General features: G+C 34.2%; 1 protein-coding gene across 1 annotated transcript; it reads left to right on the plus strand.

Annotated features, from left to right (window-relative positions):
* The first annotated feature begins 27938 nt into the window (after window positions 1-27938).
* LOC127861080 (homeobox protein Hox-B4-like) lies at window positions 27939-48164 on the plus strand. Its single transcript, XM_052399449.1, has 3 exons — window positions 27939-28640; window positions 41261-41308; window positions 47403-48164. The coding sequence occupies exons 1-3, from the start codon at window positions 28073-28075 to the stop codon at window positions 47714-47716; spliced, it is 930 nt and encodes a 309-aa protein (XP_052255409.1). The 5' UTR covers window positions 27939-28072; the 3' UTR covers window positions 47717-48164.
* Window positions 48165-72089: the final 23925 nt, after the last annotated feature.

Raw genomic sequence — 72089 nt, forward strand, 5'->3', positions numbered from 1 at the left:
GTTGTCGCCAGACGCAGCGTTGTCGCCTGACGCAGCGTTGTCGCCAGACGCAGCGCTGTCGCCAGAGTCACCGTTGTCATACGACTGTTCTAAGCGTGATATTATGTCCTTGTACACGCGTTGATTGATACGGATACTAACGTAATGCATGCCAAATCCTTCTGGGAAATACCCCAATGCAATTGTTCCAACATCACCATCGAACTTTCCATCTGCTGACACAATTGATGAGTGTTCTAGTCCTCGGGTAGAAACTACCAGGCACTGCAAATTATATTCTCTCATAAGTGCAATGAGCGTGAGGTTGTCGCCGTATGTCCCATTCTTAGACATATTCTTAACGTATTCATCAAATGTTTCATCATAGACAAAAGTTTCATAGAAATATCTGTTTTCTACAATGTGATGGACTGCTTCCTTACGTAAAGCATCTACGTCTTTGTATATACCAATTTTACCAAGTTGATGCGATATAGCAGCAAATTGACAATTTCCATCCGGATTTGGGTCCATGGCAATATTCACCCCATCCAACAACTGCAGATTTTCATGGTGTGTTAAAACATGATAGTACTTAGTTCTGTGATTTTGTTTCTCTGAGCGGTTCTGTTTTAATGAATGTTTTTTAATTTTTCGTTGTTTCTCTAACGCAACAGTTAGGCTAGTCATGTTTTCGACCCCAACCGATTTGCTTACGAATCCAAGTTCGGGTTTGTTCGGTACTTGAAATGACACGATATAAACACCATTTCGTTTTACTTTTTCTACCTTGCCTTCGATAACATATCTTTTGGTTGGCACCCTGGATTTTCGAAAGGGATAGCGAATTAATACTGTCTCTCCTACTTTGTACTTGCTTGGGGAAGTTGCGTTTTTCAACAGCGACCTGTAAGCCTTTTTATTTGCTCGCCGTATGGTTTTCTTTATTTCACGAGAACTATGACGTTCTTTGGTAAAAACATGACTTCTTCCGTAGTAGGCTTCAAAGGGCGTGAGACCCCCAAGAACTCGTTTGAAACTTGTGTTTATGGCATAGGCTAAATCTTGAAGCCCTTCGACCCAGTTAAATCCACGTTAACTTTTTGTTGCAAATAGAATCTTGGCCTTTATAACACTGTTTGACCTTTCACACTTGCCCTGTGATTGAGGATGATACGGCCTACTATTGATCATTTTGATGTTGTACTTGTTCAACAAAAGTTTCATACTAGGGCCTTTAAATTCCAGTCCGTTGTCACATTGGATGATGTCAGGGGCAAGGTTAACCATCAACACGTCCTCTAATGCCTTTGCAACTTCACGCGAACTCTTCGTTTTCAGGGATTTTGGCATAACGTACCTAGAATAAACGTCCACGACTTGTAGAATATAACTGTATGTGGACCCCTTGTAGCTATCACTTTGATTTTTCATGTTAATTATGTCAATCTGCCATCTTTTGCCTGGTTCCTCTTCTGTAATTGTCTTTGGCTTTGGCTTGTTTGCAAATCTCGGATACTTCTCATGGTAATACTTGCTTTTGTACAGTATTTCAAGGATAGCTTGTTCCGAGAACCCCGTGTAATTTACTTTCAGTTTGTTGTAAATAACCCTTGCTCCACATCCTTTGTTTTCCATGAACATCTTCTCAACAAATCTAGGAAGATCTTCTTTCACAAGGACTTGCTTTCCGCCACACAATAAAGAACCCCGGTCACCAAGCTCGAAGTCCTTACGTTTTCTAATCATGGCCAAACAATTATTCTCTTCAGGTGTCCGTTTCTTCACAGGGACATCGAACGATCCGTTTAAACATCTGACAATAATGTCGTACTTCGACCTGGGCAAGCACCCTAATTGCTTCCTTTTTCTCCTAATTGCTTCCTTCATCTGAAATAATATAATAAGTTATTATACATTTATACTTCATTAGTTAATAGAGCTTGTATTGAACACCGCGTGTCGAAAACGAATGTCTCACGACATGAGCTGAGCTAAAATCACTCGTCTGATAGCTCCGCTAAAATTTACAATCCGAACTTCCGGGCAATATGCGCAATGAAAGTAGCAAGTACTTCATGTAAAGTTTCATTGAAATCCAACCGAATTCAAATTCAGGGGAAAAATAGCGGGCAAACTTATGGCGGTCAACGGACAAACGGTCTGTAGAAACCAATGCTACGTGGATGGAAGGGATATAAAGAAGGGGCCCTGGGGGCCTAGGTCGCTCACCAGAAGTCACGACTAGGCAGGGTTCGAAGGTCAAAGACCTATAAACTCCATAAAATTTAAAATGTTCAAATCTACAGATTACAGGAGCTCGATCTGATTTTGGTGGAAAATACACTTTCGAAAAAATGACTGTAGCTTAAATATTTTAGCAGTTTAGGAGTTACGCACCCGGAAGGAATGCCACGGACAATTGGATAGACGGACGGACAACTGCAAATGCACTCTGAGGGGGGGGGGGGCATAAAACATAAAAATCAATGCATGTTAAAACATCAATGCATATTAAGACAACTGAAAATTAAAATTATGTACAGTACTTACTGTCAAGAATTCTTTTGAAGTTTGAAGAAAGTTTGGATTTCAATTCTTTCTAGTCGAAAATCACAACTTTTCTTGCCGACCGCCAAGTCAAATATGGTTACTGACTTCTGAGTAAGACTCGTGTGCAAAATTCCCGCCTTTTTAAAGCGGCACGTTATCAAAGAAAAAATCGGAAACTTCAAAGCTTTGTCGGCTTCTCAGCAATATGACGTCGGAACGACAAATCAACTTTACAAAGTAATGTTTAGGAATACAGTCACACCTGTCTAAAGCAGCCAGTCAAACATCCTTATTTTTGGAGAGATATATTCATTTAAAAGAGCTCAAAATATCTTAAATCGGATTTTGGTGAAAATACACTTTCGAAAAAAAAAGTTTTAAAAATTTGAAAATTGCTATTAATGATCTCCACGAAAGTATCTGGCCCGCCCGGGAATCGAACCCAGGCCGCCTGCGTGCCAATCTGACGCGCAACCGACTGAGCTAGCCGGCGAAACAGTTACACAACCAGCAAAATCCATTTAAAGTGTGGTTAGGTTAGCTGTTTCTGTTACTGCTAGTTACGACGACGACGACGACGACGACGACGACGATGATGATGATGATGATGATGATGATGATGATGATGATGATGATGATGATGATGATGATGATGATGATGATGATGATGATGATACTTTTGTCACTTCCAATATTAGGTTAATACAATGTATTTGAGTTTGAAAAAAAGTTTACACATCGGCAGACTATTTCATTTATTAAGAAATACATAATTTATGTACCATATACGTAGGCCATTTTCATTTTTATGAGTTTTTTTGGTATGTACCAAATACGTTTTGGCGAGCATAGAAAAACTTATTCCAACCGAATATGGTACAATGTTTGTACCATATTCGGTCGAAAATTGTACCATCTTCGGTCCGAGTATGGTACATTTGTACCATATTCGGCCGAATATGGTACAAATGTACCATATTCGTTTTTGTACCAAATACGGTCCGACAATGCACTTAAGATTTTTGCAAATGAAGTCAATAACTTGACATATTTGAAAAATAACGTTCTTAACGTAACGGTGTGTTTACATTCTGTCCAGCCCGTGTGTGAACCCCTGAAAACCCCGCTGATTCTGCACCCTGACTGAAGTACATTTGAATTTCACCCTATTATCGCGCTTTTCTCAAAACTAGAAAGCAAATTATGTAAATAGATACGCGTGCTTAATGTATACCAAGATAAAAACAAATGTCAAAGCACAAGAAAGATCATGGTCATTTTCTTAATAAAGCTGTTCTTGTTTTCTTTAAAAACAAACACCACAGCATACTTATAATATAATAAGTTGAATAAAATACAACTAGGTAAATGACGAAATCATTTGTTTTTGTCAATTTCGGATGATCAGATTTCAACACGTAAGAAAACAATACAATTTGTTGTAATGCAAAATCATGATTCTTTTCAAATAAGACAACACAAGTTAAATGCATCGAACACTAGCTCTGATCGTAATAGAGACCGCGTGTTCTTATAACAGAAACAGTGTGACTTAAGGCGCTTTAAAACTCGTTTAGGTCCGATGGTGTGACACGGGTACCGCGCCGAAACCGAGCAGACATTGAGACGCGCTCTGCAAAAAGGGGGTTTGATGCATGTGCGTAGAGTATCGTCCCAGATTAGCCTGTGCAGTCCGCTAAGAAAAGATTTCCCTTACAAGAAAAATGTAATAAACACTGAAAACTTAACGCACATTCACTAAACCCCATTTTCACAGAGCACGGCCCATATTCGTTCCCCGAATCCCTTGCTGTATGTTCCAGTCTCCGAGAAAATGACACATTCGCCCAACTTTTAAGGACTATCATGTTATACAATTATAGTAGTTTTTTGGTGAGGAGGGCTGGGATTAACTGAAGACGACCGGAGAAGCGTTTCAGGCTGGGGAAGTTGATGTATACATTCTGTCGCTTTTTCCATCTATTTTGCTGTCAATTAAAGGGCATTCCTTTGTCCAAAATTGTAGGATGAACTAAAGTTTGATTTTTTCCCCAGAAATAGATTTTTCATGTTGGCTTTTATTCAGCCTCGGCGCTTTGAGATGTTCAGCTACAACTGTGGAGCATAGACAACGGCCAATCTGAACAATTACAATTATTTGGCGAAGTATGATCGATGTAGATTTTAGTCAAAACCAATTTCCTCCGCTCTTTTGGTGTCACACGCTCATTGTGCTCTGTTTTGCATAAGAAAAGCCGACAAGAGATTCGGAGTCGAAATGAAGGGCATGGATTTTGTTGACTTGTATTTTCCTGCAAATATTTTGCACGTGGATCCGTTTACAAAAAAACCCTCAGTTTAAAGTAGATAACGCTTTATTGATTTCTCACTTTTGTGTCTTAATATAAAGTGAAATGTGTGAAATGGATTGTGGGTATTATCGCATTCTGCTGCGAATACTGGTAGATTATTTGTTGGATACGCGATACTTTTAAATATTTACCTTCTTCTTCGTATTGATTTATAGGGTGCATTCAGACATGCACGTATTTAATAATGTGGATCTATGTTCTTTTGCACAAGCCTTCGAGAGTGGAAATTCCTATTTAAATCATAGTGGTGATCAATGATGCCTCAAATCGAAAAGAACGCTTTTGTCTTTAAGTGAATTTGAGCCGCACTGGGAACACCGGGCTTAACCCATTTATGCCTAGTGGACTCTCCCATCCTTCTAAACTGGAACAATTTATTTCACAAATTAGGGATGTCTATTATATTTATTTCTATATTTAGAATATTTCTTACAGAATTCCTAAGTAAACAGCGCAGAACCTGATGAGATGCCGCATCATGCGGCAACTCATCTGGGTCTACGCTGTTTGCCAAGGCCTTTTCTAGACGCTAAGCTTAAATGGGTTAATGCACGTGTCTCAAGTTTAGACCCTGGTTAGCATGTTTGCAGTTGAACGGATGTCTCTTTTAAATGCAAATCCAGTTTATACGGAAGGTTTCAACCCAAATTTGCATGTGCCGTCCCAGATTAGCCTTTGCGGACTGCTAATGGTAAGACACTAAACTGAGGTTTTTTTTAGCGAAGGAACGACTTCATTTAAACGAAAAAATGAAGCGGTAAGTGATGCACTGACTGTGCGGACTGCAAAGGATAATCTTGAACGTCACTTAACGCACCTTCACTAAAGCAAGTTTTCCCTGTGACCGGCCTATTTTTAATTAGACATTTAGATCACTTCATGTGTATCGCAGATCGGCAATTGCACTATCGTCATCATTAAAAATAATTGTCGAAAACAAGGTAAGAAGCTGCCTCGTATATTTAAACAAAAACTAAGCACTGCATTAGGTGCACTAAAACATTTATGTAATATTGAAATCGTATAAGTTAAGTCGAGTCATACGAATATTGGTCTTATGCCATATGCGAACAGCCTAGCTCAAAACCTGCAATCGCGCAGCCTTTCAGGAGCTACATCAGTCTGTGCGAGTGAACAGTTTAAATGGGAGAATAATCCGCATTTGTTCTGCTAGAAAATCTAATTCCATGCGTGGAATTGTATATGTATAAAAGAAATAGTTTCTTTACTGGCGTATACTGTTATAATTACAGAACGTATATAAGGTCAAATATAAGTGGTATTTGTATTAACCCATTCATGCCTAGAGTCCTGAAAAAGGACATTGCAAACAGCGTAGACCCAGATGAGACGCCGCATAATGCGGCGTCTCATCTGGGTCTGCGCTGTTTGCTTAAATGAATTTCTTTAAGAAATATTCTAAATATAGAAATAAATATACTTGTCACCCCTAATTTTGGAAATACATTGATCCAATTTTGAAGGATGGGAGAGTCCACTGGGCATAAATGGGTTAAACAAAAATAAATATGAACAAGAATGTGTTCCAGCGCTTCACCAACTTTGTTGTTTGTGGATCTAAGAGCATGCACTCCTTGCGAATTCGGATGAGATGTGTATTTCGTCTAAATGATGAAAGGTGTGGAAAAAGAAAGAATTACAATAGTTAAAAAAAAGTCATTTATAAATAACGTCCAAATTAATGTTCATTTATGTTACCATTATGGCTTTACGTAGTTTAGATCTATTGAGCATGTAATTTGTTTTCGACGTTTTGTGAAGATCTGTTTGCATTTTTTCTATCAGTAAATGGATCGATAATAAAAAATACAACAATATTACCATTACTGGAATGTAACTCGTGCTTAATTTGTGACTGCAATGTATATTAAAAGCAATAATACCTTTATAGTGATGTCAGTTTAATCTGGGCATATCTGTATTTTGGCTGCATCATTACATGATTACGAAAATATTGTCTGATGGCATTTTCTACCTCAAATCTATGGAAAACTCATTAAAATGTTGTTCACTGGTTTGACTACTGCACCAAATAATTAAAATATCAAACTTTGTATGTATAGCTATTTACCAAAGAGCGAAAATACATGGAACGCCATGTTTAATATAACGTTTTAACGGGTTTCAGTGCGTTTTATATAAGACTTAATTTCTTAAAGTCACTTGATGGTGAAATAATTTACTTAAATGCTCGATAATGAATTCATATATTGTAACATAGCCACACTTTTGACTGTGTGTTAATGTTTTCAAATCATCAGTGATAATATGTTACGCACATCTTGCGTTAACATAGCTGAAAAGTGTGGTGTCCAATATCTTATAATGAAATTGATGGGTACTTAATGTAGTAAGGCGTTGAATTTCAATATTCACATATTGCGCATATGCGTATTATTAATTGATTATACGTTTCACAAGTTATTGGTTGAAATGTTTTGAAGATACACGTTATAGCATACAATATCAACATTACAAACGGATAAAGTTGACAGAAAAGACCGCTGTCTCACGATGGACATCTACATTTGGTGTGTCTGTACGTCGTACTTATTTCTTTCAACCACCTGAAAGAAGATAGATTATTAGAGATAATCATATATATAAATATACCTACACGAAATATTGTATCAAAAGAAAATATCGATGTTAAAGGTTTTTAGCCATTGGTTTTTACATGCGGTTTATTAACAATTGGACAAAGTCAAAGCATTTGTATTGACAAGCGTACAATCCCGATGTGGCGTGACAACGCGTTTTCATTAAATATAAAACAGTCGTGTTATTGTCCGATGATAGATATAACGGCTCTTATCACGCCGACGTTCGGAAACAGCTTCGTCCCATAACGACATATTCAGTCGTGCGCGGAGGAAAATCGATCAAAATCACATTTTAAATGTAAACCGGAAGTCAATGACATAGCTTTTTTCGCCCGCATTACACAAAATCGACATTTGCGAAGTGCTCTCGACACATGCGTGATACGAAATCGCAGTTTTGATCATTATTGATGTTCTTGTAAGTTCCTTAAAATGTGTTTACGACAGCTATGATAAGAGTGTTTATAAAACGCCACCAATATGCTTGATCGAGCCGTGGCTGACGACAAACAGAGCTCAGACGTGCATTTGGATCCTGGTCAGTCTAGATCACGTTCGTTTTTGTTGTGATATCTGCCCGTTGAAGATATTTACGAAATGCACTTTTTTTATAAATCAGTTGTTAAAAGTTGCTGTTTTATTTTTACGGTTGTTATTTTTATGCAGTGACGTTAGCATGCTGCCATTATTGTCCTCGTCGGTTGTCAAACAATAGCATGTTAAGTAAATTTGAAATTAAATGTTGTGCAGTTTTGTTGATCTTATCGGAATAAGTTTTTCTTGATTAAGTCATTGGTAATAAGTGCATTATGTTTTATGCTTTCGAAAACGCTTTGTTATTTCGTTTGATGTCGATAAAGCGTCGCGTCAATGATGCATAGCTTTATCCCAAAACAAACACGAAACATATCATGCAAGACAATACACTCGACTAATTGAATAATACATGACCCGATTATTACAGCAGCTCTTCATTTCAGACATGTTGTGAATATAAAAATACAATTTTAAACAACAAAACACATGTGTCAGCATTGGTATTTTTCGTTTGTACTTTATTATTCACTGCAGTCACCATTACTAACCAGATGAAATACATTGTGTTAATACAATATGTTTATGTCAAACTGTATATAATTTTAGCCGTATAATCCAGTTCTGATTTATTTCGGACACAGTTTCTAACTAATATAAATTCCAGTCTTTTTTCTTATTTTAATTACACTTTATCTCCCATAATAAATCACTATGGAATGTATGTTTTGTTTTGAATAGATTAATTCATTCTTCAAGCAATAATTATGTACATTTTTTATCAATGTCCATAATAATGTATTTTAAATTAATACTTTAAAACGTGTTTGCTGTCATTTTTTTTTTACGAATTTCCGTTTATATTAAAAAGAACTATACACTAGAAAACGTTGCATTCTTCAACGTCTTAAGTCCAACGTTCAAACCCCCTTCCTTTAAATGTTTGTCCGCATACTAGGTCAAAGTTTTGTTGCTATGTTGTTGTTATACAACTACATGAATACCCGGTACATAACATTTTCTCGTTTAAAAGGGTCTTAAATTATTTGCATAGTGGTTCTCATACTGTCCTATATGTTTGTTTACTTAAATAACCCGGCCAGAACGTGCAATTGCAATTTTAACATACATTCTTCGAAAATAGGACGTGTTATTTTAAGTATTTTAGGGCATAATTAAAGTAAACTTGGTACTCAGTTTTGTATGGGTTGATTTTTTATTTCATTAAACTAACGTTAATATAAAAAAAGTTTTAACCTGAATGTGTTTATGTACACATAAGTGCAATGTTATGTGAATACTATTATTTTGTTTAAATGTATATCCAATAGAAACTGACAGTAATGATTTACTTGAGATTGATATTGCAACAACTTTCTTGTCATCAAACCTGTTAAATCCCCAAATTCTTTTTATTGATAGTTCCAAGAAATATCCCAAGATTTCTTATTTGTGTATGTTTAACATTTTTGAAATGTATTTATGGGCAATTTGGTTACTTACCTTATTTAATTGGTTAGTTGAGGTTACACTTATTTCTTACCCTATAATTGTTTTGGATATTTACCTATCCTGTATTCATCAGTGTGTGTAATGATTTGCTGTTTGCTTTGTACACTAAAAACACAACTTCTAAACTAATTTTCTCATCCGAAACCGATTGTTTTATAAATGTGGTGTTTCAAAGCATCATGAGGCCTTGTCAATTGGTTAATTTGATAAGTAAGGTTAATTTTAGTTGGTTGAAAGCACGGGGAAAATGTTGCACAAACAGATTATAATTATTTTGTGTTAATCAAATCGAGCTTCAACACTAGCTGCGCATGCGTGTAACTCATAAGAACCAGAAACTAACGCAGTATACCTGGTGAGCGTACGTACATAAATCAGCCCGGCAAACCAACGTGAAAGCCGAAATGTATATAATATATGGGTCGGCCATTGTGAACGCCGCATGCTCTAAGCGCATAAATTATACACGTCAGCAATCGCTCGTAAATAAATAGAAATAAATAACCGTACGTAATGGGTACAATGTCAAAACATAAGTCACCGTGCGTCGAATGCCAAGAACGTTTCACACGGGGCCAACTGCGGAACAAACGTCTGGAGTATTTATAAATGTTTCTCCGCACGCTAGCTTTACATTTCTCTTGCTCAACAAACAAAACAAAATTATTTTGGATGAGATGTTGCGCTGCGTAACCCAGTCGAGGACATTTCACGGTGCAAATTGTTCGGTGTCAAATTATTACTGAAACTTATCGTTCGGCGAGAGAACTGTGTATTATTCAAATTCTATATAGAAAACAACGAAAACAGAAACGAACAGCATGAACCTTTACTGCAAATACAGTTCTTGTACATGTGTTGGAAGATATATTGCAAAGAATGTAACTCCATTAAATATCACGGGTGATTATTTCTCGTACAAAGTCGCGTTTGTTCGCGCACAGATGCATGCTATAACACATCCGTTCTGCCATACGAACTGATTGTTAGACATTACTGCAACTATTCATTGCAGTATAGTCCGATTTGCATACAAGTACACTTATAAAACAACAACAAACATATGCATCTGAATAACACATCAATGAATGATCATACATGGGACCATTTTTTCACGTGAATGACACGTCGTTTTAATTATCGGGAGCAACACATTAACCGCCTTTGTCTTATGTTGTTTGTCCAATTGATAGATATTTCGGTATAGTTTATTTAATACTTAGAGCACGTACCTACCTTAAGAAATTCACCCGGCCTGATTTAGTTGTACTTTGTTTTACACTATTAATTTTATATAGAGCATCGTTCAGAGTTGAAAACAAGCTTAAATTGTTCTTTTAACATTCATATTCAACTACAGGTACATATTAATTACATATTCTAACGAAAATAATATTTAACCCCATAATATCACTAACGTTTAGTCAATCCGTAAACCACACAGCCGTTGCCGCTTTTTCCTAATTATTATCTGTTCTATTTTCAAACGATAGCTTCACGTCAACTTCCTTGATAATCTTTCGGCACTTAGAATTCCGTTTCTACGGAAACCGTCACATACAGTATACATATGGTACTTGTCAAGTTATAATATATAGCCAGTAATCGTGTCAGGGTATTTTGGGACCGCTGATTATCAACGTGTACACGGAAAGGTTACTTGCTATCATTATTGTCTGGCCCCAATCAATTCTCGCCAAATGTTTGTCCTAATGCGTATATATAGAAGACATGATGTTTGACAAATCATTTTCCAAGAAATTCTTCTTAAAATATACATGCAATACAAATTAAAACATTCGACCAGACTGGGGTAAATTTTGGTTATTGTTTAGTCGAATATTTACATCCTGGAAATGTCTGTTACCTTCTCACCTCTGCCCATACACGTCTCGCTGTGTGAAAAACGGGTTTAATGCATGTGCGTTTAGTGTCGTCCCATTCGTTAAGTGTCGTCCCATATATGCCTGTGCAAATCGCACAGACTTATCCCCTGATACTTTCCGCCTTAACTGGATTTTCGTCAAGAAGAGCCTTTCTTGAAACGAAAAATACAATAACAGCGGAAAGTATCGTACCCGATTAGCCTCTGCGGACTGCACATGCTAATCTGGGACGACACTTTACGCACATGCATCAAACCTGCTTTTCACATAGCAGGGTCCATATATATAATATTCCTTCATAAGATGGTATACTTTAATATAGTTAATAGAATATCCGACGAAAGTAGAGTAATTAATCACGTGAATTATCTGCATGTGTAAAGGTATTTGGAAATAATTCTAACGAGTATGTTGAAACACAACATAACATTTAATGTAAACTACTTTCAACGCATTAAAGTATTAATAAAAATCGATACCTTAGTTGGTCCTTTCTCAATTTATGTTTCCCGAAATCACTGCTAACTGTTCAACTGCATCTTATTCTATATTGCATACCATACACATAAGTCATTGATACTTGAGCGCTTATTGCTCGCATGTATAATGATGCTGCCATATTTAATAACGTAAGCACATTTTATGATATAAATAATAAATACAGGTAGACTCACGAAGCATTATCTAAAAGGAATTCATGTTACCACCCGCTTAATTTTTATTTAAGGGACCAATTCCATTCTAAATTTAAGATTACTCATATAACAAAAAAGTAAACATAACACCGATACTAAAGTTAGGGACTTCCTTGGAAAATTCCATGAACATGCACATATGTGAATGGGAAAAAGGGGTTTAATGCATATGCGTAAAGTGTCGTCCCAGATTAGCCATAACTTGATATTTTCTAAAAAGAGACTTTCTTGAAACCAACAATATAATAAAAGCGGAAAGTGTCGTCCCTGATTAGCCTGTGCGGACTGCACAGGCTAATCTTGGACAACATTTTACTCTCATGCAGTGAACCAACTTTTCACAGAGCACGGCTCGTTTAAAATGATGCCTCAATATTACTGTTAAAGCGTTCTTAAGTTTATCTTATTTAACATTATTTGTATATTACGATGATTCGGTTGTAAATTTATGCGTTCATATCTAAAATTAGATTTCCAATCTCACACTTTAGTAAGATGACCGTTGTACAAAGGTATTTTTTAAAACTATGTTTACTTCGATTGCATTATGTTGATAACTTCGACTAATTACCCTTAAGCTCAATTGTTCTTGCCATTTTTTTGTAAACATCTACATCGATTTGTATCATTATGTGTAAAATATATTAAGTAACAACTGAGATAGAAGCTAGTATCTTCAAATGAACTCAAAACAATGTTTTATGACCGTGTTTAAGGTTGGGGTAGTTATACCACGCACACGTTTGGGAACCACCAGTGCTATCGAAAGTAATGTTATTTTCATGATTGAAGATTCAATGTCATATTATTACTTCCCTATATGCAGTTCAATATTATCTTATTTTTATTTGTATTGCAAACTTGAAAACAAACACTGTTTGAATTTGTTTTACTCAGACTAAAGTCCCATTAACCTTGTGGTATTTATTGATCCATATATAAAACCTGTGTATGTCTAGTCAAGGAATTCTTGATGACAATCGATTTTAAAACAAGGACACTACAATGACACTATCAGAGAAATCTTTCTGAAATAATTGTGTCTTGAAACCTCAACGATGAAAAAAACAAATTCTGTAAACACAATTATTGTAATCGTGGTAGCCTAGCGACGATTCCAATGTAATATTTTAAATTAGGGTTCAAGTTAAAGTTTAGTACATGTCACATCAAGTTGTTGTTACTGCTACAGCGAGTTTGTGTTCGCCGTTGCTGTTGCTGTTTGTTGTTGCTGCTAATGAAGGCTTGTTATCGCCGTTGCTATTTCTGCTATTTTTGTCTGCTGTAGAATTGTTTGCAGTGCTTCTGTTGCTGTTTATTGTGACTCCGCTGCAAGCTTTTTGTTGTTGCTGGTGTTTCTGTTTGTTGTTTGTTCAGGGTTGAGAATTTAACAAACATGCGAACACCAAGATAATAATATTTTAATTCAAACAACATCAACATCAACATCATATCATCATCAGCAGCAACAACACATCATCATAACATAATCACCATTATCATCAACATAATCGTCGTCGTTGTCGTCAAAATAATGGTCATCGTCATCACCATCTCATCTTCTTCTTAATCATCGTCATCCTCGATAACATCATCGTCGTAGTCGAAATCGTATTTATTGTATTCACAGTTATCATCATCACCACCAACATAATCATTCATAATCGACCCCATTTTCATAATAATATCGTCATCATCGTGCTCACTATAATCAAGAAGAAAAACAGCTGAACATCAATAACAACCAATATTGTTGAATGACTACCTTGATTCCGAATGGAAATATGATTGCTTTTATTTCCATTCTGTACACCATTTCTTGTTACATTATTGTCGAAGACATGAATCATCCCTCATCAGTTATTTTACTAATTCTAGCATGTTAATTTGTTTTTTCTTTCGGAATGCTAATGCCTACTACACCAAGAACATACTCATTACAAACCGACCATTTCAACGTTTGAAATAACGATCTAAATAATTCCGCATTACGCGTCAAGTATAGAAATCTAGAAACAGCAATAAAATTTGGAACAAACACCACAGAAGGTGTGGAAATATACACTTTAATGGTCTTTCTGCAATTATCTCCACCTATCTTTCGCCAGTTAATCATTGCTTATGATGTTGCATTCTTTGTCATAAACATGCGTTTTATGTTAAAATATGATATAAAATATTCCTGATTTTATTCCGCTATAATTCGAGCCCTGTGCGGTTATTGCCAATTAAACAACGTGATGTTAATACTGGCCCGAACTCGATGGCGCGATAACGGGCGCAAAATGTTCCAAGCACAGTACGCAAGAAAAGCCTTGAGGCTACATCGTCGTAAATTAGTACAAACTTATGGTGCTGATAAAAGTGTAAATGTTTTATATCCCGGTAATCATGATAATAGGTACAAGTATGCAGCTATCTATTTCGCTCAGATAGGTTTTTAGAAGCTAAATTGGAGACATAGACACTAGGTCGGGCCTTGCTCGTTTTCCAGTCACCACTCGGAAGCTCGGCGGATACGAGCAGCGCCTGGTCTGCGTAGGCGAAGATTAGCTCGATTGTTGTGTGGATTATGCTGTCATACCTGATTCCGTTCGCTGATATTATTTATGCATTAGGTGCAGATGCTTTGAGGTTAATTGTTGCTATTTTGGTTCCGAGGTTCAAAAGGATTGAAACATGTTTTTAAAGTATACAATGTTTGTTCACCATCGTCACAATTTAGGGGCCTTTTCACGTTTTGGTAAATTTACAAGATTAATTTTTTTTTTCAGATTCGCAAATTTTCGTTGTAGTTATGCTATTTGTGAGGAAACAGTAATACTGAACATTTACCATGCTCTAAAATATCCATTACATGCATCTTTTGACGATTAAAAACCTTGAAAATTATAAAGCGTTGCAACGCGAAACGATTGAATAATTTGGAGAGTTATGATGTTGTCGTTATATTGTGTGACACTACGAGGATGACTTATAAAATATGACTTATAAAGTAGAAAATACATCACTCTTAGAATGATCAAGGATGGCCGAGTGATCTATGCGGTAGACTTTTACTGCTGGGGTCACTGGTTCGCGCCCAGTTGAGAGTTCCTGTTTTTATGTCCCCCACCACTATAGTGGGGGACATTTTGTTTTTGCCCTGTCTGTTGATTTGTTGCTTTGTTGGTTTGTTTGTTTGCGTCAAACTTTAACATTTTGCCATAACTCTTGCAATATTGAAGATAGCAATTTCTTATTTGGCATGCACGTGTATCTCATGGGGCTGCATATTTTGAGTGGTGAAAGGTCAAAGGTCATCCTTCAAGGTCAAAGGTAAAAAAAAAACAAATCCAAGAGAAGTAAAAAAATCAAAGCGGCGCAGAAGGGGACATAGTGTTTCTGACAAACACATGTCTTGTTCTTTCTTAAATATGATCTTGTTTTTTACTGGAGCTTTTTAGATCAAATTTTGACATTTATCAATATAAAGCATTAAATGACAAACTTCAATATCTGCCAAAATCTGTGAAAAGGTCCCTTTACACTAGTAACAGAGGAACCATCATTATAAGAGTCGCGTCGTCTTCTTCGAAATAGTTATCAGCAGTATCTCCACTATCATCAGCAGCAACACTAATACTATCATGAACATCATCAGTAACGACACAAACATTGTGCTGTTTTTTTTGCCACCATTATTATTTGTTTACAATCAACATCCGCAGTCTAAGTCATCATCATGGAAAATTCATCATAAACATCTGCGACATAATTGCATCTTCAAAACATAAATGACAACAAAAATATCCTTGTTTTGCAATAATCATCATACAAGTTAGAAACACTATCTTCATCATAGGCAGATTATGCAGAAACAATAAGATCATCAAGTATGCATGTTATGCTTTAAATACGGATAAATCCTACAAATAAATGGTCGTATTTCAAAGCGGGTCGTATTTCAAAGCGTAATAAGTGTATCCGTGGTTATCATTTATACATAGAATAAACAAGTGTTAAATTATTGAGGCATTGGCTTTGACATAAATATAATTGTCACTGGAAGCGAAACTGTCGTCCCTGTGTATAGAAAGATCTAGAAACAAACAAGGCACTGCGAGCTGCTAAAAATGGACTGTGTTGAACGCTCGATCAATCATGTTACATTTTCCAATATTTGCTAGATTCAATGAATTTCGTAGAAAACCATTTGTAATTGATGTGTTGAAGCAAAGTATTGAACTTGTATACTTGCAAAAATATATATTGACTAAAAAAGTATTTTTACACTGTTTGTATTGAACAGACAACACAGAGTGGAATTAACCCATTTATGCCCAGCGTCTAGAAAAAAGGCCTTGGCAAACAGCGTAGACCCAACAGGGTCTGCGCTGTTTGCTTAAAGGAATTTCTGTAAGAAATATTCTAAATATAGAAATAAATATACTACACATTCCTAATTTTCGAAATAAACTGATCCAATTTAGAACGATGGGAGAGTCCACTAGGCATAAATGGGTAAAATCAAATCACTGACAGTTCTGGTGTGACGATGCTTTTGAAGAGGATTGATATAAAAGCATATTTTTAAGTTTATCTACATCACCACAATTGTGTATGTGGGTACGAAAGTTTTGGGTTGGAAAAAAATGGGTACGAAAATTTTGGGTACAAAAATTATGCCAACAAAAAATTGGGTACGAAAAAAGATTTGGTTACGGAAAAAAATTGGGTAGGAAAAAAAAATTGGGTACGAATTTTTTTTGGGGTACCAGCAAAAATTAAGGTACGAAAAACAATTCGGTACGAAAAAATTCGGTACGAAAAATGTAGGGTACGAAAAAAAATTGGGGGTACAGGGAAGTAGTACCGTGGGGAACTTGATCCATTCAGCGAAACTGGGAGGCGGGTTACATACTCGATCAAATATAACAAGAAATATCTTTAAAAAGATATTCGACGTGTATTTTCTGTACCACTTATCTTAAAAAAACGTTCTGTTACAGTAAAACGTTCGTGGATTATAACATTACGTTTCAGCATATAAATTCAAAAATTGACATGCTCTTTAATTACATCATGTTCTTTAATTTCACATGTATATCATACCAAACGTTATATTTCGTTGTTTCCTTTCCTAAGTTAATGATGCTATGTGTACGGACGTGACTTCACATGCTCATGTGCATGAACATATAATTTTTCTCTTTTAATTATTGTTTTTTTCTCTAATTCAATAAGCTTAGGCATGTTTGTTCGTTAAGTACGGCAATAATTTCATGATGATTCCCGAAAGTAGGTATGGGCACATTAATACGTGAGTTCGCCCATGAACACATGGTATGGTTAACTAAATCTCCGCGATATGATCTAATATGTGTTTAAAACAGCAAACAATATCCAACAAACGAATGAATTATCAAACATAGTATGTGCACTGATGTGGCTCTGTAATTTCTGTTTAAAAAGTTTATTAAATATGCAAAATGAGAAAGGACGCATAAGTGCGAGTTTCACATATGTCAAATGAATATAATGCTGTTTATATACCATAGTCGCTACAACGTTTACAAATGGCAGATTCGAAATAAATAGTTTTCTTTACACTCATGATCGCGTTGAAAGTTAATTATACACGTTTTAATTCGCAATTTATATACTGAATCACGAATACAATACAGAAAATGCATACTTGTTCTATTGATCTATGAACATATAATGGATTGAATATAACTGATTTAAAATTAAAGTTTTCAAACTATTATTAAATCTTTTTCCCAGACTATGCTGTCCTATCTATAGCTGAGCTTCCTATACCTTTATGAATGATAATCAGCGAGGTATGCCGATTATAAAAATCGAGCTATCTCAATCGGACTGGCTCGGTCTTTTACATAGGTCGCCATTGTAAAGAATTTGTTCATGGTATGATAACTTAGACGAGCTGCTCCACAGCATCGTCAAAAAGAGCATAGTGCAGCAACCTGCTATTTCAATCAAGACCATCCCCTACCCTGTATCATTGTTGCGATAAAATCGTACACTTCTAAATCAAAAAACGCAATTCTAAGAAAGATAGATGGTATTTTCCCCTCCTATAACTTCCAAACGTGTTTTATTATCAAAACAAAATGTTGCTGCATCTTTAATTTACAATATGTATGTACAGATATCTAACATGACGTAACATGCATCACCATTAACCAGTTATATATTTCTTTGCATTGTTTTATATGTGGAATGATGGACATTTTACCTTTTTTCCTGAATAAAGCATATATATAATAAATAATTATTGTTAACAAAATGTCAGATTTCCAGTTTGATTTATTATAGCGTTTATTTGTTTTTATCAAAATGTTTTCACCACAATTATTAGTTTTTTTTTATCTTATTGTGTATAAGATAAGAAACTTCTGATTGTGGTGAAAACGTCCGTGATCTTAAAATACTAGTATGTCAGAATATATATATATATATATATATATATATATATATATTCTGGACAAATCTGTTTCGGACATAAACATGCATAATGATATGGCAATAGCATAACACAAGTTTAGCAAATCAAAGAAATCTCAGATTTAGAATGGACACAAGTTGACGAAAAAAATGTCATTACCGACATCTCTTCATTTTTCCTATAAATCTTGCACCGTTTTGAATGGCCATTAACTGAACAATCTATGACTTCTGACAGCTTTATGTCGAGTCCAAATTTATGTGCTGTAATTACTACAAGTTATGTTGAATTTGATGGGTCGATTATGGGCCGCTGAATTGTGAAGTAGACCGTTGCCATTCTTCGGAATTGTTGAGATAGAAAACAGGACAACATAAATCGACGGATTTACAAACGGATGATGTTTTTAAAATGGTGTAAAATTGGGGATAACTCAAGTTTGAATGCCGTGCCTGTCGTTATGAATGCGGGATTACAATTGCCCGGTGAAGTTGTTTTGGTTGCGCAAACCATTTTTGGATTAACCCAGGATGACACAGTGATTTATGACATGCTGTTTAAGGTAGCTTTGCAAAGGAATGTGTTCGGAATTCGCAGTTTCGTGACAGTGAGATTACGTGTTCTAGTGTTGCACCTGGACACATAGTCATAAAATGTCTTACGACGCTTAAAGGCATGATTTTGCTTCATGCTTTTCAAAGGAAGAAAATAATTAAAGTATCGCATGCTTGGTAAACATGTAGACTAGAATTGGTCATTTTGTATAAATGGCATACATGTACTGCATTTTGATGCTTGAAACTTTATGTTGGTAATGATGATGATGATGATTATGATGATCAGGTTGAGGATGATGATGCCTGATAATGACACTGCTGCTGCTTCTGCTACTACTACATCTCCCTTTTTCTAGTACTACTACAACCACAGAAACTTCTTTTACAAAAAATACAACAACAACATCAACAACTAACACTACTACTACTACTACTACTACTACGATGACTACCACTACTACTAGTAGTAGTAGTCTACTACTACCACTACTACTACTACTACTTTTTCTACTACTACTACTACTACTACTACTACTACTACTACTACTACTACTACTACTAGTACTATTATTATTATAACTACTATTAATAGTTATTACTACGTTTACTGTTGCTACTACTTCTAATACTTCTACTACTGTTTCTACTTGTAATAATAATAATACAAATTACGATTTTTTGTTTGTTTTAGGTTTCAAAAATTAAAACCATTAAATTATATTGTCACCTCAGTCTGTTACAAGCCTCTAAAAGAGGAAATGGTTATAGTTACCAAGGAAACTGAACCGTTTCAATCAGTTCCCCAATTGTAAGTGAGTTAATAATGTGTGTAATTCGAAGTGTATTTGGTCCTTCCGTGCCGGATGATGCATTTTGTGAGGACTCGGACAGTGTCCCAGTACTACTACCTACCGGTAATGTGCTTACTAGACTCAAGGAGTTTTAAATTATAGCTGCAATTTCCAGCTACATGTATTTCGTTTCTGCTGCAACATATTTGATTATGTAGTGGTTTAAAACTTTTTAATGGGGGTTATTTAATTATGTTTTGCCAGAAAATATTTTACACTATGTATTAATTTCCTCAGAACCACAGCCTTCTCTTACAGCAACATTACAACGTAACCGCCTATTTGATCGTCGCCATTTTCATAAAGAACAGTGCTAAAGTTATCGTCACCGAAGTGATATTTTTTGTAAATAACAGAAAAATGTGTTTGTGTTCTTTGTAATGAATTAATTCACTATAGATACTGTTCGCTCAGAATATATGAATTAACGGAAATGTCTGAAAATTCAAGTAATCGAACACTAACTAACATATCTGTAAATACTCGTGCATTACTTCCAAACATTCTACTATGTATACGGCAAAAATAACCTTTGCATGTGGCGTTCTTGAGGCAATAGCTGAAAAACAGAAACATAGAAAAAATGAGAAGGAACAAAGTCGCAGACAGAACATGTTGTTGTGATCAATCAACCAACCTAAAGTAAAACTGGCGGAAAGTTGAAAAATGGAATCAAAGCGTACAAAAGTGTTTGAAAGATCGTTTCATCAATGTCAGGAAGAATCATTTGTTGAGGTATCTCCGTACTCCAGTAAAAGGCCCCTAGAGACCCTGGCTTTTAAATTTCCAAAGTGAGTTGGTGTAAGGCGACTAGGCAAATGAAATCATTGAATTTAAAACTCATAAGTCATGACGGCCTGTAGCGTGGACAATGGCGTTTACCGAACAAGGGTCTGTTTGTAGCATCTTTCTAATTGAAGAGGAGACTTCGAATAATGTGTTATTTATGCAACCTCGTTTCATTTGAATACTAGATACAGACCGTGTACTCTTTACCGGCCTATGTTTTAATCACGCGAGAAATTGTATATGTTAATTGTCAAACAGAATGTCAGTATTTGTAAATTGCGTCTTCTCGCTTATCTCTTCGAAAGCCAACTTTTTTTTACAATATTATCAGAATCGTAGTAATTATATTTATCATTCATCAATTATCATCAACAGCGTAATCATGGCCGTTTTCTTCGTCATAATCGTATTCATAAACATCATCATTATCATCATCGCCGTCTTCTTTTTCAATGAAGTAGTTGTTTGCTATTGTGAAAGCCATAATCGAAATAACTCTTCTTTAATATTTTTTGGTAATTATATTTGCCTCTACATTGTAATTTGATTGAACATAATAATATTAGTATCACAAATTGTTTGTAGAATTTAGTTACCTTTTATTAGAAGTATGAACACACATTTATGCACATCTGGATGCATGAGTCGTACTCATTATTATATAGAAGGGTTTCACTTGAATTCAAAGTGGTGTTTAGTTACTCCATCGTCACCATCAAACGCGCGCCATCTATTAAGGGGTCCATGCGATAGGGTAATAATGTTATTTGAACATAGTGGACACATCATAAATAACACGGAGGAACAAACACCCAATTCTGACGAAATACTAATAAATCGCCTCATCTTGACCGAAGCAATTAGACATGGGACAAATAGGAATCACCCTGTTCAAATATGGGACCAAGCAAAATAATAAGATGATGGCCAGTTTTCCAATTATAGGTCTTGTACTCCGCACACCAACTGCCCTGTGCAATCTATCAGCGTCTGGGCCCTATGTGCAATTGAAAGTCATTGTCTTCTACGAAGCTCAATGCCCATTGAATTATGTGTTTCTTGTATTCATACATATTTTTCAGATTATAATTATGGATCTTATGTTTTTTACACGTTAGTGCTATTAATTGTTGCATTAAGCAAAATAAAAACTTTTTTTTATTTTTTTATTTAGTCATTCATTCGTTTATTTATTGATAAATAAATTAATTCATTCATTAATTAATAATTCATTCATTCATTTATTCATTATGTATGTATACGCTCGTTCGTTCGTTAGTTCGTTTATTCGTGTCACTCACTCAATCAAGCGCTCATTCATTCATGCATCGATCCATGCATCCGTGCATCAATCAATGCATCCATTCGTTCATCCATTGATCCACTCACCCATGCGTTCATTTATAATTAATTCATTAGTTAATTTATTCACCCATCCATCCATCCATCCATTCATTCATTCATTCATTCATTCATTCATTCATTCATTCATTCATTAATTCATGTATTTATGTAATTGTGTATAGTTTTTGTTTGGTTAATGCAGCATCCATTCATGCATCCATGCATCCATGGATCCATACATCAATCCATCCATCCATCCATCCATCCATCCATCCATCCATCCATCCATCCATCCATCCATCCATCCATCCATCCATCCATCCATCTATCCAATCATCCATCCATCAATTCATTCATTCATTCATTCATGTTTTTGATTAATTATGTATTGTTTTGTTTATTGTTAATGCAAAAAGTATAATCTTTCTATAATAAAGCTGTCAAATAGAACTTTGTATTAATTTTCACTGCACATAACCCGATACTTCAATTCTTAATTTGATTTCCTACATAAATAAATCGCAGTTAAACAAAAAAAGAAGACAGATGTTATTTGCATGACCAATAAAATCAACTCTTTTTATCAGCAGGAATCAAATGTACCCGGTATACGAACATACTAAAGTTTGAATATTTATCATAATTATATACCATAAAACAATTTACCGTTATATTGTATTCGACAAATTCAGTTTAAGTTAAACTTATTCTAAAAACGCATTGGATTCGCTTGATTCATTTAATTATTGGAAAATCGTCTAAATATCTGTTAAGATATAACATTTAAACAACTGCAACCAGTAAAGTGTGAATGCGAGATTGAACTCGAAAAATTAATGGCCATATTATGCAAATTGACTGCGTTCATTTGCATAACCACCTTTTATTTTCGCCAAACCCGCTAGTGCAGTGTCGTCAACCTCTCCGTAACGTCTGTATATAACAATCATAGTTTTTGAAATACTTTCAAATCGTAGTCGCCATATTGTCGTAGTATGAAATTGCAGTTGAGAAGATCAAAGTTCAGTCAACGGCGCGCTATATTTAAAGCCGTCGGAAGACCAATACGAAGCATGGGGCCCAAAAGCCTGCGCCTTAATTTGTTGAACAGCGGATTACTGCGTGCTTATTATACGCCGGATGATATGTGTGAAACAGGATTAATTAAACAGTTGAAATAAATATGGACGCAACACTGTATTATCACTATGTTTGTATTTTTAAAGGGGCCTTTTCACAGATTTTGGCATTTTTTTAACTTATTCATTAAATGCTTTATATTGATAAATGTAAACATTGGATCGTAAAAGCTCCAGTAAAAAATCAAGAATAAAATTAAAAAAAGGAAAAGAACATTGCCCGGAGCAGGTTTCGAACCAGTGACCCCTGGAGTCCTGCCAGAGTCCTGAAGTAAAAACGCTTTAACCTACTGAGCTATTCCGCCGGGTACACATAATTCACGTATTTTATACGTTATATAAGCAATCTTCGTAGTTTCACAAAATTTAACGACAAAAACAGAACTCTCCAAATTATTCAATCGTTTCGCGTTGCAACGCTTTATAATTTTTAGGTTTTAAAATCGTCAAAAGATGCATATAATGGCTATATAAGAGCATGGTAAATGTTCAGTATTACTGTTTCCTCACAAATATCATAACCAAAACGAAAATTTGCGAATCTGAAACAACTTTTTTCAATTTTGTCAATTTACCAAAGCGTGAAAAGATCCCTTTAATTCCGAAATCATGTATGTAGAAAGTAAATGGTCTACTTATTGTTTGTATTTTCTATATGGTATGATTGAGAATTTATTAAACATCACGAATATACTATGTAACTTTACTTTAACATGCAATACTTATTTCTATATTTACACTCTCGCAACTTACAAAATAATTGATTATTAAAGTATTTTGTAATATATTAGCAAGCCATTTGCTGTAGAACGGACCAACAAATAAATAATATTTCGTATATAACTTGTCTTTTATGGTTAAATATTAAATATATTTATTGTTCCAAAAGCAGTCAACATACGGATTGGTTTCTGAATCCTCGATATGTGTGCCAATGAATACAAATATCTTTTAGCACTTTAAATATAACTTTTTGACTGATTCTGCGCGGGAACACATTCGGAAAATCGATCTGCTGCTGGATTATTTACATTTCTAATGATCCGTCACGAGCACGCGTGTTAACAAAACAACCGACAAGATCACATAACAACCGACAAGAAAGTTCATTCAAATCGGTAATCACGGCGATTTACAACTATATCTTTTTACATTTTGTCGTAGACCTTAAACCAGTGTTGTATTTGTCTTCAAACGCATGTGTTATTTGCTAATTATTTTTGATATTGTTTAGACAGCGCTGTCTTTATCTTAACAGTATATCTTGACCTTTCTCGAAGAGTTAATGAGGCAAAAAAGTCGCAAGTCAGTTGACAAATTAAAAATGTTATTGGCCGGAAACTTAAAGGAGAATACTCACTATTTGTCTTATACTCAGAACGGTATAAATGAACGAACATTAAATAAAATATTAATCCCTTTTAAAACAATTTTAACAGAAACATAATTAGATCAATTGAGTACAACAATACTTTTTCTAAAGTTCATAATTTATTTATGCCGCGAATGAACTGGGAAACGTCTTCTGATCAAACGTACATGTATTCGAAATACAATCCAATGCATTAAGATGTGTATTATCAGCAATCGTGTCAATAGTAATGCTCAAAATGTCAACAAAAAATGTGTGAATATTCTCTTTGTCATAACACATAATTTTATATTATATGGTATTGTAATAATAATGCGGTTTAATAATTTGTCATTTCGACAATTTGTAAGGAACGATCCCTAAAACTTAAATAATCACATGACGAATTTCTTGAAATGGAGAAACCCTTCCAAACAATATATATTTACGCGTTTATTCACACATATCTTAATTTATAATTGGTAAGGTTTTAACAATTTACGATGGAACATGCGTGTCTGAGAGTGTGCAATAATTTATTAAATAATTAAAACTTTCTTTTGCCCTTTGTACTTGTGCCGTTGAGATTTAAATACACAAACATCATAGCCGTTAGTAAAAACAACACATACCACACTCGGCGTTCTTGAATTTGTTTAACTATCCTGACAGCGTGTGCAAAACCGCTCATTTTTAATTTAAAAAGACATAATATAGACCATATGGTGGGTAAAAATAAGTTGAAAGTGGTTCACAAAAATAAAACATCAACCTTCATTAATAATTATTGCAATTCTGAAATCTGGATAACTGTAAACAGTTCACCATTTAATGTGTCTCATTAGTCAAAACTTGGTCGCAAAATTATTTCGAGCAAATCAGGGATACCATAACGCTAGAGGTAAGAATACAACGTATTCACACACATCGTGATGAATTTGTCATTATTCAAAGGTCACAGTCTTTAAATGAAGTCAAACAATACAGATGAGAGGACAGCTTTAAACCAATCTTGCATTGGATGCGTTTATTGGTGTCACGAATAACTACCAAATGCATGTCTTTAATTTACATATGAAACAAGCATATATCTACATTCACATCTCCACTGCAAACACCGTAACGTGATTAACAGAACCAGCAACATCAGCAGGTACAACAGCAACAGCATATCAACAATAACAACAACAACTACTACTACTACTTCAACAACAACAACAACAACAACAACTACTACTACAACTACTACTACTACTACTACTACTACTACTACTACTACTACTACTACTACTACTACTACTACTACTACTACCACCACCACCAACCACCACCACCACCACCACCACTACAACAACAACTACTACTACTACCACCACCACCACTACTACTACTACTACTACTACTACTACTACTACTACTACTACTACTACTACTACTACTACTACTACTACTACTAGAATAGGTTACTGAGCTAGTGCTTTACTTGGTGTTCATAAATGTTGGTTTAAGTTTTTAGTCGAGTCAGCGCTGAATTTGAGCAAAAATATGGGAATAGTCACATAGCTTTTAGTTGAGATTGTGATTGTGCTTAGCGACATTCTCGGCGCGCATGCTCAGTGGACACAGCATTACATCTTCTGAGTTGAGCTTAAAGATGAGAATATTTATTATACCAGGACTTTTCTTCGATGCTCATACAATTGATGCGGTTGCTAGATTAATTATGTTTTTAAATTTATTTTGAAGCGTTTTTCTATGACAGTGAAACAACCAGATGTAGAAAAACTATGAAAGTCCAGTAAAAGCACAACAGTGTCGCCTTTCAATTCTTTAAAGGCGCTTTAAATAGCCATAACGCAAATGCTCGTATTAATGCCCAAAGAATGGCCATTACTTTTATCAGCACCTATATAAAAAAAATAAGACCACGTGCAAACGCGGGTAACATCTGCCAGAAAAAAATCGAGGTTAAAAGACTTAACACACGTCAACAACTGTTGAACGTATATCCTCTAATTGACATTGGTTTATCTCGAGGTTTTGCCACCTTGGCATGACTTATGGACACCTTGTGCCCGGCCTGGGTTTGCATTTGTCAGCAGTCTCCGATGTCGTGGACGCCGAGTTTTCCTAAGCGATAAAATTCGCCCTCAACGCGTTGTTTAACAAAACAAACTCAAGTTTACAAATCAAAACATAAAATAATACTCTAAGTTTAAAATTGAGGTTTAAAAGTTGTTGTTAATATTTAAAACCACTTTAACAAACACCAAAAACTGCATTAAAAATTATTCCGAATTATTTTTTAATCAGTCCTATGGCGGTGATCGAAAATTTCATTGTTTACGTGTGTCCCCACTCTTTTCCTTTTTGTATCAAGAGTATTAACATTTTAAAGTATAGCCTTGTTAACAAATACAAACAACAATATTATTTATTGTCTTTAATAATAAATGTACAAATAATTCAAACTGAATACTAAAACTATTGTAATTTTTTGTATTATATATATAGACAATTCAATAATAACAATAATGAATAAATAAATAAATAAATAAATAAATAAATAAATAAATAAATAAATAAATAAATAAATAAATAAATCAATCAATCAATCAATCAATCAATCAATCAATCAATCAATCAATCAATCAATCAATCAATCAATCAATCAATCAATCAATCAATCACTCAATCAATAAATAATAATAATAATAATAATAATAATAATAATAATAATAATAATAACAACAACAACAACAGTAATAATAATAATATTCTTCTTATTATTATTATTACGCTATATATATAATACTATTTGTACATTTAAAAACATAACAGCATCACTCAAGTGTATTATTATTACGAACGAAAACCGTAAAAATATATATTAGCGTATGCTTTAAAGTATTGGATAAGTTTTATTTATTCAGATACCGACTACCAAACGTAGGTCAGTATCTTGTAAAAACACGAAAATGAATATCACGTTAAAGAACCAATGTCAAATTATTTTTTTTAAATATTAATAACGCCGTTTTAAACCTATGGTTTACATAGCATTATTATCACTAAATAATTATCCTATGCGCGAGTAATATTTTGTCCAATCGCTTGAACACAATATTAACAGAAGTATGTGTTAAGAATATCGAGGGTTTAAACTTGAATACAAACTGTATAAATCAATGCCAAACTTTGTGAGTACACCTTTTTCATATTTAAATTTCCAGGTTCTAAAATTACACAAGCACCGGTTCAGCAAGGCTCGTGAGTGGCTGGCGAAGATCACATGACCCGGGTTGCGCGCGCCTATTGGATGTTTACTGAAGCCTGCATGAAAGCGATCGAGTCATCGTCATCAACATAATTCATTCTCGTTCTCTCAACCTTGACAGTAAGACAGTTTTATAGTAGCAATTATTCAATAAACAGATGAGCTCTTATTTTGTGAATTCTTTGTCGACGTGCTATGGACAAACCGCGGGCTTGGATAACTATTCCGATGGAAATATTTACCGGAACGTGAATTACCCTCCCTCGGGCGCCGTGTACCCGGCGTTCGCTGGCGCGCGGTACTCCTATGTTTCGAAACAGGAGCGTCTGGACGATCAGAATGGCGACTACTACGGCTCGTCGAGGCTGAGTCACCTTCCGCCGGCAAGTCCCTGTTCGTCGCCGCAGAATCTGCACATAGGATCTCATAACATACAAAATGTTCACCCTATACATTCAACAGACCGATCTAGTTGTAGTGTTCGTTCTTCGAATTCAAACGGTGGCTTCTACCCGAACGGGCAGCTCCGGGGCGTTACCGGCGGTGGTGGGACGCCGGTAGGGGGCAGCGGCGGGCTTGAGGAGAGTCGCACGCCGCCTCAGCAACACACGCCGCCGACTCCGACACATTCACAAACTCACGGACAGCCTCAAAACTCCCCCGGAGAACAAAACTACGCGCCAACACATATATACCCGTGGATGCGGCGAATGCAATACAGCCAAGGTGAGACACTTCTTTCATAATTCAATATGCATTAAATTACCTGGCACCCTACCCCCTGTTCGGCGTCTTAGTTTGGAGTCCGTATATTCATTATATTGTAAACTGTATCCTGCTTTTGATATTTTGACAGATCAAATATAATTATGCGCGTGAAAACGCCACTAGGTTTAATGGATCATTAAGCCCTGTCCGACTTGGTGAAATTGTCAAACACAAAACTGCTTCAAAACATCGTGGTATTTTTGTGTGGCTTTAACTTTCTAGTTAGAAATTTAGGAGCTTTTATTTACAAGTTGTGTAGTGTTATATAGTGTTGTAAAATTACAATATTGCATGGTGTAAACATTACCTGTTTCAAGTTAATTAAAAGCCAACGGTTGTAGGAGGCCGTTTTACGGACGGTTGTTTTTAATTTCAGATGGGATACAGTTACTATTTAATTACACGTTTACATCCAATATTTCCACTTCATTTGGATGTTAACTGCTCGCAGTCAGGGAATAAAATAACAACCATTCAGGCAGAGAAAGTTTTGAAATTTCTAAAATGTTTATAGAATGATTTTTTTTCTTCAGTAACACATTACTTACTAAACGAAAAATCGTTACTATCATAATCGAAGATTTATTTAATTCATTTTGTAACAGCACAAGGTATTATTTTAATTCGTTAAAATATGTTTAAAGTTATATGCTATAAAGGGACCTGGATTTGTCAAGTAAACATATACTATTTAGTAATATATCCTTCATAAAATGATAATACGAGTGTTACATGATTGCGGCCGTGTAAATTATTTTTAAGGTAAATTGTTAATTCTAATAAATAATTCATAAATGAATTAATTAACATAAAGAAAATAACCATTTTAAAATGTCATACAGATATACTGGAGCAAATAAAATAATTTTATTATTGTTTAATGTGATTTATGTTTAAACACAAATCTTAACAATACCGAAATAAGAACAAATATTAAGACACCTCCAGTAGACACAATTAATAGTATCATACAATTTATTAATATTTATTAATATTATAAAATTTATTAATAACCTCAACACACACGCATTAGTGTATTAAGTAAATGCAATTTAATTATATAAAATTGAATAGACAAAATAGCTGAAGATACATTAAACTAATTTTTTTTTAATCAGTTTAAATTCAAACACCATTCGATTTGACTCCCTCATAAATGTTTCATCAACACTCTATTTACGCTGATGGTGTATATCAGTTAACTCTACCATACCCTCTGTTTGAAACTAATGTGTACGATGCTTTTTGTCTGTGTTCACGTGAGATTTTACCTATCAGACATAAATTCAATAAAAATTATTTACTGTTATAACACAAGTTATTTATTAATTATTAAACATAAACTTAAAGGCTTTAATACTGTTTATATTATACATGCGGTTGTTGGTTTTGTAAATACAACGTTCATTTGTATGGCCTTAATGTATTACACACGTATACTGTTTGTGTTATACTATAATAATAATAAAAACATATAATGATAAGGACTTGAGATCATGATGATATTTATAGTAATAATTATAAATATAATAATACCAATGAATAATAATAAAAATACCGGTAGTAATGATAACTTAATACTGGTGTTATATCTGTAAATTGTAATATTCTTAACCCTTTAAGCGCTGGAACCGAATTTTGAAGGCCTTTGCAAACAGTTTGGATCCAGATGAGACGCCACAGAACGTGGCGTCTCATCAGGATCCACACTGTTTGCTATTCTGATAGTATTCTTTGAAAAAAAATCGCAGAAATGGCAAATTTTAGAAATTCAGCAGACGACATTTTAGCAGATGACAAATTTCCGAGCATGCAAAGGGTTAACATTCTTTATGAATGCTTGGGCACTTTCTATGAAAATACCTTCATTTTATTGACAATTCATTTGAATTCTTCTTATAACAAACACCACTTCGCCCATATTCAAGACTGTTCTATAGGCCATACTATTAATGGTTTGCATATTTTTCATTATCCACAGTCACAAGAAAGCGCTATTATGACTGCTATCAATTTCATAATTTACAAACTTGTCAGAATATAATTTTATGTGTGATTTTATCTGATGTGTAGACCTGTAATAGATTATCCGTGCGTATTTAGAACGCAATTATAATAAATGTTTGTAGATTTCCGCCATTTATTCAAATGTTGGCATTTTCTTAGGATGCCTTATCTCCGAGATGTTTTATTGGACTCAATTATAAACAACGAACTATGCCATTAACTATGCAAAATAGTTCACTGATTCACTAAGAATTTCGTCCTTTCCTAATTGTGTCGTGTTTTTCTTTCGTGTTTTTGGTTACGTTTGCATAATAAAAAAGCATGGTTTACACATGCATTACGGACATGAACTTTTGCCTTTAGAGGCTTCATTATGCAATATTTTATAATAGTGGTTAAGCATATTTTATTTGTGAACCTTTCCAATTTTTATAACTTAATCTGCAAAAGTTCTCTTTTGACAATCATATGCGCAGAATTGTTCACTTTAATTCAAAATGCTCTACTATTTCCAAATGCATTTTTATATATTATTTATATACTGTAGACATCAGAACGTCGAGTCTCAATAATTCAAGCCTTTAATGGTTTCGGGTTCATGTGTCATTCGTCTTCGTTTTGAAAGTATATTTGATTCAATTTAAACACAAGAGAGATGCGCGCGCAATCAATTTGCATTCTCTGAGTCCATTAAACTCAGCCGTGTGTTTCGTTCCCAGCGTTATTGCAAGTACAGCTGTTGCTAATGATATGCCTTAGGGTATTGGGGGATACTTGCTAAACGCTAAATAGCTTTCTTAATCATAACTAGTGGGTCAAAAATAACATGAACAACATTATTACAGAGTACTTTGGTCAAAAGATTTCCATGGTCACTGTCGGATGCCTGTTTGGATGATGAAGGCAGCCTTTGTACCTCTGTGTTACCTTACGTCCGAGTATTATAAATATGACAATATTGGCGTATCTTATATTGTAATACGAATAATTAGGTCATTAAGACATGGACCTATGTATGGACCTTGTTCCAATAAGTTTATGATAATTAATAGACGATCGTGTCTAAAATCTGTAAAGTTGCAGTTTTAATGGCAACTTAATTTTCCGAAATAGGTTATTGTGGTCCTTTATTAATGATTTCCTTAGATTGAATCATTTATGCCTAACGTCTTGGGAAAAAGGCCTTGGCAAACAGCGTAGACCCAGATCATCAGGGTCTGCGCTGTTTGCTTGAAGGAATTTCTGTAAGAAATATTATAAATATAGAAATAAATATACTAGACATCCCTAATTTTGGAAATAAATTGATCCAATTTAGAAAGTATTGGAAATACTGGAAATATATTTTTTGAAGGGGGAGGGTGTATACTGGAAATACGTTGACTTTAAAAGAACGTGTTTCTTATAGTTTTTACTCACGTAAACAACTATGCCAATCTTGTGTACATTTCAAATATAATTAAATCAAGCTGCACATGCCTTACTGCTGGGCTTTGACCATATCAGAGGCACTTTCTCCATCTAAAACCACAGCAGAATATTGTTTCGAAACAACAAAAACAGCAGATCAAAGTGAAAATAGTTTTTCTTCACAGCGCACGCATTTCAACGATCAATTCTTAACTGGAACGAGATTGTTCTAAACATGCTGCGCAAATCTAAGAGATGTGAACAAAAACTCGGGAAAAGTAAGAAAACCATCATTACAACAGTTTCTATGCTCGTTGCACATCATTTAGATAGATTTTTGATTGGATGGGCTCAGTCAGGCAGAAAGATTTATACGTTGAAGTCGCTATTTGCACCAAAGCTTTACACAAAGGAATAATACATGAATGCATATGTGCCGTCAATGTTGCAATTATCTTGAAATAAATATAATTTTATAAAGAGGAGAATCTATTCCCTTAAAAATATTATATAAAATAAAGAGAAGTCAAATTAAATACCTTAGCATTTGCTTTTTAAGAACGTTCAAGCGTACATTCACTGTGTTTCGAACACACTGTTGTAAAAACATATGTCTGCATTCTGGGAACAAAAACAAATATACGACAAACACATTGGGTACTTTTTTAACAAAGAAGAACTGATGAAAACACATTTTGTATTTTTTTAGTAAACTGAATATATATTTTCTAAGAATTGCTTTATTAGTATACATATGCGCTACAAACATATTTCTTAAGCGCCTTATCGAACATATTAGGCGTATACATGTAGAATTGCGGTAAATAGTGTTGTTGAATTGAACCGTTAATTAAAAATCACAACACAATTAATTGCAAATACCACAAGAAGTTAACAGTTCCTTTTCACTATCGATACAACTCACTTTATGTATAGATGCCTCTTGAGGTCTATTATATGCGTACATCCGAAAACTATTACACTGAATGCATATTTCTTTAACCCATTGATGCCTAGCGTCTAGAAAAAAGGCATTGGCAAACAGCGTAGACCCAGATGAGACGCCTCATGATGCGGCGTCTCATCAGGGTCTGCTCTGTTTGCTTATAGGAATTTCTGTAAGAAATATTATAAAAATAGAAAAAATATACCAGAAACCCCTTTAATAGGAAATAGACTCACCTAACTGTTAATGTCAGAAAGAGTCCACTAGGCATAAATGGGTTAATTGCGAAGAGCTCTCACAGTGTGACGTCCAACTCGCCGTGTCACATCGCCATTGAGTAGAAAATGGGGACCAATTTCAACAATTACACAATTGTATGCAACTATTGACAGCTGTAGTCAGGTCCCAAGCATATCGGTTGTTGATAATGGCATTGTATCTCAGCATAGGAGAGTCAATTCAGAGTAAATAAGCACATGGATTGCAGGCCTTTGTTGCCACAATAATTTGCATACATCGTTAATACGTGATAAAAGGTCATATCGAATTTGAATTCGTTGAATTTAGAAGCATAGATCACATATCTGTATCTAAGGTTTGTAATTGGATGTTAATAAGTTATATCACTTTATACGTATGTTAACAAATGCAGAAGACCAATGTAACAACCATCCGTTATAATAGCCATCCGTATTTCTGATATATGAATCGCTGACATTCGAGATGCAACCTCCTCAAGCGGCGTACTCTTTTATCGTCCCATTGTGCGTATTTATAATGGCGACGTAATTATTAAAATATATTTATGTTCAATAATACGAGCTTTGCAAATCATAAGTACTAGTAATAGTAAATGATATGCACAGTTCCCATCGTCGTGTACTTCCTGGCTGATAAAATATAAATAATGGAAAATTCCAGTTGCACCGGCGATGGGAGAAACCTTGTCATAAATATGAGAACACGAATTAATTAATGGGAAGTAACCAGTTGTCCACCGATTCAACATGGCACCAAACCGAACGGTACTTACACAAATAAAATCCTCTAAACTGGCTAAAAACCTTGTTATAATAACCCGTATAGGTCCTGTATTATAAAGACAATTCCTTTTTTTCTGCAAATATATTTTTTAATAAAAGAGGTATGTTCAAAATATTAGTTTGTCGTCGAATCCAAAGACGATAAAAGACGTTAACAATAACGAATTACTTTAAACATTTGCATTGGCCCATCACATCGTGTCGTTATTATTTATAGTATGCAAAACATACTTAACATACATAGGCTTTCCGTTCTAAAACATATTTTTTAACAGACACATGTTAAATATAGTAGTATTTTGTCGATGCTCAAAACGACACATTTAATTAGTCCTAGCATATAAACTACAATCTTAACTTAAATTACATTTATGAGAGAAACCCACATCTAGTAATATTGTTATATTTGCAAGTTCATTTTACAATACATAGGTACACGGTTTATTTTTCATATGGTTTTATGTATGTAATAATCTTACAAACAAAGATAATGTGTAAAGAAGACTCATACTCTGATAAAGTTTAATCTTGCAATCTTCAAAGAGATCATGTAGCATTCTCATGTGCAATAGTGAATGTCTCAAGTACCGGTATACTGACTTCTCTATCTGAATGGATAATAATATGTTCCGGAGATATTTGGTATCTATATCAATTTTCATATATACCGATTTACACATGTTATGCCATATAATATATCACGAAATGTGCAAAATATCGCTGAATTTGGGTAAACGATGAACCATTTATTCAAATATGTATCTATAATCTAGTATATAATTGCATTTATTTTTTGTTATAATAAACGGTCTCTTGAAATGGATATAACGGCCATAATTTACATGAAATATAACCCTTAAACAATTAATTAACACAATTGAGGTATAAATTCATGTCATATTAATCAGAACTTATTATTTGTACTATCTGTATTGCCACGGTTATCAGACAGATTTGTTTAAAAGCAATTTGTGTTAAAAGATTTAATGTATATTTATATATTAATTCGAAATTGAAAAAAATGCAAACATCAATTAATCATCAATGATAAAGGAAAAATACACGTTTGTATTTGAATGTTACATGTACGGATTGATATGTAAACTATTCAAGATCAAACCAGCGTAATCAAATGCATCTAAAATAAGTAAACTAATTGTTATATATGTTGCAAGTAATTAATCTTTTACAAAAAATACATTCATTGGCAAAAGTAGTCTCATGTCCTTAACCCATTTATGCCTAGTGGACTCTCCCATACTTCTAAATTGGATCAATTTATTTCCATAATTAGGGATGTCTAGTATATTTATTGCTATATTTAGAATATTTCTTACAGAAATTCCTTTAAGCTAACAGCGCAGACCCAGATGAGAAGCCGCATCATGCGGCGTCTCATCTGGGTCTACGTTGTTTGCCAAGGCCCTTTTTCTAGACGCTAAGCATAAATGGGTTAAGGGCCTTTTCACAGATTTTTGCATGTATTGAAGCTTGTCATAAAATGCTTTATATTGGTAAATTTAAACAAAGGACCTAAACATCTTCAGTAAAAACAACAACAAGAATACAATTTAAAAAAAAAAGAAAAATAGTAACCCTCAACTGGGCTCGAATCACTGACCCCTGGAGTAAAAAGTCTCCCGCTTAGACTACTCGACCATCCATGCCATCAAGATGTATTTTTAGTTATATGTAAGCAATCCTCGTAGTTTCACAAAATATAACGACAACAACAGAACTTTCCAAATTATTCAATCATTTCGCGTTGCAACGCTTTATAATTTCGGGTTTTCAAATCGTCAAAAGATGTATAAAATGGATATGGTAAATGTTCAGTATTACTATTTCCTCACAAAATTTGCGATACGAGCATATATGGAAAGCAAACGAAACGATTCTTAAAATAATGCGCACGAAATTAGTCATTCTATAATGTTAAATAAACCTATAGCACACAATCTACCATGTACTTTCGTATCTATCAATAAATATTAAAAATAGTGTAAACTTACCATACATTTTTAGTTGCATTACTATATACACTTATATAAAAACATTTTTTTAACAAATTGATTTTTCATCAACATCATACAATTTAATTACTATCATGACCATTACATGAAGGAAACAAAATACATATTACAACCATATAACGAGTTAATCCATGCAACGATTCTATTAATTATTATTTTAAAATTTGAACAAAAAAATCAAACTTTCTTTAATATATAATTATATTATCTTAGAAAAAATAATATGGTAAGCAATTTTAATCACGCATTATTTAGTCAAGACATCGTCGCCTAATGGTTATCAAACACGTTTTCGTGGAACCAAAACTGACGCCTTCGAAAACGCTTAAATTACCTCTGGACAAGTATCTAGTTGAGAAAAACAATTACTTTAAATAAGGTACTCAATCATGCTATGTCACTATTTAAATGAAGAGCTGACAATATTTGATATATAAGGTGACGAAAATCTTAAAACGATTTCGAAGATATATTATTATTCGGTTTTCGCGAGACCGTGTTTTGTTTTAAGTTTCAAGTTAATGAAACGATTTATTGTAAGAATAGATAACTGGAAGTGACGAATCGGCAATATTTTAATTGGTAAACTGTTTTGAAAATAGACAACTCAAAGCGAAATCATGAATCCATTGGTTTCCTGTTTAATTATTAAAGTCATTCTAATGCTTTAACCTGGTTAGTATTGTTATTGCGGTTCACACACACAATTAATTTTTGACTGTTTGAGCTAACATTGATAAAAGCACCTATTTATTATATGTATATATAGGTGAATAAACAAAAAGCAATTTAATTAAATACATGAATTGCAAAAAATCAACGTTAGTTTCATATGAATATTATATTATCGTTAAATTCATTTTGTTAATGGACGAGTATAATCGAACTGAGTTTAATCTTATTCTTTAACATAAGGAGAGTGTTACACAACACTTGTTTCATTTTTCTAACTTGGTCATTTAAAAAAGAAAAGAAAACATAAGTAAGTAAACTTAACATAAATAGAAATTATTTTTTTTAAATTCCCACACTAACATGTAGTTTAGTTATTTATAAAACGCTATTATAGGTGATGTGTTAAATTCACATTTAAAATTCACAGTCGTATGGCATCAGTGTTGGTGTTTCCGTCAAATAGTATAATTTACTTAGAAAATTAAAACTGTGATATTTTTGAACGATTTAACATTATTTAATGTTTTGATTTCATACAGACGCAAATACATACGATTGTAGAATGTGTTAAACTTGAACATACGATTCAAAATTCTATTCAAATTTATAACGTCGTATTTCAAATTCGTACTTGTAAATACTTGTCGATGTGGCGACCTGTCTCAACTAAGTTCAAGCCGCCCACAAAATAAACGCAGGCATCACAGCCAGAAAGAGCACGACTGTTGAAGAATTTGAACATTTTTAAAATAGAAAAATCTTATAACACTGCTTGTACTAGGCAAACATATTAAACTAAAAAATATATTTCTGAATGGCACTGATGACATTGCCCACAAAGACTTATTAAGTTCTGATCTTTTTGTGTAACGTGTCAAGGGAGATAACTGTGTAATAATCTTTACAATCCTAATTCCAAGCCGATAGAAAGAAGTGCGTTTCCCTGCAAACAAGCACGTAATAAACACTGTTAAGGGTCGAAATTAATCTAGTTGAAAAAGAAGATATTGAGTTAGGATTTTCTGACCAGTGAATATGTAAATTTATTAAACGTCACCGATTATGCGAGTTGCGTTTTAGACTTTCGGAATCCAAAACCTTCAGGTCATAACGCAGAAAGTGCTCCAAGTTAGAAAGTCTTCCAATCTGAAGTTGCATGTTGCTTTTTTTGGTAAAAAACAAACACTTCCGAAGAAGATTCATTAAAAACAAAAGCAGAAGTAAAGAAAGCTTTAAATGTAAAACACTTAATTACATTGTATGTATTGAGTCTTTTGCGACATTCGCATCTTTATTTTTATTGGTTTCAACCGCTTGTTCGACCAACAATATCGACGAAGACCTTACAAACGTGATTGTATTTATCGATTATAAATTTTTTAAAAAGTTCGGAGACCCCCCCCCCTGTCAGAATGGTTCAGTGAAAGCGTGGAAATGAACAAAAACAGAAGGTTGCTACGTTTTATAATGTTAAAAAACGCAAACACTATTACATTTTTCTATGGTATAACTTAAAGAACACTAGAAAATAAATTAGGAAAAAAATAACATATTCTTTACTATAACGCATGATTCTTTTGTTGTTTATTTATCAAGACCTTCGATATAATCTATTAGCCTCAACAAAAATCTAGATATCCCATTTAAGTTTTGGGAATACCCGTCGTAAAAAAATCCGCCAAATTAGTAGCATTCGAAGAATTCTGTTCCCTCAAAAGCGCGCTCGAAAACAGGCAAGCGAGTTACATTTCACAAATTGCTTCTATTAAAGTTAATACACATAATAGAAACCTCTTAAATTAAAACCGCATTTTACGTATTTTTGTCTGTGGATGATGTATGTAATTATATCAAAATTTCAAAACTAAATTGCATAAAACTTCAGCCACATTTTCTCTAAATGCACATGGTACTCTGTATAACCTATCAAACAAACCTTGCAGCGTAACGTGAACAACGCAAGAAAATCGAGCTTTGTAGGACTGTTTCGTCTGAACTTCGGTTTTTTGCGAATACGGCGCCATTTCGCCCATAAATCATTTTTATGGTTCATATCGCTATACGAAAGATACATCCAAATGTTAATGCTGACAGTTTGATTGCCGCGAGGACCATATTCACTGTCAGAATTGAAATAAAAATCCTAATTCTAATTTTCTATGAAATAAGTTAATATTAAAAATGAAGTGGCGTTGTTAAAATGATAAAAAGCGAAGGTGATAAAATGACCGATATTAGAAACACTAGTCTTTCAAGTGGATGTACAGTTAACATCAAAGAATGGACAGAAAGGGTTTCTTCATATGCCGCTGCTGATTTTCTCAAGTTAAATGGCTTCTAAATAAGCCTTCAGATAACTGATTCGGTTTTTGGTGAATTGCTGCCCCATTAATAATGAAGTATGTTCCCTTACACCCTTATTACCTATGCATATCGATTTGGTGTAACATTAATCCGCGACATTAGGTAATCATCAAAGTTGCGTTGTTAAGCAATCTGATTAAAGATATACTAATGATGCAATAGCGGCTGCTGAATCGCATCTGAGCAATTGCTATATATCGGCTGTTTTCGTGGCATTGTGGAGCAGTGCTTAACCATTATTTATGGAATAACCTATTTTATCTTGTTGCACCATCGCGTTTTTTCTCTCATATAGACTGATGGATGCGTTTATAAATTTGCTTTACAAGAAACCAAGATAGCTCTAGAAAGCAACTGCCTGGAGTTGGAGATGAATACATTAATTGTAAATGTAGATATCGAAACAGAAAATGTCTTTATTAGCAATTAATTATGGGAAGCAGTCAGAAAAATCGAAAGTTTTATTTGCTTTTAATTTTAATTTTATAAATTTTATCTTTAAACGTTGCTTATCATATCTTTGCAACGTTAGTTTTCTCCATATCTTAATAACACTAAGAAAAGACAGTATTAAATAAGCAAACAGTTGCTTATTTTTCAAATTTGAACAGGGAAGAGCAAGCAATGCCTTATATAAAATGCGCTAATTTTAAAGGCAGTATATTCAGCGCTGAGGATAAACACATACATAACTTTTTTTATGTCAAACAATTTCTTAAATCTATACATTGAAAACGGTTAATGACAAAAATAGAAAATACGAAAAAAATACAAAAAAAGACAAAATGACACCCTAAAATAGAATCCTAATATTATATTATATATTATATTATATTATATTCTTGAGTAAGGCGTTTAATTAGCGTCTATTCTACCTAAGCTTATTTAGAAAATAGTCATATTAAACAACATCCATACTTTTGTCTAATATCGCTGAAAACTTATGCTTTGCACGAAGAATTCGACATATATTAACAGGAATTAAATGGCAGTGTTAATTTATTGTTAGTTGGACATGTTGGCATTCAAACATAAATTATAGAAACACACGGAAACACTAAAACACCTTTGATTGTTTGCCGTCGCACGAAGCTTGTATACATTTTTGCAAACCTTGGTCAATAACCTTTCGGTTTAAGTCGTAGTGCATTATACCTTTCGCGGTTTAAAATAGAATAATGCATTCTTTAAACCACATTCAAACTTCCAAAAAAACATTTTCGGTCTTTAATAGCGAAAATAATGACCTGTGTACACTTATTTGGTCAAATGACCTGCCAAAGTCAGCCAATGATAACAAATTAAAACTATTCAACATTCCTTTTCATTCAAGAGATTTATTATTTTAATAACAACTACAAGTTTGGTTGATAATGCATTTTGCCGTATTGCGGTCAGGATTTGTGTAGCAAACGATTTTTATTATATTGAAAATAATTATTGTTAATTTCCGACAAGGTATGACGGGTTCGTGTCTTGACTACCATTCAAAATCAATTACCTGTATTACGGAGGTTAGAGTGCAGACATTAATATATCATACCGTTATAATTCAATAAGTCGCTGGGTGCGATGTCTTTCACGCTTGAATCAACAATGTATTGATTTTATAAAGCGTCATATCATTTATGTTTTCTTTTTTTCTCCCAAATATTGATTTAATTTCGTATAATTACAATAATAATAATATTATTAATAATACTGATGATGATAATAATAATAATAATAATAATTATAATAATAATAATAATAGAATGTTTGATTTTGCAGAATAACCTTTTGTAAAAGTTATTTTATATAAATTGTTCAGTGGCCTTTTGTGAAAACGTTAAGTGTATATGCATTAATTAACCATCGTCCATCTCATTATTTTCAGTATGCCAAAAACTTTATTTGTGAAACCTTACTGCAAATACCGTACACGAATTACATTATCTCTGTGTAGGTTACATAAAATGGCCGGGTTCCGTCATTTTCTAATTATTTATTATTAAACTATTTCTCCAATTGTTTTTGAACGCAGAATGTATGCATGCTTGTTTTACCGTTACATGTTTAGTAGATGGTAATTTTATGTTTTGTTTCTTTGTTTTTATGCAGGCAAAAAGGCAGAAAGCTTTCCCACACGAGGAATAGAAAATGACGAGGGTAATTATAATTGCTTTTATTTGTCTTATTTTGTTTTTGCAATTAATAAGTACAACAATATATAACGCACACAATAATAATCGTGTGATTTTAAGAGCTATTTTTTCCTAAATGAATATCAAGGGTGATGTGGTAAACAAGGTAATTTTTCCATTATTGGTACTAACACATTACCAATTTAATAATCATATTCGTGTTTTAGAATTAAAGCTGACATTTCGAACAGATTTTAGATACAGATACTACTCCAATTGCATCCATTTTCGTGTTTAAGTTGTTTCTTTTGTATTAGTGTATATAGATGTGTGGTGTTAAATGTTGACTGTCGTTTTAAACAAACGATGATTTATTTCATGATAATGTGACCAAATTGTAATATTAAACACCGTGTAAGATTAGTGAACGTCATACTGCTGAAAGATTTTAGGGGGACAATATTTTGAAACATTCAGAATAGCAAACAGTTTGGGTCCTGATGAGACGCCACATTCTGTCATCTGGATCCAAACTGTTTGCAAAGGCCTTCAAAATTCGGTTCCAGCACTGAAAGAGTTAAGTCTCTGCCTTGGAATGGTCAAAGCAAACGCAAAGTCGTGCCTTTATGTTCGCTAATATTTACGCCAAGTACAAAAATTGAAATTAATTTTCCGTGATTTCATTCTAAATGCCTAGGTCATGGGTTGGATACCCACTGTTGGAGCGTTCTTAAGATCTCCCCAATAGACACCAAGTACTGGTTCTAGTCCCAGGAAAGTACTTGATAGCGTTTCAAATAAGCCCCAGGCTGTCTATGCAATCGAGCCAAAATAAATAGGTTTATACTAGTACTGTCTATTAAGATGTTCATACGGAAAATATCAATTAACAGAAACAAAGAAATATCAACTCGGATATAAATAAAAATTTTGGTTTGAAAGTGCATTTCATTAATTTACGCAACCCATAAAACATATAATCAATATTAATCCGGCTCGGTATGTGAAATAATAACCTAATTTCAATGGAACGATTGCAAGAATAAACCTATTGAAATCATCCAAGAGCCATAACTATCTACGTCATGTTTGGATAAATGGTATGCATAATTCAAAGAACTTAATGACTTTTTTTCTGTTGGTTGAGAAAAACAGAAAATGTCTCTGTTTTATTCGTAATTCCCTAAGCACCCTTGGGAATCGATTATTAATATTGCATGTTTGTTGTACTGTAAGTCCGTAATGGAGGGAATAGAAAATCCTACGGTGTATCCCGTTTGTTCGATGTTTTCGTGTTTGCCTTGATAGAAATTATCGTGGAGTTTTGTCGTTCATATCAGCGTAGAACTATAGCAGTTATGTTATGACTGATGTATATTTAATCGTGCTGAAATCGTCGTGTTGCGGGATGTACTTTGATGATGACATCAGCACGTCATATCTGTCATTAATGGAGTCATCACATTGATTATATACAATGGCTGTACCATTACCAAACTTTCTTCAATTTCATGTCAATATTGTAAAGCGCTTCATAATTGCGACGCTGCAATAATGGAATTTCATTTTTCAAGCCCATTAAATATGTATTTAATATTCATGAATGAATACACTTCGATTTAGATGGTAGGATGATTTTAGGTTACGTTCAGCATTTCAAGAAATGAATTTGTTGTTCTGTGTTATTTAAAGCTCATGGCCACTCTGAATCAACATTATTTAGTAGTATCAAACGCTCTCCAATTATATTAACCGATTTAGTAACAAACGAAACAGTCTTCCGCGAAATCACGATCGTTTTCTTTTAATAAATTATAAGAATTGATGCCATTTTGACATACAATAACGGTAGTCATGATTTGCTCGACCACTGACACCTATGCGTATATCTGAGATTGTAAACGTTGTCTTATGAGTCTAGAAAATGGGTCTTACGTCCTATGCTGCCAGCGTTGCTCACCCGCTGGTCATGTGTTACTCTATCCAATAATGAGACCACGAAACATAACTTTATAGCGGACTAAGTTCCTGACCAGACTGACCGAGTGCGCAGGCTTGGCTGGAGCCTTGGCCGAATATGGCATAAATAAAAATTTCGCATGACGAGGGTCATGATGTCCATCGTTTCGCACTTCGCACTTTTCACAAGCTTAAAATTGCAATTAAACCCATCGTACGTTCGAATAGAACAATACTGCAAACCAAAATAGTCTCTGACAGTTATCAGAGAAGGTAATCACGTGATAGTTAAGCGGGCGACGTCCATGCTCAGACAGGTATTTCCTCGCCGTATTTTACTTCTATTACAGGGAAGTGATTTGCGTTTATCTTAAAATAAATTCGTAGCAAGTAAAGTCGATATACAAGGCGAATATTAATACGAATAAACGCGGACCACTTTTTTTACTGATATGGCTTGAAAGTGAGTGGCATTTAAAAATTAAACAAGAGTAATAACAGGCGTAAAACGGCGAATAATACCTGTCTAGGCATGGACGTCGCCATCTACTACCACGTGATTACGCCCTCTGGCTTTTGGCGCTTTGCTTGAAAAAGGTTTGCATAATGAAAATACGTTCTATTGCAGATAAATTAAATAAATTAACATATGTTAATACTTGTTGGTTGGTTTGGGAATTGTTTGATGCTAATGCCAACATTTTGCTGAACAATTCCAAATAAAACGTTTTAATACAAAATAAAAAAGGTCGAACTTGAATGGATTTCTATGATGATATTTACTTGAAGGTAACCATCATATTATTTTAAAGATTCCTAATCTGCCTGACTGTTTATGTGTTACTTTCAGCGCGAAACGTTTAACGACGTTTGTGTCACATGATTGCTGTTTAATTACTCGCGGGCGTCCATGAAACAACTGGTGTCACTTCATCTATCGCATGCTCGTGAACACAATTGTTTAAGACTTGACGTATAATCTTTGACTTCAGAACGTCACTCAGTGTCGTCCTTTACAAATATTTTTCTGATGGTTCTAATGACGGATTTGTGTTGTCACGTTACGTAATTTTGTTGCTCCAATGAATTACGCGCTGCTTAAGTATTCTAATATATTGCGCTCAGTTTACGAACACACGATTTATTACATGCCATAAATTTCACCATTAATCTTTGTTCTGAGCCGCGTTTTAAAATAAGAATTATACTATATGCGGCCATCATCTCATTAGCGGAGATGGTAACTCCGGACCTGATATCGCGAATGCGCACGCCGGTCTGGAAAAAGGCTGGTCACATATGTAATAAGACCCATTATCGCATGACGTGGTTTAGTTGATACTTTGGTTATGTGTTTACAAACAAACATAAAATACAAGAATAAACGTGAGATTTCAAAAATGATCAAAATGAATTTTACTTTTTAACCTGTTTAAAAGAAAGTGTGAACGTGTGTTAAACTGCATGTCGACGAAGTAATTGTTTATTCTTTAATTTACAATTTACGACTTTATAGGTAAAAGGTGTTTCAAATACTTAGCATTAGAACACGCGTATTTTGGCATTGTTTTTATTTTAAATTCAAAATTCGAACCGATAAATAAGTATATATTAATAAAAGATTTCGCATGTGGTTATATGTGTCGCAATTGAGTCACTACAGGAACAACCACAATCATTATAACCAAGAAAAAATAAGTTTGGTACTCTGTCAACAATAGCCTACGTTGCCGACATTTTAGTTAAATGACTTGACAATTTTTTATGTTTTGCAACAGCAAAGGTCGACGAAACATGAATTTAATTTCTTGTCATACAATATCCTACTTTTTTACCACGTATGTTATAAAAACACCTGAGCATTCTATGCCTGCCAAGAGTTCTTTATTAATGTTCATACAGATGCTCCTCGACACGTTACGGACGTGTCTATTTTTCATGTGCACGTCTGAAAATGTGTGAAAAATATAACGTTTGCGGCGATGTTTTCGCCTAATATTTCTTACATTTTGCACAAGGCTTATTTGTAAGTGACATTTTTTTTACACCTCGCAGTCACTTTTTCGCGAGTCTAAGAAACCATGAAAAATGATAAGCATTAATTTTAATGAATAATTAAATGTCGCTTATATGAAAATTTCTCAAGGCGATGAGATATTATCATAAGTTGTGTAAGTGTGAATGAAAATTATTAATGAATTTTATCAAACAAGGAATTTTGTTATTTTTTTCAACACAAGTGTCCTTCAAGAGTCCCTTAGCAATAAAAATTGTCTGTCGGTCTAGGAAAACCGTGCTCAATAAATACGGGTTAAGCGTCGTCTCAGATTTGGGACAATACTTTTCGAATCGACTGGATTTCGTTTAAAAGAGACTATCTTTAAACGAAAAAGTCCATCAAAGCGGAAAGTAACGTCTCTAATTTGCCTGAGCGGACTGCAAGGCTATCCTCGGACGGCACTTTACGTACATGCATTGAGCCCGGTTTCCAATGAGCGAGGCTCGCATCTTAAAGCGGGTATATACGATTTTGTCAAATATTTATGAATTTATATAAAATGTGTAAAAAACTTATTATATATATATTTCAATATAAATTAAAATAAAAGTTAAGAAGAACATGTGTCGAAAAATGCGAAATAAGCCAGATATTCAATTCTGAAATTGAAAACGGCTGTACAGCCGAATTCGCCAGCATGTATACCATACATGTACGATGTGAATCTAAACTTAGCTTAACGGTTTATTTGAGTTCCTGCAACGATATCTATTCGAACGACACACGAACACTAAATCCAATCCTAATACAAAGACGAATGCTTCGGTTATTGTTGGAACATATGTACGTCACAATCGGCTCGGGGCGCTAATTTGTCTTTGCTGCATTTTATGAAATTCGGCTTTAATGTATAATTTTTCTTGCCTATTTTGTGTTATTGTAACATATTTTATCAATATATTACAATTAAACACATATAAAAAAAAATCGTATATACCCGCTTTAAAGCGGGGCTGCACGTTTTTGTCAAATATTTATGAATTTATTCAAAATGTGTAAAAACTTATTATACATATATTTCAATACCACTTAAAACAAAAGTTAAGGAGAACATGTGTCAAAAAATGCGAAATAAGCCAGATATTTAATTCTGAAATCGAAAATGTCTGTACAGTCGAATTCGCCAGCATGTATATCATGCATGTACGACGTGAATCTAAATTTAGTTTTACGGATCAATGTAATTTCCTGCAACGATATCTATTCATACGACACACGAACACTAACTCCGATCCTAATAAAAAGATGAACGCTTCGGTTTTTGTAGGAAAATATGTACGAAATATCTTCGTCACAATCGGCTCGGGGCGCTTTGCTGCATTTTATGAAATTCGTCTTAAATGTATAATTTTTCTTGCCTTTATTTTTATCAATATACATGTATTACAATTTAACACATATAAAAACCGTATAATCTCACTTAAAAGACACGTTTAGACGGAAATGCCCAATTTATTACAAATGAAAGTGTTATTTTGTATTGTTTCTGGGTTGTTTTAAAATTAATAAAATACCTGTAAATTTACATATAAGAGAACATGTATCGAATATACAATCTGAACTCCTTATAGATTTCTGATATCGAGATGATCAAAGCGACATGGTGGCAGCATTTGTTGTAGTGGAAGAGCAAACATGATTATTTGTTGTATAACTAGCAAAAATCTTTAGTGCATAAAAGACAATTTTCTTGCATTTTGTACCGATATCTTTTGGTATAAGCATAAATCTTCGAATACATCTGAAATCGATTACAAAATTTGACGTTGCGTGAAACATAACAGTGCAATACACAAGGAATTGTTTAACAAGAACACGGGCTTAATTTATTAAGTAATTTTAATGTATTTCTTATTGCCATAGGCAGCATAAAAATATGTCTTTTAAGAACTAGTTGAAATTCGAAAGAAAAAATGTTTAAAAAATGTGTTTCAAAAAACAACAAGCTCCACTTACCGGTTTGTTCACATACATTAACGTTTAATTGGGAACCCCACAAAGTCACGTGATCATGAACCCTGTGTATATAAAATAACGATATTTGATAAATAAATGACAGATAAATAAATGATCACTTACATTTTCGATTTTCGTTTTGCAGAAAGCAACGACGGCGAATCAAAGAGGTCACGAACATCGTACACACGACACCAAACGCTGGAACTCGAAAAAGAATTTCACTTTAACAAATACTTAACGCGACGAAGACGAATAGAAATAGCTCACGCTTTGAACTTGACTGAGCGGCAAATCAAAATCTGGTTTCAGAATCGGAGAATGAAATGGAAGAAAGAACACAAGCTTCCTCACATAGCCAAAAACATGAACATCTGTAACGCGCTGGAAAAGGCGGCGCAAGAACGCGCAAAGGAGGCGGCGGCCCAGGCGGCGGCAGCGGCTCAGCAACACATGTGACTAGCGTGCAATCTATAATACCATAAATACAATTTTGAACAAATTACACATATTTGTGCTGGGCAATTTATTGTCAAGGTCGCGCTAGACGTGTTCATACAGAAATTGGCGACCTATTTTCAGCATCCCATCTATAACCACGTTGCTTCCGAGTGTGACCGCTGGGGCAGATATTCGCAGAGAACCACATTGTGGTGGGAGTGCCACAATCTTTGGCCGGTGTGATTGTGTTGATGGGAGATTATCTTGTTAAGGTCAAATTCGTTGCCATCTCATTGCGGAACCATTCACTACAACTGCCAAAAATGACTCAATTAGTATTGAACAACTAACGTAAATTGCAACAGTCAGTTAACTGAAATGTGTCAATTGTTGATTGTTACTCTAGAACACGCCAAAACGATAAGACGCTTGCGAAGACAGTAGATCTAAAGCATATACGAGCCTTGTCTTGAGAAAACTGGGCTTAATGAATGTGCGTAAAGTGTCATCCCAGAATAGCCTGTGCAGTCCACACAGGCTAATCAGGGGCGACTCTTTTCGCCAAAACTTGATTTTCGGTAAGGAGGGACTTCCTTGAAACTAAAAATATCATAAAAGCGGAAAGTGTCGTCCCTGATTAGCCTGTGCGGACTGCACGGGCTAATCTGGGATGACACTTAACGCACATGCATTAAGCCCAGTTTTACTCAGAACGCGGCTCATACATTTTACATTCAGTTTTGTTAAGTCTGTCGCAGATATAATACCATCAGCATGTTCAATATGAATTTATTCAGGATCCTTTTTAAATCTTTGAGTCTTAACGTAACATTTGAATCACTATGGTAAGTATAGGGCAAATTTTGATCATTAAGAACATGATGATGCTGGTGTTCATTTCTAAAACTTAATATGAAATTAAAGAAATGTAACAATACTTGGCAAAAGTAAATTATTTAACGCAACTTTGGTTATTCGAAAATTTAAGAAACTTAACCAGACAATATTATATTATATAAATTATGTGTAAAATTAAGTGTATTATAAACCATGCATTATCAAACAAGTATCTTTTTATGCACGAATTTATATGATTGCATTTCTTGGAACGCAAATGTACATGCAACTGCCATTTTAAACTAGTGTTAATGGCTGTATTCAAATGGATAAATTTAAACTGTGACATTGAACAAAAAAACCACCGAGGCTTACTATAAAATAACCTGTTTCAATTAATGTGTTCATTTTTGCATTTGAAGCAAAAACAAGTACAGAAATACTGATAAATAATTAGAATAAAAAGAAAAAATGTTGAATTAGATTTGCCTTTAACGGGATGAGGGAAAAATAACCCGTTTTGAACACAGTGAGTTTCTTGGCCACATGACCGCTTAGGTGTCACGACGTCTTTGTCAGGATATGTTAGTGATAAAAGCATTTACCAAAATAACTTATTCGAATTTTTGACAACATGATTCAAACTTGTCTTTTTGTTAATCTGTTAACCTTCCTCATCAACACTTAAGTGTACATAAGGTATTTATTTTTATCCGTTATATTTGACACCGTTTTGAAAATTATGTGCTTTCTCGTGTTCAGACAATATCGTACATATATTGGAATCGACATTTTTAGTGTATCTTCATTTACAGGAATTAGAATAGGTAAAATTGCAGATGTGTTAAAGAAAATAAACACATGTCAATATGTACACGACTCCACCTAGACATTGTTAACATCAAATACATTTTGTGTTTAATGCCGTTCGTTTTCACAATGAAACATAGTTTCAATAAGTTGTGCATTATAAAATAAGACACCATAGATATTAAACGAGTTGATGAAGTCATCATAAACTATTGTTGATGAAATTTGAAATTATATATAATTTTATTTGTGTTCAGCCCACCTACATTATTATTTAAAACGAACTCGATAGTAAATGTGTTATTATATATTTGTTTATTTAAAACGTATGTACCTAATGGCATATCTTCTTTCGAGTGTGACCACTTTATATTTTGGGTATTGTTAATGTGCTGTTCATAGCAAAAATGTGATTTTATGTTGGCAGTCATTTAATTTCTAAATGTATTGTAGTTGTATTATGAAAGAGTGATGGCATTATGTACGTTCTACATATAAGGAATGAAACCAGATGTGCTCGGTTTCAAAATCAGGGTAAACAGTTTATTGTCCCCTACCGGTTTCACCGGAGGGGACTTATGGTTTGCGCTCTGTCCGTCTGTCAGTCTGTCAGTCAGTCACACTGTTCTGGATCCTGCGATAACTTTTAAAGTTCTTAATATTTTTTTTATGAAACTTGAAACATGGATAGATGGCAATATGGACATTATGCACGTCATTTCATTTTGTTCCTACATCAAAAATTCTGGTTGCTGTGGAAACAAATAGACTAGAAATACTGCTGAAAATGGTGGTTTTCTGGATCCTGCGATAACTTTAAAAGTTCTTCATATTTTTTTCATGAAACTTGAAACATGGATAGATGGCAATATGGACATTATGCACGTCATTTCATTTTGTTCCTACGTCAAAAAATCTGGTTGCTATGGGAACAAATAGACTAGAAATACTGCTGAAAATGGTGGTTTTCTGTATCCTGCGATAACTTTAAAAGTTCTTAATATTTTTTCATAAAACTTGAAACATGGATAGATGGCAATATGGACATTATGCACGTCATTTCATTTTGTTCCTACGTTAAAAATTCTGGTTGCTATGGCAACAAATATATAAAAAAAAATCTGACAATAGTGGAATTTCTGACAATGGTGGAGCCGGTAGGGGACAATATTGCTTGGCAATAGTCTTGTTCTCTATGTTGTGGTGCAGTTTATGCGAACATTAATTTATTAAACGTGCATGATGGTTGCGTATACATTTTGCGTAGAAGTGCTGACTGTACTTCGGTGCAATAAACACGTGTGTGTGTGTGTGTGTGTGTGTGTGTGTGTGTGTGTGTGTGTGTGTGTGTGTGTGTGTGTGTGTGTGTGTGTGTGTGTGTGAATAGATGAAGTGTAAAAATATGTTCATGCAGACACTATTTGGCTGCTAATAGTGTAATAAACATTTGTATTCATATGCGTGCCAGACAAAATTTATGATTTAAAATAAAATATGCAATGAATAGTTCAAGTAGTTAAACTGGTTTCATTTCAGTTTGCTTGAATGTTTTTGTTTACAATGCCCAGTAAGGAATGTGTGTGAAGGAAATAAAGAAATAGTGGGGATGTTTTATCTGGAATGATTTCATATTGCTGTTCACAAAACTTTATATATATTAGGACTATTTAAATTTGAGTGAGTCGCACGTTTACCTGCCAATACATATGTATAAAATTTCAGTGATCGTGAGTATGTAATATATACATAAAACATGTATACGCTGACGATCTTCACTGTACAATGTATACTCGTTTTGATCAGTGTTTTATCGTTCTTTGTTGTTCACGATTCGTTTATATTATTGTTCTTAAATATGGGTCAACAATCAATATTAAATAAATATTGATATAAAGTATACACCTTTGCTTTTCTTGTTTTGTCTTTATTGATCTTGTTGTTTTATAGGTATTTCAAATAAAATGTGCATTTACAGCAAATATATCGTAGACATGTAATCATTTATATTACATTAGTACACACGCGAAACATTTAAATTTACTTGTATAATTCGTCAGCAAAATTTCAAATCCTATTAAAAAAAGACGCCAATGCCAAAACAGAGTAAATAATGTATTATTTATTGATATAGCATGTTCATGTTCTTGCAACACATACATATTAGACCATGCACAAGTCATATCTTAATTTGCTAGTTGCTACGACGGATAGAGACGTACACATAATGAAATTATAAATTTATTAGCTTTATTATGTTATTCGAAACATCTCGAAGTCGGCAAATATACAGGAAAATTAACACAACAAACCATTGTTATGATACAGTGTAAAAACCTCATAAGTAGGAAAACCTGTAACAAGCGTATCAAAATATGTATTAACATCTTACCCTTTGTTGAATCAATTCGAACGCATCACATATATACTTTCAACATTTGATCAACTTCCAAATAAAACATATACCATTAGACATGAACATTGCGTTCACCTAAACGTGAATACTTAGAATTTAAGTACCACTGCTCAGATCATAATAAATGAACAGAAATCTAAAAGAAAGCGAGAGGTATATAAAATATGTTATATCATAAGCTGGAAGTTAATTAATTACTTGAAAAGGTTTGATCAATGACTCATTGCACTATGAATTTTACGTTACTTCATTTGTGAGTGACCTGACGAATTGATAAAATTGATAAAAACTGATATTTCGAAATCGCAAACATTTCATGAAAAAACTATATAAATAAACACACAGGGGAAATTCACATACAAGTTATTTTGTACGGGAATGCTTCGTCTGAAATAGGCTTCGGTTTGCAGCAAAGCTCGGGTTGACAGTTATGAATCAAGGATGTTTGCAAACAGGCGTGATCAGGAATAAGACATTCTCAAACAGGACTCGCTCCATTCCAGTTAAATCAACATAGTTGTATCTTTTTTCCATGGGTACCATCTCACCGTAAGAAAATTAAAGTTGGGAAATATAACATACATGTACTGTAGTTTGAAAAGTGTTACATGAAACGTGGTACGCATTATTTAAAAACAAAAACAAAGGCATTTATACCGATTTAAAACCATTTTAGTCTATCTCAACTATGATTCAATATAGAATTTGCAATACACTCGTTTTATGGAAAAAACAACACAAAACGTTTAAATATTACATAAGAAAAAGTATAAAGTAAGTAATAATTGTGTCAAACCGAAACAAGTGTATCTTCCCATTGAGCTGTATATATAGTAGGTAATAGGTAGAAGGATTTATTATATACAAAACTGAGCTAGAGTAGACTAAGAATTTTTGCCATAGTATTTTAAATTGCATAATTATTGCATGTAATTGCAGTTGAATGAAAAAATGCCCCTACCAAGCTGACGGCAGCAGAATGCCATTCGCCGACATTATTGCAGCACCGAGTGCCGCGACGATTCGTTGACACGTTGTCCTATTGATACCATACGTTTACAAGATATATCACTTTACCTCGAGCACCGACAAAGATCGAAATGAAATACGGGTGTTGGAGGAAACATAATACATGTTAAATTGTTAGCCAGATACATATTTTGCGACTTAAATGAAAACACTAAACGTCATCGAATTAGCTGGAGATATACAAAACGTTATTGCAAAAACCATGCAAAGAAATGACATATTATACTCAATCTGACCCTCTGATGGCCAACGCTAGCGCTGATATTTAATGTCGACACATTTTTTTAGGTAATTGATATTACGAGGTAAATTAGGTGCAAATGTAGGGTTATTGTGACTCATGAGGAATTATCATATCCTATTTTGACACATGAAATTTCGTTTGGCAAATGAATACTTAATGTTTATATTTTTATTCTTTTTAATTTTCAAAAAGTTCATACTTTAACCTAATATAGCTGCGTTGTCAAGTAATGGAAGTTACCTCTGTGTCACATCTAAACATGCACACTATTTAGGAAATTACAAGAGTTCACCTTTTTTGCTGAAATGGTAGTTAACAGTAAGCTTTCTGGAACTTAAGAAAATGCACCAATTATTGTTATCTGTTCGCTGTTATTGAATTTCGATAAACTAAGAGCTTCGGTTAGTTGAATGATCGGAACCAAACACAAAATGGGAGACGAACACATGCGCAGACAGACCCATTATTAAGATGTAAAACACATTCTTATACAAATTATTTCGAGTTGCTCAACTGAGTATCTCCTAAACACAAACAATTCGAGTCGAAGAGGAAAAAGCCGACAATGCTAGATACAATGAACGCAAGTAAAAAAAATATTTACAAAAATACAGGAAAAAAACAACACAAGTTGTACGCAGTCAGCACCAATGATATATCTCATTACACGTGCATCTTTTGCATACCGACAACCACCTGTTTCTCACAATTACAATACAATAAAAGTTTTTTTGCAAACTTCAATTGCATATCTTTTAAATAAAAACATATCGAACAAAAGCGAAATCAACCGGTAAGCATTCTTTACACACACCTGTGCATAAAACATGTCAGCATCAACATATCCCTGTTTCACACATTACACTGCTTGTTTGAAGTCCCAACCCAATACTCTGTGTATTGGGCGTACACACAAGCCCCCAAACATATTACGGTGAAATTCAATAATTATTGCCCCGACGCTTCGTCCTACTTCACATCTGTAATCAGATGTAATGAAAGGCACGCCGTCATCAATTAAACAATGAATGCACTTTTCTTGAAAAGTAATCCGGCTAATTTGTGAACAAGAATGCTCCTGAGCTAGTAACGAGTGTATCCGATTCCACTTGTATCCGATTCCATTGCAACTATTTTTTCTGTCTAGCAGTCAGTGAGTTACAAGGTTTCATTCAATCAATGTTGCTGCAGAAGTAATAAGATTGTAAACACAACAACATAGTCATTCCACGAAAGCAGGTTTAAAAAATATTTAACAGATTAATTGATCTTACTTGCATTATCAGTGAATCAGTGGCCTTGGCCATGGCGCGACTGCGAAAACTGCAATACCAAACAAGGTCTCAATAAAATCTTACAATATTCAAAAGTTTCAGGTTGAAAAGGTTGATCGACGAAAACAAAATTAACTGACCGAAAAAAAGTGTAAAACAACACCACCTGATCGGCATATCAAAATAGGCCCGAATGCAAAATCCTAATCTAATAAAAATCAATTCATAAAAATACGACAATATTTGATATTATTTGAAGGGGCCTTTTCACAGATTTTTGCCAATCTTCACGCAGAGTTGTCGTTCCTTGCTCTCACATACACCTCTGCGAAAGGCTCAGCATGCCATATTGCACAGAAACTGGGTAACACCGAACAAACGCATTCAACGTATATTTGATTTGGATTTTTAGGCGTAAAATAATGAAATAGGAATTTTAAATTTACGATACATCGTGCAAAAACTTGCGAGTTTTAATGCAACTCTTTGGATGTATTTTATTGCCCATTTACGCAGTAGGAATCATTCCACGCACTTCACAAATGTAAACAATAGAACATAATTTTTATTGAGTGACGTTAGGCATTGCTTCGACGTATTTATGTATGTAGGTTTGTTAACATAAAAAAACCATATCAATTTTATAATAATGAATTAAGACTGATATAAGATATTTATGGCATGAGATGGGTTTTTTTTTAATTCAGTGAATGTAATGTAACCGTCGTGCAAGAGATTGTTTAGTATACTGTAACCTCCACGATGAACGCTTGGAATGATCATGACATGAATGAGACGCTTTCATAAAAATAGTCCGTTCTGAGCCCATCACAGAGGTGAATGTAATAACCGTCGTGCAAGAGATTAAATTTTTGCATGTATTGAAGTTTGTCATTAAATGCTTAATATTGATAAATGCAAACATAGGATCTAAAAGCTTCAGTAAAAAAAAAAACAAGAATAAAATTAAAGAAAAGAAAAAAGTAACGCTCAATTTGGCTCGAACCACTGACCCCTGGTGTAAAAGTATATCGCTTTGACCACTAAAACGAAATCTGAAACATTTTTTTAATTGTGTCAATTTACCAAAAACGTGAAAAGTCCCCTTTAATGTAAATATCTTTTACTATAATACTTTCTATAGCCCTTATATATTGAGAACACACTCTGCCATGATGCGAACTGTTCTTCTTGGTGTAACGTTGGCTTTCAGTAAGCACATACATACCGGAAGTGCATATTGTGCAAATTGGTACGTAAGTTTGATATTTTGAAGAAGCATTGAGGTCGAACGCTTACCTTATCGATGACATGTTTAATGTGAAGTTTTTACTGTATCGAAACATAACGTAAATTCATCGTTTTGGCTACGTTAAAAGTTCTATTTTATGTCCTACTCCAGCTTCTTTTAACTAATAATTTATCAGTATCTTACTCACAAGCTTATAACGATTTCTTCACAAAAAAGCAACACGTTTACATGATGATGAAATGTATGGACCTAAATGTGTAATTTTATGCGCGTGTTTATTAAAAAGTATGTTGTGAAAAGTTACAAAGCAATTTATCGGGCGGAACGCATGCGCACCAGTAAGGATGCCATTACCGCAAATGGCTTTCTCCTCTGCACGGTGACCACCTCTTGCGGGTGCCACTCACGCCTTTCGGCGTACCCTGGAGTCCGAACAGCCAGACTGATGTCGGCTCAAAATACATTATCATTACTGGAAACAGCTGCATGTAATGGGCCATTTGCCGATTCTTGTCAAAGATTATATCTATTGGGAGAGAACGTTCTACAAAGTCGAATTGAATTATTTTGATAAATTTAATAGATTCCCTTTTCCGCTCTTTACGATGTTTCTCAGGCCTGAATACAGATACCGTGGGTCAAATATCTGTTTGCTAACGGTGATTTGGACACAAAAGTATTGGTTGGGTGATTTGGAGATGTTTTGCAACAAACTTACGTTCACTGAACAAAGAAAGAAAACCGATAATGCGATTATAGGACGATGATACAGATGCAGTCACGAGAATACTAATTGGATTCGATATCAAACCAACAACACTTTATTTGAGGTTGACAAAACGGTACAGAAAGAAAGCATATAAACGTGTTTTTAATTGAATGAAACGTTTACACGATTTTGTATTAAAAATATCAAGGAAATTACAATAACCTCGCCGTATTTCGAGTTGTTATTTTAAAATGTTAATGGGGCAGTGAAAATATCATTGAATTAAATCGTGGCTGTTAGTAATTACCTTAACACGTATTTTACATGAATTATAATTTCGAAATATAATTATTCACTCAGGGTGTATTGCAGTGTCAAATACGTAAGGAAATTATGCCAATAAAGCAAACAAATGCTACTGATGCAAGCCCGAAATCGCTACCTAACAACATAATAGCCGCCCATAGACCGCTAACCGCAGGCTGGCATTTTGACATACCGTGATATCTAGTCGTAACTCCATACGTGTGGACAGATGCTCTATTTTGGACACCGAAAGCGTTGGCTGATCACGAAATAAGACCTTCCTTGACATCGTGGCATTTCCTCGCACGGAGAAATCACTTTTCATCTCCGAAAAATATAGGACGGCACAATTTACCGGTAGCCCGTATTGACATGTATTAATAGTCAAATTGTCCCATATCACGCTTATACGCATCACGCAAATGCGTCTATTTCCAATTAAGGTGAGTTTATTTACGGCATACTTGATACAGGAGATTAAATACATGAAAAGCATCAATGACCTAGACTATAATTTTAATTATTTTTAACCGTTGTTATTTTCGCGTTAATGCGGTTGCCATTAATCCGCGTGCTAATTTAGATATAACTAGATGGCTGTGGGCGAATTTTAAAATGTAATTGGAATATGAGAAGATGTAAAACTATATACGCCATTTATACCGATTGTTCATAAATGATTCGAATTTCATTTGTGGTCAACCATGACCTCCGGTCACAAATAATGTGTTTGCGGTCAACACGTTTAACTAGAGCCGAACTGCTTAAAAAGTTGCTGATACCTTAAAAAAAGAGCTATTGGCACGGAAATGAAAATGCGCTTGCATAAAAAAAGCCGAAGGCGAGACATGTTAGTGCGTAAATCAAGACAATAGTCAGATGCGTGAGCGTATGGTTTGACCACATAGAAAATTAAACGATATCGTTGAGTTTGATTTGAACCCATACATTTGTTTTTATTCGTTGTTATGAAAGCGATTTAGTAGCATGAGACGTTTTGGAGTAAGTAGAGTGGATCAAATTGGAATATTATTCGATTCATAACTACAAAAGCATATTTTAATGCGCGATACAAAATGTTGTGTACCTTAGAGTGACTGTTTCTTATTGCGAAATCATATAATCAAAATAGCGACAGAACGCGGTCACAGTTTTAAGTTGCTTATAGCCTAGGGTTACTCTTCAGAGTTGAATATTTGTTATAATCAATGTTTGTTTTTTCGTCCAGACAGCATCATCATTGATGGATAAGGGTCGCATAAGACAAACCTTCCATTCCCTACACTGACATCAGGTCTTCGGTGATGCCCAACAAATGCGTACTTTCATAAGTTAGTGAAGCGGTTAGCGAAATCAATCGGGAATGAAAGCGTTCTGTTGACCTTCGTGACATTGCACCCTGCGACACCCGAATCTAATCCGATACGTAGGAAAACTAATGAGCGAAAATTGAGCGCCGTTATTCAATTTTCGAAGTATGAATGAATTGATTCCGTATCTTGTGACATAACCCGAAATCCTTGCAAAACTCTTTAGATGCGTCCTACTCACGCATAAATAACAAAAGCCAGGACCTTGTCAGCGGTGTTGGGGGTGAAAAGGTCGAGCACCTTTTGTGCAATTTAATACTGATCACGAAACAGTATATGACATTAGCGTATGACACTTAAAAACGATAGCAGTGGCCATAACAATATCTGCAAAAGCCTTTCGAAATGCGCTTAATCAGTCAAAACCGTTTCTAAAGGAAGATAATTCTGTGTCCGTGTAAATGGTAAATGGTAACCTTTAAATAAAGGCATATCCTCGTGCCATTTTCGTCATGAACACGTGGATATTATTAAAGACAACAGGTGTTTAAAACTTGTATTGTTCAGATTAACCTTTAAATATCCAGATGGAAAAAACATATTTGTAAGATCATAGAACGTGTTGATTACATAATGTGCTTGCTTCCGGATAAGAGCACTATGTATTAAGATAATTAATAAAACCAAAAAACGTTTTATCGTGCGATTAATTATTGCAAATAATTGAAAAACATCTAAATTACATTGATATTTGGCGCCAGGTTTTGGATCGTTTGATCGATAAACACTAAAATTACATTATCTAACTTCACGTAACTGTACGTTTTCATAAAATGCGTCTTGTCCATTTCATACATTCATAATTATGTAAGTTTACGCAATTCGAAATATCTTATACCATACATACTTCAATAAACATTAAAATAATTGAGTTGGTTTGTGATAGACAGACTTTAATAAGTTATTCAATGTATTTTTTTAAAATAAATATTTTAAATAACACGTTCATTAAAAGATTTGTAAATTTGGGGAAAAAATGCATATAAGGCGACTTCAATAGCCTTATCTAGAATCCAAAATCTAAAAACGAATAAATAATCATCGACAATATTAATTGACAGTTAAGCACATTCTCCTAATTCCGGAAACTAATACATATAAATCTTAAATAAATTTACGCATCAATACAATCTGGACGCATAAACTGAAAATGTTACACAATCTTACGCGGGCTATTAATTATAAAGATGTAGTGTAGCCCCATTCAGAACATGTGTTTTTGATACTTTTGGTCATTATTTTCACATTACTCAAATGTTATGTGGATGCTAATAAATTATCTATAATTGCCTCCTTCGCATTAGAACATTTCGATATACTGAGCACCTAATAGTTATGTGGATGGATGTCTTTATAAAACAGGTAAGCCCTCTGGAATAAGTAGTTGGATAGAATTTATTCCCACAAAAAATGCATTCAGAAAAAAGAATGTCGGAAGAATTTGTAAAGACCAGCAAACTTAAGACACTGTTGAAAGTTATTTTTACCAAAATATATCCATCAATTTCATAAAGAATATTTGGGCTAAAGAAGATGAATGCGTATACAAGTGAATATCAGATGCTTGTTTTATATTTAGTATACCCATATCAAATTTGCCACTTCAAACAAATTGTTTCCTATTCATGATGACCAGCGGTTCACTTTTTAGAAAATAACTGTGATAGCAACACGAAATAATCAATAGAAAATAACTGTGATAGCAACACGAAGTAATCAATAGAAAATAACTGTGATAGGAACACGAAGTAATCAATAGAAAATAACTGTGATAGCAACACGAAGTAATCAATAGAAAATAACTGTGATAGCAACACGAATTAATCAATAGAAAATAACTGTGATAGCAACACGAAGTAATCAATACATTTACACAAAACATAACTTGTGGGATACATCGTTATTAAACATATAATTGTATGAAGAAACAAGACAATCGTGATTGACAACGTTCATTCTAAGTTATCTACAAATGAACTTTTTAGCGTAACACCCCTTTATATTATCCATTTTAATTAAGTGTGTTCATCAAAACTCCCTCAAATACTTAGCTTATGACTAAACATGTTGAGGATGTGATCCTTATACGTTCAAGCATTAACATCAAAATAAAAACCTGTGATGGTGAATGGTGCATACGACCGCGGTAAACGGTTTTGAAAAAAAACTGCACCTAATACTTCTGGGTTTAAATAATGGTCGAGTTGATAATGATAATTGCAATGATTGCCGGAATACTAGTTTTAATGAACTAGATGATAAAAAAGGATCATGATTTTAATGATGATTATAATTATAATGACGACAAGCAGATCACGATTGAGGTAACGACGATTGCTAATTGTGACGATGCAGAAGAAGATGTCATGATGATAACGACGTCTTAGCGGATGATTTGTTAGATAATGACGTAATTAAAATTGGTGCCAATTATGGCATGGATAGTCTCCATAACTTAATGATAATTCTAAATTACAGGACATAGCCATCCAATTTTGTGTATGTCTGTCATTTAGAGAAAAACAACATTATATAGGTAACATATATAAACAAAAGGGCAGACTGCAATTTCTGACGCATTTAAAAACAGACAAATCATGAGCTATGATGTTTCCCATTAGGCAAGATAAGGTCTTACAATCGTCCGGTCTTTGCTGTGACAGTCTTGTTTGTGTGCGCCCGATAGCGTGCATCCTATTGAACCCAAACACTAGCATAACTCACGCAGACAATTAGGTTACACGACACTAGATTTTACTCGCTTGGAACGTGTCAAAAGTCACAATAGATAGGAAATCAGGCATTTAGAGCACAAGGATAATAACTCTACGTAATGATAATAAGACTTAACTTGTTTCGACAAAGAGGTCATATGGTTCAAACGCGGGGACTGATTTGATCTTGAGATTTATTCCGCTGCGGAAATGTTACCCACCTCAAAAAGATAAGTTTTCTGTAATAGGGTGTCATCCTTGACAATTGCTCATGGATTTGTTCCCGTGATACAATTATCAAACTCATTCACAAAAATAAGCGTACATTAACAATCAGTTTAAATGTTGAAATAGGTCGAAGATACAACTTCGATTATTTTAATAATAAACATTTCGGGCGTATGTATTATCGGTATATCAAATATATTTGGTCAATAGCCGTTTACGGCTCGGGACAGCAATGCCACATGTGTTGTACAATTGTGTGCATTCAAATGTGCAATAACCCTTACAATGCGGGAATCAAATTTTTAAGGCCTTTGCAAACAGTTTGGATCCAGATGATACGCCACAGAACGTGGCGTCTCATCAGAATCCAAACTGTGTGCTATTCTGATAGTATTATTTGAAAAAAAAATCAAAGAAAATGCTAATTTTATAAATTCAGCAGACGACATTTCAGCAGACGACAAATTTCACAGCATGCAAAGGGATAATAATGTACATCATATCCAATCGTCAACGTCAATGTTATACAAACGCGAAGCATTCGAGCATTATGTAAATAAAATAATAATTGCGTTGCTATTGCCGCTGGATGAAGTACATTGTGGTCGCCTCAGAAACGTGTGATGCGTCAATATCATACTTACCGTTAGCAAAAACATCATTTCATAGGGCAAAAACAAACAAAAACAAGAGAGAACAAGGATGTTCTAGCTAGACAAAATTATCCTGGTGCTCAATAAATAAATTAGCATAAATTGTACAAATGTTATGTTTCTTATACATGTTTTTGTAGTTGGTTTTGATTGTGCACATTTTGCATGATTAAAATGAGACCATAGTAGTTACTCTAAACGAGGACCAATCTATTTAAATCACTTAAAGTACGGAAATAAATTTAATTTGTGTTTATGTTCTTAAAATAATTCAATCATAAATGTAATTGCCAGGTTCTTATTAGTAAAATACAAATTGATAATAACAATGAAAATTTTCAGCATACACATGGGCAATTTCTTAATAAACAAGAGCACCGACTTGCGTGTGCAGACCGCTCATCTATTTTTCTTTTTAAAGGTGTAGGGACCTATCTCAATTTCAATCACAAAGGAGGGATGGGTGGAGTCGAGAGGGGTGTATAGTGTGGGGTGTGGTCATTTATTACATTATCTTCCAAAAATGCAAAAAAAATATTATTTTTTTTTTGGGGGGGGGGGATTCTTGGGTGGGATGGTTGGACGGTATTTCAAAAATAAAATAATAAAAATAAATATTTGTGTTTTTTTAACCATGTTTGAACAAAAACAAGAGATGTGTTTGTCAGAAACACAATGCCCCTTATTGCGCCGCTTTGAAATGTTTTTTGTTTTTTTACCTTTGACCTTGAAGGATGACCTTGACCTTGAACTTCCACCACTCAAAATGTGCAGCTTCATGATAACGCCGCTTTGATTTTTTTTTACCTTTGACCTTGAAGGATGACCTTGACCTTGAAGGATGACCTTGACCTTGAACTTCAACCACTCAAAATGTGCAGCTTCATGATAACGCCGCTTTGATTTTTTTTTTGACCTGTGACCTTGACATTGAAGAATGGCATTGACCTTGAACTTCCACCATTCAAAATGTGCAGCTTCATGAGAACGCCGCTTTGAAATTTAAAACAAATGACCTTTGACCTTGAAGGATGACCTTGACCTTGAAGGATGACCTTGACCTTGAACTTCCACCACTCAAAATGTGCAGCTTCATGAGAACGCCGCTTTGATTTTTTTTTACCTTGAGGGATGACCTTGACCTTGAAGGATGACCTTGACCTTGAACTTCCACCACTCAAAATGTGCAGCTTCATGAGCTACACATGCATGCCAAATATCAAGTTGCTATCTTCAATATTAAAAAAGTTATGGTCAATGTTAGAGTTTTCCGACGGACAGACGCCATATATTTGACATTTGCCCTTGAATGATGACCTTCACCTTCACCTTTCATCACTCAAAATGTTTAGCTCCATGAGATACACATGCATGCCAAAAATCAAGTTGCTATCTTCAATATTGAAAAAGTTATGGCCAATGATAAAGTTTTCGGACGGACAGACACCATAAATTTGACATTTGACCTTGAAGGATGACGTTGACCTTGACCTTTCACCACTCAAAATGTGCAGCTCCATGAGATACACATGCATGCCAAATATCAAGTTGCTATCTTCAAAAGTGAAAAAGTTATAGCCAATGTTAATTTTTTTTTCGGACGGACGGACAGACTGACTTGTTATTTTTTGGGGGTGGGGGTGGGGGGTGGGTATAGTGTGAGGATGTGGTGGTAATTTATTACATTATCTTCCAAAAATGCAAAAAAAATATTTATTTTTTTTTTGGGGGGGGGGGGGGATTCTTGGGTGGGATGGTTGGACGGTATTTCAAAAATAAAATAATAAAAATAAATATTTGTGTTTTTTTAACCATGTTTGAACAAAAACAAGAGATGTGTTTGTCAGAAACACAATGCCCCTTATTGCGCCGCTTTGAAATGTTTTTTGTTTTTTTACCTTTGACCTTGAAGGATGACCTTGACCTTGAACTTCCACCACTCAAAATGTGCAGCTTCATGATAACGCCGCTTTGATTTTTTTTTACCTTTGACCTTGAAGGATGACCTTGACCTTGAAGGATGACCTTGACCTTGAACTTCAACCACTCAAAATGTGCAGCTTCATGATAACGCCGCTTTGATTTTTTTTTTTGACCTGTGACCTTGACATTGAAGAATGGCATTGACCTTGAACTTCCACCATTCAAAATGTGCAGCTTCATGAGAACGCCGCTTTGAAATTTAAAACAAATGACCTTTGACCTTGAAGGATGACCTTGACCTTGAAGGATGACCTTGACCTTGAACTTCCACCACTCAAAATGTGCAGCTTCATGAGAACGCCGCTTTGAATTTTTTTTTACCTTGAGGGATGACCTTGACCTTGAAGGATGACCTTGACCTTGAACTTCCACCACTCAAAATGTGCAGCTTCATGAGCTACACATGCATGCCAAATATCAAGTTGCTATCTTCAATATTAAAAAAGTTATGGTCAATGTTAGAGTTTTCCGACGGACAGACGCCATATATTTGACATTTGCCCTTGAATGATGACCTTCACCTTCACCTTTCATCACTCAAAATGTTTAGCTCCATGAGATACACATGCATGCCAAAAATCAAGTTGCTATCTTCAATATTGAAAAAGTTATGGCCAATGATAAAGTTTTCGGACGGACAGACACCATAAATTTTACATTTGACCTTGAAGGATGACGTTGACCTTGACCTTTCACCACTCAAAATGTGCAGCTCCATGAGATACACATGCATGCCAAATATCAAGTTGCTATCTTCAAAAGTGAAAAAGTTATAGCCAATGTTAATTTTTTTTTCGGACGGACGGACAGACTGACTTGTTATTTTTTGGGGGTGGGGGTGGGGGGTGGGTATAGTGTGAGGATGTGGTGGTCATTTATTAGATTATCTTTCATTAAAAAAAAATAATGGGGGGGGGGGGATTGAGGGGGATTCGGAGGGGGGGGAATCGCGGGGGGGGGATGGTTTGGGTGGAGTCTATTATGGTATGTCAGGTAAGAGTTGTTTTGTCGAATCTAATCATAAATAAAGAAGTTATGGCAATTTTAGCAAAATTTAATAATTTGACATTGAGAGTCAAGGTCATTCAAAGTTCAAGGTAAAATTCAACTTGCCAGGTACTGTACCCTCATGATAGCATGAAAGTATCTGAAGTTTAAAAGCAATAGCCTTGATACTTTAGAAGTAAAGTGGATCTTAACACAAAATTTAACCATATATTCAAAGTAACTAAGTAAAAAAAGGGCCATAATTCCGTAAAAAAGACAACCAGAGTTTTGCAACTTGTCCTTTACTGTCCCCCTATGATAGTTTGCGAGTGTTCTAAGTATGAAAGAAATATCTATGATACTTTAGGGGTAAAGTGGACCAAAACACAAAACTTAACCAAATTTTCAAGTATAAAGGGCCCATAATTCCGTCTAAATGCCAGTCAGAGTTACATAACTTTGCCTGCACAGTCCCCTTACGATAGTTAGTAAGTGTTGCAAGTATGAAAGCAATAGCTTTGATACTTTAGGAAAAAAGTGGACCTAAACACAAAACTTAACCAAATTTTTAATTTTCTAAGTATAAAAAGGGCACATAATTCTGTCAAAATGCCAGTCAGAGTTACATAACTTTGCCTGCACATTCCCCTTATGATAGTTAGTAAGTGTTGCAAGTATGAAAGCAATAGCTTTGATACTTAAGGAATAAAATGGACCTAAACACAAAACTTAACCAAAATTTTCAATTTTCTTAGTATAAAAAGGGCACATAATTCTGTCTAAATGCAAGCCAGAGTTATCTGACTTTGCCTGCCCAGTCCCCTCATGATAGTAAGTAAGTGTACCAAGTTTGAATGCAATAGCATTGATACTTTATGAGAAAAGTGGACCTAAACGCAAAACTTAACCGGACGCCGACGCCGACGCCAAGGCGATGACAATAGCTTATATTTAAAAATAAATAAATAGATGAGCTAAAAAAGCAGCAACGAAACAACAAGGTGATATGGTACGTTTCGTCGTTGTTGCAATGGTATTCTTTTCTCAAAAATACTAAAATGCATTACGGTGTTCGCTATTCAATAATGTTACGTTAAAGCAAACTAGTATTGCACGTTTCTCTTCTGTCGAAGCTTGATTCTCTTACCTAATACTTAAGTGGACAGTGAAACGGAACAGTCATAAAACACCAAACCGTGAGTCCGTCTGACATCTGAAATCGCCCAGGAATTAGCACTTTGAAACACGAACAACACAATTTGGCTGTAAATCAGGTAATGACTCAAAGAGCGATTGTGAAACAAGTGGCGATTAAGCTCCCTGCCTAGTGGTATAGCACCACGGCAGCGGATGGGAATTGTTTGCGACCAAACAGGGGTGACTTATGAAGTACATAAATCGTGCTATAAGTGTCAAATAATGTAAGGGTTCAAGCAACGGCGGGCACGCTATGACACTTGATAGCGTGTTATTATCTCGTACCGTTTCCGTGACGTTCGGATCGCATGATTTGTGTTTATTGAATAATGAGAATAATTAAGGTTACGTTGTTTGAATATATTAAATATTTGGGATTCAGCGAATTCCATCGAGCTACGAATGTTGTGAATCTGTCTGGAGGCACACTTTCCGACTAGAGTGGATTTTCGTTTGGAAGAGATTTCCTTTATACGAAAAAAAGACATTAAAGCGGAAAGTGACGTCCCTGATTAGCCTGTGTGGACTGCACAGGCTAATATTTGTCGAGACTTGACGTGTATGCATTAAACCCATTTAGCCCAAAGCGTGGTTACTATTTATTCGGTTCAAATATGCACCATTCTTTGCGTCACGTTTTCACGGACTGCAATTTTATGGGAATGAACAAATTAATGAACAGTTTCTATATTCTTAGTTCGTTGCACTTTATATTACTAACCCGTGAGTTTTAAAATAGTGCACTTAATATTAAGAAATTATCATATAATGCAAACAATGTTTTGTATTTTATTTACTTGTTTAAGTCATATGTCTGTTAGATTTCAAGATAAAAAGTACATATTTTTTGTAAACAATAAGGCATTGTTCGCACAACATATTTTTATACACGCATTACATGTAAATAAGAAAATGTCTATGTCATCTAGTTACGTTCTTTTTAATGATCAAAACAATTATTGCGATTGATTAAATCACACCTATAAAATAAATGATCACAAGATATAAAAGAAAGAAGTGATGGCTCGTTGGTTAAATAAATCGGTGAATACAATTTTAAGCCACGCCCACGAACACTGGTGAACTATAAAATTACTTTAGTGAACATGAAAATGTTTGAACTTAAAAGTCAAAATGACAACTTATTTATGTAATAACTGCGCACGCGCGAGATTGAATAATCATAGATTAGAGGTTACGGATTGACGTGCTCGTACAAAGTTTGTGTTTACATGATAAATGATATGAATGATAAAAGACGTAATTCATGTGATGGGCGCATATACTTGTAATATAGAATTGTTTTTTTAAGGAATTTTTAAGTTTTCTTTTCGATATTTAAGCTTCGAATAAAGCTTAATTACCAGCTACGGCCGAAGCTTTGGTACACTTGTCTGCAGCTTTTCATGTCCTTCCTAATTTCAATTAGGGTTCAATTCCAAAATCTTCCATATGGTGGGGAAAAAAAGGTTATTAACTTAACTAAGACAGCCTATGCGTATTCCTGTTATCTGCGATTTGAACAGCATGTAATGTTAGCTTGCAAGATTTACACAAGCGTTTATAGTCTACAATGCAATATTCTGATTGGCTGAAATATTTATAGATAACTCAACGCTCCGGTAATCTTCAAACCATCGGCATAATAGCTTTGAATATTTAAAGCGGGTATATACGATTTTTATATGTGCTGAATTGTAAAATATTGATACAAAAATGTTATAATAACACACAATTTGCAAGAAAAATGATACATTTAAGACGAATTTCATAAAATACAGCAAATACAAATTAGCGCCCCGAGCCGATTGTGACGAAGATAATTCGTAATTATTTTCCTACAATAACCGATGCATTCGTCTTTTTTGTAAGTGTTCATGTGTCGTATGAATCGATATCGCTGCAGGAATTTCAAATGAACCGTTAAACTAAATTTAGATTCACATCGTACATGCATGATATACATGCTGGCGAATTCGGCTGTACAGCCTTTTTCGATTTCAGAATTAAATATCTGGCTTATTTAGCATTTTTCGACACATGTTCTTCTTAACTTTTATTTTAGTTTATATTGAAATATATGTATAATAAGTTTTTTACACATTTTATATTAATTACTAAATATTTGATAAGATCGTATATACCCGCTTTAAACAGAATTTTATTCAATAAATAGCAACCTCATTTTGTATACTCGTATACGAACATAACATATTGTATCAATGCATTTCGCTTGTTTTTATATATTTGATTAGCATTTATAACGCCAAGAATAACCAAAACGAAACATTTGGTGAAATAACAAGTATTTCGGTATCATTTATGAGTAGATGCGTTTAGGTATGTAACTTACGTAACGGTCGTTAAGGTATTTTACTGTCTGGTTAAGAATGTGTTTAATTTGGGCGTGACTTGCAATTAGCTGTTGCTGATAATATAAATGAACAGAATTATGTCGATTGTCCTATAAAAGACAGCCAGACATTTCAAACATGCAATACATTGTGATTGAGTTCATGAATGAACTCAAAGAAGATATGGGATCCAGAAAATACTTTTTTTCTTAAGACATCCATCACATCAACTGATGCACAATCTTGTTAACGTACATTATAACAATTATTTATAGTGTAATCGCTGTCTCATTACTCAGCCATATGCAAATTGGGCTTTGAAATGTGAGAGTGTGCCATTAAGGAAAAATAGGCGCGACAGGGAAAGAGGTCGTCACCGTATGGAGATATTGCTTTTCTGTTATGGAAAGGTGATTTATGGAGACTAGATAACCGCATTGCCGCTGGACGTAACGGGTGTTATGTAATGTCCCGCTTTTACAGTTTTCATTTTCACCCCCGGAAACCCGATATGCTGTGAAAAGTTGGATGTGCTAGGAAAAGTTGCCGATAGATTTCGATGAATTTCGGTAGGGTAAGTAAATCCAGTTCTATAATAGTTTAAAGGCATTTTTTAAATAAAATATATTTTGGTGTATGCAAAGGAGGTATTACCATGTATGTTGGAAAAATCCTGGTTATTATTATTCAGGATTTATTGAAATATGGCTATTAAAAGTCGACGATGCAGGGATTTGTCCCATATTTAGCACTTTATTTACCAATTTCTATAAAGGTATGCCAGTAAAAAAGTTTTTGCACCGACAATTATATTAACCAATGTCCCCGAGTAACATATCCGCCAGGGTTTCTTAAAAAATTCGTATTGGTGGAAAAAAAATCGACTTTACATTCAACATGTTGATGAAAAAATGATATGACATGGTGCAGTGAAAAGATGTCAAGATATGACATGAGTACAGTTCATTCATAAACTTAAAAGCTCACTATTACTGCTGATTTATGCCCACTCTAATGCATTGTAGATCAAGGGTGTGCATGACCGGTCATAATATACTAAATATCCCTATGTAATTTAATGAAAAAGCGGCAACTTTAAGCGAAAATAAATGCATCATTTGGCGCATAAAGACCCCCATAACAATATATTTTCTTAAAGGCCATTGTAAGCGGAATCGATCTGTGCAATAAAAAGATATGTCATCTACACACAAAGAAAGAATTTGACACAAATCAAAATCGACTGTTTTTGCAACTGTTTTCCGGTCGTTTTCTAGTGGAATGTAACCTTTTTCAGTGCAATGTTTTACTATAGTCTCTAAGTTGATCATATGTAAGGAATTTAGTAGTGAGCACCTATTTATGCTCTACCACTATCTCCAACAGATAAAACCAGAACAATCGTTTAAAATGTGTAACATGCCTTCGAGTCAACTATGATATTGTGATGAGAGTACAGCCCTACACGACACGATAATTTAGTATACTGTAACCTAAAGGAAATCTACATACAAAGTTTCATCAAATACGTTTCCGAAATATCGCTCTGAAATTAAAAGTGTGGGAAGAAAAGGCATTGTACAGTAATCTTGCAGACCCATGCTTATTTTTCGATCAAAATTAGTATTCGGAAGGTCTGTCAAACGGAGACTTTATGCTCCCCCTTTCGGGTGGCATAAACATTATTTATTGCATAGAGCAAATTACAATGACCAATGTGTTGAACTAAATTTAAATGGTTATGAATTTATAATATGTTAAGTTATTTATACACAAATCTATGTACTTTGTTCGCCATGATTACTTGACGTAATAATTAATCAGTCCATCGTTACTTACGTCTGGTCCTTGTCTTATAAGAGATCTTACGACAAATTTAACTTGCGATCGACTTTTTAGATAACAAAACTAGACATGCATTATCAATAACTTATGTTTACCGATTCAATGGGCATTTGATCGATTGAAAATATAAAAATAGGAACACTAATATTGATTAACTACACCAATAAGTGTAAGGCAATCATAATTCTTAACACGTTGCAGACTTAAAGACCCTTTTCACATATCCAATGTCTAGTTATGTAGGGGCAGCCTCCCTTGATAACATAAATCGAGAACGAGGCTGGACATTTGGATTTCGAAGCTGTGATTGCTTACTATAGTGTGGATCCATTGTCAAATATGTTTACAAAATATTTTTTAATTCTACGTTTGAAGATTCGCAGTCGGAGTTACTTAATTGTGAATATTTGAATTGTAATTTTTATTTATTTTTATAATACAAAATATATTTGACGATCGTAACACTGCCAATTTTGATAACGTAACTGATGAAGTTATTATTTTGTTAACAAAAGTAATCAATATTAAACAAAAAAAGTTAAATGTTAAAAGTAAATTGAAGTTTGTACAATTTATCAAAACAGTCTATCAGAAGAGATCTTGGATACATATGGGTCGGTCGGCTTTGACAATAACCTTTGGATCATTGGCTTCATTGTCTATCTTACTGCATGTGCTAGAAAAACACATTGTAAATGTTTTATCAGAGATTCAAAATGGTCCACAAAAATGATTTCGCGTTAATTTCAACATGCTATTTGTCATACCAAATACATCCCGGTTATTTTCAGTCTTTATTGTGGATTGTGCAGTGCAACAATTTTCCCTAAGGATTTGGAATACAGAATACGGAATATAAAACAATTTGTTTATTAATTTTCGGATTGCTAAAATATATATGTAGACATACGATGTGCTCCTTCTTGTTTTTAAATTGTGTTACATAATAACAAGTACATTTAATATGTGATGCGACAACCCACCATTCCGAAATAAGCGTCTTTGTTTATATCCCATATAAATATATCAATATTAAAATATTTATTAGATTCTGGTACAAAGTCACTTACAATTATTGCATTTTATAACTATTTCTCACAAGTGCAATACCATTGCTGTTTGTGTTCAATAAAGTTTTATCTAAGCTATACTTGTTGCTCGTGGATTTTGGTCATTTAAAAATGCCGAAATGGCCAACTTCTTTAAAAATATGCATTTGACCCAAATCATTATAATTATAAACTTATGACTGATAAAAATCGCTTTACATACTGAGAACATAATGAATGGAACGTAATACAAATCACTTCATATTATTTGTACTATTTGTTGGGCCCTTTTTATGTATATATTTTGATGCTATGACTGTTGGTATTCTGTGTATCTGAAGGTTGGACAGAGTTATTTACCAACCATGATAGCGCAGTTAATGTCTACTGCCATTTCTTCTTATGGCTACAAAGTAATGAGTTGGAAACCCAATTGATTTTGTTCTGACATTTTGCCTATTCGTTTTTATATATAAAATGCCTTATGGTGTATTATATTATAATTTTATTTGATTAGCATAATTAATGTGTTTTACTAAAGTAAATTTTATTAAGAAATCAGTTTTCGCTTACCAAAGTCTATTAAACTAGTATACATTTCAATTAAGGTTCTCATTAGCAAAAATTTACTTATATAATGAGACGACTTTGAATGTTTTATGTACAAGTTTACATTTCTTATTTAAAAGATAAAAATACATATTATTTTTAGAGAAACACCGAAACATTATTGAGTCGTGATAATCGCTAAAAGTGGAAATGCGAAACTCGTCTTTGGGGCAGCGCATTTTGGGCTTCTTACTAGCTTACTCCTTCATCGACGTATTTAACATATCAATATCGAATGCAGTTATCGCTGTCAGCCATTCTGAATCGCAGCTTTGTGCCAGGGTTACGTGTTACAATCGATAAACCTCATTAACATTGTTTCTCGGCCTTGCTCGGGCAGATATTAACACGGGCGGGGATACGGGGTCGCGACAGGTCGAGCGGCCTCTGTTCAGGTCTCTGAATATTCCATTACGAAAATTTGTAATTTAATTTAATTTACTCATCTCAACGGCTGGCTGAATTTTGACCGTGTTTGCAGCGACTCCAGGCGTAAGATTGCGATCTGTAGCTTTTGACGGTAAAATT

This window comes from Dreissena polymorpha, chromosome 15 (assembly GCF_020536995.1).
Source record: "Dreissena polymorpha isolate Duluth1 chromosome 15, UMN_Dpol_1.0, whole genome shotgun sequence".
NCBI classification, from domain to species: Eukaryota; Metazoa; Mollusca; class Bivalvia; order Myida; family Dreissenidae; genus Dreissena; species Dreissena polymorpha.

Excerpts from the sequence above, each read along its gene's own strand:
- LOC127861080 (XM_052399449.1), top strand. The coding sequence starts at position 28,073 with ATGAGCTCTTATTTTGTGAATTCTTTGTCGACGTGCTATGGACAAACC. Across the intron at positions 28,641-41,260 it reads GCGAATGCAATACAGCCAAG|GCAAAAAGGCAGAAAGCTTT; the intron begins GTGAGACACTTC and ends GTTTTTATGCAG. Across the intron at positions 41,309-47,402 it reads AGGAATAGAAAATGACGAGG|AAAGCAACGACGGCGAATCA; the intron begins GTAATTATAATT and ends TTCGTTTTGCAG.